The 72,089-nt window shown below is 29.2% G+C and overlaps 5 protein-coding genes across 5 annotated transcripts; 3 read left to right on the forward strand and 2 right to left on the reverse strand.

Moving 5' to 3' along the window:
- Positions 1-36,829: 36,829 nt before the first annotated feature.
- On the reverse strand, positions 36,830-40,241 carry CEM1 (Mitochondrial beta-keto-acyl synthase; the record flags this gene model as incomplete). Its single annotated transcript, XM_058503878.1, has 2 exons — positions 36,830-39,785; positions 39,837-40,241. The coding sequence occupies 2 exons, from the start codon at positions 40,239-40,241 to the stop codon at positions 38,967-38,969; spliced, it is 1,224 nt and encodes a 407-aa protein (XP_058360590.1). The 3' UTR covers positions 36,830-38,966.
- On the forward strand, positions 37,643-38,218 carry ONS95_010291 (uncharacterized protein; the record flags this gene model as incomplete). The annotated part of the gene is made up of 3 exons (XM_058503877.1): positions 37,643-37,748; positions 37,925-38,089; positions 38,136-38,218. 3 exons carry the CDS (start codon positions 37,643-37,645, stop codon positions 38,216-38,218), a joined length of 354 nt encoding a protein of 117 aa, XP_058360591.1.
- An 816-nt stretch (positions 40,242-41,057) lies between the features above and the next one.
- Positions 41,058-41,423, reverse strand: ONS95_010293 (uncharacterized protein; the record flags this gene model as incomplete). The annotated part of the gene is made up of 1 exon (XM_058503879.1): positions 41,058-41,423. The coding sequence occupies one exon, from the start codon at positions 41,421-41,423 to the stop codon at positions 41,058-41,060; it is 366 nt and encodes a 121-aa protein (XP_058360592.1).
- A 421-nt stretch (positions 41,424-41,844) lies between these two features.
- ONS95_010294 (uncharacterized protein) lies at positions 41,845-45,206 on the forward strand (the record flags this gene model as incomplete). The annotated part of the gene is made up of 12 exons (XM_058503880.1): positions 41,845-42,055; positions 42,106-42,390; positions 42,519-42,750; positions 42,881-42,916; positions 43,032-43,078; positions 43,187-43,295; positions 43,384-43,519; positions 43,575-44,009; positions 44,070-44,145; positions 44,226-44,461; positions 44,508-44,670; positions 44,719-45,206. 12 exons carry the CDS (start codon positions 41,845-41,847, stop codon positions 45,204-45,206), a joined length of 2,454 nt encoding a protein of 817 aa, XP_058360593.1.
- A 988-nt stretch (positions 45,207-46,194) lies between these two features.
- Positions 46,195-47,011, forward strand: ONS95_010295 (uncharacterized protein; the record flags this gene model as incomplete). Its single annotated transcript, XM_058503881.1, has 2 exons — positions 46,195-46,561; positions 46,611-47,011. The coding sequence occupies 2 exons, from the start codon at positions 46,195-46,197 to the stop codon at positions 47,009-47,011; spliced, it is 768 nt and encodes a 255-aa protein (XP_058360594.1).
- Between the last annotated feature and the right edge of the window lie 25,078 nt (positions 47,012-72,089).

Raw genomic sequence — 72,089 nt, forward strand, 5'->3', positions numbered from 1 at the left:
TATACTTCTTATAAGTTAAGCTAAGTAAAAATCTTAGCTCTAATAAGTCTATCTTATAGCTCCTTAGCTAATAGTATATCAGGGGCTCCTGCTATTTCAGGCAAGCTGCAGCCCTTAAAGGCTACACGTCTCTTAAGCTCTATAGCTCTCCTTAAGTTTTAGTTAATATAATATTACTTCTTTACTCCTTATGTTTCAGGTACCCTATAATACTCTAAAACTTCCTTTAAGTAGTATAGTAAAGAGAATAACTAAAGAGAGAGATCCACCTAGAGCCCCTCTACTAAGATACCGCGGTACCGCTATAGCTAGACCTTAACCGGGCACCTACTAATACTACCTAACTAATATAACTAATAAAAAAAGCGATACTCTCTAAGTAAAGGATTAATCTAGATATAGCTAAGCGACTATCTTAATTATAAAAGCAAGAGATTAAGATTCCCTCGCTTAGTGAACTATTAATAAACGCCTTAGAGCTTAGTATAACTATAAGTTCCAAAATAGAGAAGGCTCCGGCTACTAAGCATATAATAATCTAGACTCCTTAAACTTATTATCTATAAATTTAGAACGTATCTGTAGTATTAAAAACGAAGATTCGAATCTTATTAGTAAAGACTCTCCCTTTCTAACTGCTAGCTACTAAGTATAAGTAGAGAGCGAGTAAGAGAACTACTAAAACTTACTAATATCGTAATACTCCTAAAGCTGCTAACGCCTCTAAGACTCTCTATAGAGAACTTATAGTAACTTACTAACTTATTATAACTTCTTACTACGCTCTTACTTTTCACGTAGCTCTTAAGCTATAATTGAAGTATAACTCTAAGAGATTAACTGCCTTAAAGAGCTAAACTAAACTATATCTATAAAGATATAAGCTATAGAACACTAATAAATAATAGGTTTTCTAAGTTAAGAAGGATATTTCAGAGCTACTCTAATAATAAGTAGTACTTTACCTTACGCTATAATAGTAGAATAACTAGCTAGAAAAGGCCTTCCCCCTAGTCTAAGAGGTCTCCTAGTTTTCCTAGAATTAACTAGTCTGCTTAGTTATATAAATAATCCTATCTTAGAACAATTGTTAGTACCTCTATACCTAATAGTAGTAGTACTTCCGGAATACTTAAGCCGCTCTAGAGATTAACTATAGAGCAAAACTCCCTCTATATTCACGCTACTAAAGAATAATCTACGATTTTAGATCCTTGAAATAAAGGACTATATAGTAATAGAAGGAATAGTTGACTCTACTATATAGGCTACTATAGTAAGAGACTACGTTCACGCGACTATTAAGAAGCGTATTTAGTTTACCCGACTTAATAGTATACTATAAGAAGTTACTAAGTTTATACACTAGCTTCTACTAAAGAAATAGCTATTCCTAGAATATAAAATACAAATATTAGCTATTAAAGCAGATCTCAGAATAATAAAGATTCGAATATTTAATAATTAGTTAGTCCAGGACTTCACTAATTTCTTTGAAGGCTTACTTTAAGATATATCGTAGTACTATGAACCTTTAGTAGTACTATCTAACTACTATAGTAAACTTATATAACCTATCTTCTGATATATCTATAATACTTACAGAGGAATTCTACTAATAACTTACCTTATTATAAAGAAATAAGTACTCCAAGCTGAAAAGTACCTATATACTACCTCCTACCTTTTTAATAAGCAACCTTCTTATACCTTAGCTAAACGTCCCGCGGCCTAACTACAGAAGAACATTAGTTTTATAATAACGCCTACAGGTGCTAATACTACTCCTACTATATTAAGGGAACTTTTATAGGACACGTTAGAAAATAAGAAAAGAAAGAAAACCTAGTACTTAGATATCCTTATAAAGAAGAGAAAGAGACTATAATAAGAGAAGCGATATTTCACCTGCGAAGTAATAAGCTACTAGACTAAAGATTACCTAAAAGGAAATAGAGGCCCTCCTTATTAATAGGACTAGCGGGATCAGGAGTAAATAAGTCCTCTAGAGAAATCTATAGTAATACTACGGACGATATATTATTACTTACTAACAACTAGTATTAATTATCTATAGACTAACTCTATAATTACTAAGAATAACTATATGTCCTGCTAAGCTAAGTCTTACACATACTAAATTATATTAATATATTATTACTATTCTAGCTTCTCCCGGATATACTTAGCGTACTATTAACTCGTCCTGAATTCTATAAGGTTACGGTTTTATTATTAGCTCTAGACAGTTCAAATATTAAAATATCCGCACTTATAGATACTAGCGTATTATTAAACTTTATTAATACAACTTTGGCTGTAAAGGTTTAATACTAACGAGACAACTCTTATTACCCTATAGTTAAAGACGCTAAAGGGCGAGTACTAGCGCCTATATCTACTACGGCCCTACTATAGCTTCTAATAATAATACCTTAAATATACTTTATAAGTAACGAACTATTTTAAGAGATAGAACTAAAGGTAATAGATATTATCCTCGGCCTCCTATAGTTAAAGAAATATAACTTAAAGGTTAATTTTCACACCGGCGAACTTACTCGTAATAATAATACGCTATTTAAGAAAAGCTTTAAGCATATACTAGTAGTAATAGATTATTTATACCTTACTAAGGACTCTGCAGATAAAACAGATAGCCTACTTTCTCTAACTAATAAGTATAGCTTAGCGCTCCTCCTGAATAACTTAGACTTAAACGATAGCGACCTACTAAGCCTACTAGGATACAACCTTAGCGCGGCCACGGAAAAGCCGCTTATTACACTACTACTGAAATATACTATATTCTTAAGAGTGTTCGACCCTATCAAGGCTTAGTAGCTTCCTTCTTATCGCCTAGGATTAGATTATGAAATCCACTTACGCCCTAGCACTAAACCTCTATTTAGCTCTATTTATAACTTATCCTAAGAAGAACTACTTGTTTTATAATAATACCTGAATAAAATACTTACTTAAGGATTTATCTATACTTCGAAGTCTGAGGCTACTACTCTATTATTATTTATAGGGAAAAAGGATAGTAACCTCAGGCCTTATGTCGACTTTCGCGCGCTTAATACTATTATAGTACTAAATCGATACCTAATCCCTCTAATCTTAGAGATTCTTAACTAGCTCAGGGAAGCAGCTATATTTATAAAGCTAGATTTACTTAGCGCTTATAATCTTATTTATATTACCCTAGGATATAAATAGAAAATAGTATTTTATACTTATTTTAGTTCGTTTAAGTATCTAGTTATACTTTTCGGATTATATAATACGCTTACTACTTTTTAAGCTTATATCAACTAATATCTTCGGGAATTTATTAATATTTATATTATTATTTACTTTAATAATATCTTAATATTCTCGAAAGACCCTGATATACACTTAACTTATATTTATAATATACTAGAATAACTCGTAGTATAAGGACTGTTTTATAAATTAGAGAAATACGAATTTAATACTACTAAAGTCGAATTTTTAGGGTATATTATATCGCCTAGCGGTATTCGAATAGATAAGAGACGCCTTACTATAATTAACTAATAGCCTATCCCCGGCACTACTAGGGAAGTACTCTTATTCCTCGGATTCTATAATTTTTATTAACGTTTGATCTATTACTATAGTAAGATTACCTTAGGCCAAACTATTTTACTCAAAGGTAAATAAACATTTAGATAAAATAAAAGTGCGACAGACTCTTTCAAGGCCTTATAATAGTGTTTCCAGGAAGCCCCGATACTAGTGTATTTCTGTCCGGCCCTTAAACTATAGTTAGAATATAACGCCTCTATATTCGTATTAGCTGGAATTATCTTATAAAGATAAGAAAATAGTTACTTATACCCTATTATATTCTATTCCCGTAAGTTTACTCTCGTAGAAATTAATTACTCTACTTTCGACTAAGAACTTTTAGCGATTATCGAGTCCGTGAAGTATTAGTGCTACTACTTATAAGGCTCTTAATATAAAATTACTATATTATTAGACTATAATAACCTTTAGTATTTTATAATTATACGCACCCTAATAAGATAATAAGTAAGATAAGCTATTACCTTTTCTATAATTGATTTCGAGATCATCTACTAACTAGGTTCTAGGAATCTCGCGGACGCTCTGTTAAGAAGACCTGATTACACTTTAATAACGCTAACTCCTTCTAAACTACTACTTACTTCTGTAGTAGTATAAGATATTAATACCCTCTTAGCCTTAGATAGATATAAAGATATATTACACTTAATTATTATGATAGTAAAGGAAAGTATTAAAGTAGGATTTTATTCCTACTTAGCTAAAGTATAGAAAATCCGTGTCCCTGACTTACTTACGCTTACCCCCGCTAACTCCGATATCTTATTTAATAACCTCGCTTTAAATATTAAATACGTTTAATAACTATATCTTACCCTTGTTAGCGAGGAATATTCCAAAGAGGATAGCATATAGGTATATAAGGGTACTCGCTTTTATATTTTATTAGATAGGAAATTCCAGAGGTCTCTACTTACGGAATTTCACGATAGCTCTACCGCAGGATATTTCAGAAGGGACCGGACTATTATCTTAATAAAACGACTTTTCTACTAGCGAGGAATAGACGCTGATATTAAGGACTACTCTATATCTTATCTTATATATAAGAGAGTAAAGAATCCCTATAGAGCGACCCCGGGTAAATTCACGCTACTACTAGTCCTAATAAGACCTTAAGGTAGTATATTAATAGACCTTATCACTAACCTCCTGCGAGTAAAATATTTAGTAGACTTTCCTTATAAGAAAGATAGCTTTACACTGACTTATAACGCGATCTTTATTATAATTTGCTGATTTACTAAGGAACCTGAATTTCTACTAGTTACTAAAGATATAGATTCTATTCAGCTAGCTCACCTGTTTATTTAATATATTTTCTTTAGGCGTAGTATACCTAATAACTTTATCTCTGATAGAGGCTCTCTGTTTATATCCGTGTTTTAAGCCACGATTACTAAAGCTCTCTAAGTAGACTATAGCGTCTCTATAGCGTTCTACTCGTAGACTAACAGATAGATAAAGCGTATAAACGTAGTACTTGAAATATTTCTTCGTATATTTATATAGTTCAACTAAGAAGACTAGCTAGACTTCCTAGGACTTGTAAAATACGCTTAGTATAATTCCCCCTTACTTATAATAAAAGTCTCCCTGTTTAAGGTAAATAGTGTTTTTATTAAACTTTTTTAAATTAAGTTATTCCTATAGTATAAATCCGAGTCTGCTAAATAACTCTCTAACTGCTTAGTAAAATTATATAAGGAACTTAAAGTAGACTTAATAGACGTATAAAATCTCTAAGCTAAGTATTACGACGCTAAATATAAGCGCTTTTCGTTTAAAGTCGGCGACTTAGTTTTTCTTAGTACTAAAAACTTATCTATTAACTGATCATATAAGAAGCTTAGCCCTAAGAGAGTCGGCCTTTCTTAGTTTTAGAGACTATAGGTATATAAGCTTATAAGCTCCGACTCCCCGAGTCTTAGAAGATCTATAATATTTTCTATATAAATCTTCTATTGCTTTATTATAGCGTGTCCTAGGTTAATTACTCTATAGATACTAACGAGCTAGGCCCGGAATTTATTATTAATAATAAGAGCGAGGAAGTAAAAGAATAGGAAATTAAATCTATCTTAGACTCTAAAGTCGCTAGCTATTAGAGAAAACTATATTACTTAGTCCGCTAGAAAAGCTAGAGTCCTAATCACGACTCTTAGTATAAGATAGAAGATCTAGAGTATACCTAGTAAGCTATTACTGATTTTTACTCTTAATATCCCTTTAAACCCGGTAATAGCTTATAAGCCCCCTGAGGCACCTATGTTTATAGCTGTTATTCGTATACTATTATCCTACTAAGGCGCTCTTACCTATATTTATAGTTATTTTAGCTATATTTATAGCTTACTGTAGTAATTTAAGATTTCTATTTACCCTGATATAGCTTATAGCTACTATAGCCGGGCCGTAGTTCACCTAGTGCTTATTATATATATAACTTGAAAACCTGAAGATATTCTCGCTTAACTTAAAATAAACTAATATATAAATAAGGTATTAATAATCTCGCTTACTTTCGTAATACAACTTCTTCTAGATTCCTATAACTTTAATAACTTATAAACCTCTTTAATAATTTACACACTAAATAATAATAGCTGTAAGCTCGAGACCTATTAAGCTTATTATAAGGGACTACTACCTGCGAATTCGATTCTATATCATCTGTGATAACTGCTCTAATATATTTAACTGCTCTAATATGTAATACTAACTTCGCCTTTATATAGTAGGAATATTTAGCTCTATCAACCCTGAATTCGATATAGTAGATATTAATCTTACGGACGACGAGACTATCTATATTATAGAAGACGTATTTACTTTATATATCAAGAAGAACGAGAATAGAATATATTTTATAGTTAACCCTTTCCTTACCTACTACTGAAAAGCTTTAGCTTAGATTATTATAATAGGCTGCTTTAGTAGAATAACTAAGGACCCTAAGATATAAAGAGGTAAACTATAAGCTATCTGATACTTAGTTCAATACTATATTATATATAGGAAACGTTTCGAGGTCTTAGACTACTAGATCGATTATAGAGAGAGGGCTATAAACTAACTATTAAGCGACAACGATAATAACCCCTGTCCTCGAACTATTAGCTTACTAGCTACTATTCCGTGACCTATTATAAACTAACCTCCCCTACTATAGCGACCTACTATAGCTTACTTACAGCTAGACTCTAGGCTATAGACTCTACTTTCTACTATATTACTATTAACTCTATAGAATAAACTACTTTCTAGCTGGGCTACTAATAGCAGTTCTATAATAAAGATTATCTGAGTTAGTAAGAAGAATAAGACCCCGCCTACTAAATCGCTAAGATCTGTAAGTTTAGTAAAGAGATTATCTAAACTAACTCTTATGTAAAAGTTCTAAAAAGCATAAAAGTAAGCGAAAATTAAAGCTCGAGTCTCTAATCTCCTCTATAAGGTTAAAAGTAAGAAGGTTTTATATAATACTATTAATAAAGAAGCTATTAAACGAGAATCCGAGCTTTCACTAACTCTAATAGCTTACCCTGACTCTACCGCGGATATATTACTACTAAGCTAGAATAACTCTAATAACCTCGTTAATAGTAATAAAGAGAAGGAAATAGAGTTCAAAAGCCTTCGTAATAACAGAATCGACCCTACTAGTACGTCCTGTGCTACGTATCCTACTATTAACACACCTTATAATAATATATATAGCTATTATATTATTCGCCGCCTATAGGACCTTATAATAGAAGATATTTAGTATCTTAATATAAGAGTTAATAATCTGATCTTATTAGCATCTAAATATACTAACTTTTCCTAGCATAAGTTTATTACTTAGATTTTTAACTAGAACTGGAATACCTCCGCTAGAGAAACTATAAAGCTTATCTAAAAGGCCCGAGCTACTGCTAACACTAGTATCCCTTACGGATATTTCTAGCGAGATACTTATAGCGACTCTATTAAGAAGAAAATACTTTAAATAAGAAAGACCGTAGCTAAGCTTAGCTTTCCTAGATTACCTCGAAACTGCTAAGTAAGTGCCTTTATTCGACTTAAGATTTAACTAGTAATATATAATACTTAAGTATCCTTCACCTGTTTAAAGGAAATATTTTATTCAGAGGAGGATATTACTCTAGTAGGACTATAGCTCTTCTATAGCTATTACTTAGCGGCCCTTTAGAACTATAATATAAAGGATATTAAAATCTGCGAAAAGTATAACACTTGGATACTAATCTAGTTAGCTCGTAGTCGTCTTAATAAATAGTATAAGGATTAAGCTCCTAGATAATAAAACGAAGAAGTAATCTACTATAATATCCTAGAAGAAGAACTGTTCGTACTGTTTAAGCCTCTCTGTATAGCTCTTTAAATATTTAGCTTCTCGTAGGGCAGTAGAAGTAAAATCCTTAGAGGTATAAGAATAGAAGTATACTACGATATACCTAGGGGAGTATATAAGAGTAGAAAGGTTAAAGGAACTCGCTTTAATCGCGAGGTGTAATTAAACGCCCGGGAAGCTAATATAATAGTAAAAGCAGTTAACTATAAACGTTATAAGGAGGTTAGCGATAGTAGTATTAATATCGGAGATACTAATAGTAAGGAGGATAATAATAGTGATAATAATAATAATAGCGACTATAAACTTTCACTATCTATAGATATTAATAAAACTAAATAACACTTATACCTACCTTATAGTATCTCTATAGCACCTCTATAAAGAAGGCCTTATACGATAATATTTAATAGAGGAATTTAGGGCACACATAGAGTAATAGATAGGGTAGGAGTTTTTACTATAGCAGTTATTTGTTTTTCTTTCCTACTTGCTATAATTATAATTTTCTACAGAGGTACTATAGATAGGCAATAAGCCCTCGTATATATATAGCTAGCTAAGGCAGCCTAGTATAAGGGGGGGGATAGTATTAGGGGCTCCTGCTATTTCAGGTAAGCTGCAGCCCTTAAAGGCTACACGCCTCTCGAGCTCCATAGCTCTCCTCAAGTCCCAGTTAATATAATATTGCCTCTTTGCTCCCTGTGTTCCAGGTACCCTATGACATAGTAATATATAATAATCTTTTTTTATAGTATTATTTAATTAATAATAGTTGATATATATTTATCGCTTACTATTCTTTTTTTCTATAAATAAGATATTACTTCCTTATAAGGATTTAGACTCTTAGATAAATCCCTTTACTAGGTTTTTATTAATATATTTCTTAATTATTATTAAGTTATTTACTAAATATTCTCTAAGTAGTTAGAATATTAGTTTAGTACTTAGTTCTAACTTAATCTAATAATCGTAGTTCTGATATTTAAGCAGGGCCTTAATACTTTATTCTTCCTTAAATAGTGCTATAAACCTCTTATATACTAATAGTATATCCTTTATTAGTAGACTTTAAGTATAATATCTAAGCTTTTCCTTAGAGGTAGCGCTAACTTCTTAAATACTTACTACTTCTGTTTCTAGTAAATAATAGTAATCTCTATAATAACTAAACTTAAGCTTTCCTATCTACTAATTAATAATAAAGTTATACTTTTCTATTTATAATAATCTTAAGATAATATTATATTTTCTAATCCTAATAATATTAAATTAGATTATTTTAAAGTACTTAGTAATACTTATATAAACTAAAGTAGTCTGGACTTCAATTAGTTTATTAGAGGCGACTTTATTATCTACTAGTACTAGATAATACTCTTTATCTTTTATTTTAGTTAATAGATAATATTTAAGTATAATAGTAAGAGATATAAAGTTCCTTTATACTCTAGAATCTATTATTATTTAAAGCTTAACTCCTTTAATTTTAACTTCTAATATAAGATACTTATCTCTAATAGTAGTAAGTTATTATATATAGAAATATTTCTAATATATACTATAGTTAAGAATATTCTCTTATATTTTTCAATTACTATAGCTTAAGCTAACCTTATATATAAGTCCTATTCTAAGTCTAGTATAAGTTACTAGGTTATATATCTTATAATAGTACTAACTATTATTATTAATATAGACTTATATTCTATAATATTAGTTTTCTACTATAATTTCTTATTTCTTACTTACCTCTAGTAGCGCGCTAGTATTAAGAATAGTAGTATTCTAGAGTAGTAAGTACTATATAAAAGTCGTTAGTCTTTCCTAGTTCCTAGTTATCTTCTATCTAATATACTTATAGTTCTTATAAATTACTTTATACTTTATCCCTTATAGTAAACCTTTTAAGCTAATAAGGCCCGGTTCTTAATAAGTAACCCTAGTAGCTATATTAGTCTAGTAGCGAGTATTATAGCTAACTTAATATAAGCTTTCTTCTCTTTAAGTAATTTCCTAGGTTTTACTTACTTTTAGTTCTGAAAGTTTAAGTTACATTAGTAAAAAGATCTGGCTCCAGGCAGCCGCCGACTAGCCGCCGTAGGCGCTATTTTCGCGATTTCTAGCCTAAGTTACATATCGATTAATTTAATAGCTAGCGACTCCTAAAGCGGTATATAGTAATTTTTACTAGCACTATAGGCGCCTTAAGCGACTAGGGCGCTATAGGTGCTTATAAGCCTAATTAAGACTAGCGTATAAAATAAAAGTAGGTCCGATTTTTTTATATTATATAAGGTATATTAGTAAGCTTACTAAAAGCCTTAAGAATACTAAGGATACTAAGGATACTAAGAAGGATATACCTTATAAGGGGGTATTATTAGGCTTATATCGCTCGATTAGGTAAGGCGGCGACTCACCCCTGTATAGAATTTACCTGAATCGAATTATAAGCTTATTAGCGATTTTTTAGCGTAGATATTCATAGTGTTAAAGGCTTAGCGAGACTAGTTTTAAGGACGTGCGTAAAAAGTGTAAGTCTTTTTAAATTCTCGGTTAAAATCTACGCTAGTCTAACTGTTTTTAGTTAGTTTAAAATCTAAAAATAAACTTAACCTTTAATTTTTAATTCTAATTAAAAATATTATATCTTTCCTAATTAGGTCTAGCTTATATATAAAAGTAGGTCTTATAAAGAGCGCCTAGGGCGTATAAGGCGGCCTTTTATTATTTAAGTCTAACGTACGGCAGCCTCTTATATTTTAAGGCGCCTTAAGCGTAAAACGCGACTATTCGGCGAAAATAGCGAAAATAGTAGGTAATACGTACACCCGGCGCCAGAATTTTTTCCTGATATAAGGTAGCCTTAGTTCTAGAGTCTAATCTAGTTCTTAAGCTTTCTTTTTACTATTACTTAGTATTAGCTCTATATTATTATCTAGCTTAGAGCTATTATTATCTTAATATATATAGTTCTTAAGGGGCGTACTAATAATAGTTTACTCGAGCTAACTTATAATACTCGCGGAATCTTACTTATTATTATTAGAATCACTTAACTAGGTATAGATATAATTCTTCTTAAGCTTATTTATAGTTATATATTAATATATCGCGGCGAGTTATTATATTAGTTTATTATAAGAGCTACGCCTTATTATATTAATATACTTTCTATTTATTTATAACTTCTTTTATTAATAAGAGCTAGCTATATAACTAAGGAAGCTATATTTAAAGTATAGCTTCTTCTTTTATTACTTACTTATAACTTTCTTAGATAACTTACTACTATATAGCTTTCCTTAGTAACTTAGCTTCCGGAATATTATATTAAGTTCTATCTCTTAAGAGTAGAATAGTATCTTATTATTACTTTCTCTTTCTTAGTATATATATATTCTAAAGTAGTATTAGCTTTTCTTTTTAAGTACTCTCTTATAATTTCAGTTATTAATCTTAATAGTTATCTTAATAAGTTCTTATAAGCTAGTAGGTATATCTATCTAATCTTACTATCTTATCTTTTACTTTATCTTTTAACTCTTTATAGTACTATACTTAAAGAGTATTATTATTTTAGCTAGTCTAATTCGTGAATTACTAGAAAGTAGTAGTATATATAGTTACTAACTTAACTTACTTTAAGTTCTAGATATTTCGCTTAGTAGTATAGTTCTAATTAATATTATTAAAAATATAGTTAATCTTATACTTAAAACCCTTAAAAGTTATAAAGATCTTTTAGGATTCCTTAGTTATTACTATAAAGACTCTCTTATTCTTAGTTTAGTTCTAAATATAATCTAAGAGAAAAGTCTTAATCTAATTAAAAGTAGATCTCTAGAGAAAAGATAAAGCTTAAAGGACTTTATTAGTATTTATAGCGAACTAATAACTATTAAAGCTTATATAAAGCTTAACTTATATAAGGTATACTCTGAGCTTAGATTAGTCTTTACTATAGAGATCTAAGGTAATAATCTTAGGTATATTTTTAGTATTAAGAGTCTTAGTAGTAGCTAGGTTATTACTTAATAATAATCTTTTAATAGAGGATATATTATCTTTATAAGTTAGTACTTTTAATAAGAAAATACTTAAAATATAATAGTCCGGTATTTATTTACTATAAATATAGAAAGCTATAGTTAATCTCTAATAATTAAGAAGTAAGTATATTATATAAATAGGAAGATAGTTATTAAGTATTAGAATACTATTTAAAGTTAAGTATAAAGCTCTTATCTAATAGTAGATATATTAGTTTTATCTAAAACTTTTATTCTTATAGATCTTTTAAGTATTAAATCTATAGATCCTTAAATCTCTTTTTTTACTATAAGATCTAAAGATCTAAGGATCTATTATATAATATTAGGTTATTAGAACTAATACTCTTAACTATAGTACTTAGATTATATAATATATATAATTACTATAATATTATAAAATCCTAAGAGAGAAGTTCTCTTAGAAGCTTTTACTTTTTAAAAGACTTCTTCTAAGAGTAAGTATCTTCTTAAGCTTATAGTCTCTTAGTCCCTCTTACTTAGAAGCCCTTAGGTACCTAAGGGAATCCCTTTAGGAGCGCTAGGCTCCTAGGCGGTTCGTAATAATCTATTAGCGCAAAGTGTTTTTTATATTAGTATTTTCCGTGTGGTTTATATCCCTATAACTACTATCCCTCCCTAGGAATAATATTAAAAAGCGAGCTAGAAACCTATAGAATTATTAGTATACCGCTTCTATTTTTAGCTTACTGCTTCTAAATATAGGATAATATAAATATTATTAATTTCTTAGTATTTTATAAGCTCTCCTCGTATATTAATAACTGCTTAATATTACTAGTACTAAGAATTATAAAGCCTCCTTATGAAATCCTTCGGAATAACCTCTTACGCCTCTTATATAATTTATTTAAGCCTCGGAAGAGGTATTTTTACTATATTATAATACGCTTCGTAATATCGAGCTTAGATCTAATTCTTTATCTAATTCTATATTTATTTAATAAGATTAAAGTCTAAAGAATAGCGTGAAAAGTAAATATATTATATATAATATCTATCGAGGTTTATATATATAGCCTTTAATTAATAATAAAAGGCGTTATCTTATATCTAAATAAGGTAAGTACCTTAGATCTCTTTTTACTAGATAAATATCTATATATTATTTAGTATAATTATATTATACTTCGTAGAATCTATCGATTTCTATTCTTTCTTCTAGAAAATAGCTAGCCTCTTTTTTCTTAGTATAATTATTCTATAAAATCTCTACGTAGGTCTTTTATTATATTTATACTATAAATAGTCTACTTAGTATCGATTAGAACTATCGATTTTATAGGTAACGTACGACTATATATATACTCTTTTATAAGCTTATACCTTATTAGAAAAGATCTATCTTAATACATGTTTAAAAGGCTAATATATTACTTTATTTATAAAATCAACTCGTTTTTATTAAACCTCTAGATTATCTAAAAACCCCTTCTTTTTTATAGTTCGTCTCTCGTAACCTATAAGCCTAAAAGTAGTCTAAAGTGTAATATCTCTAAAAAGCGCTAATTCTAGTATTATTAAAGGTATATATTTATACGTAACTTAATGATATAAAAGTAAAGCTATAATCTATTACTTAAGACGTTGTTATTTTAATATATCGATAGTAGGCTTTTATTAACTTTGTTTTACTTATTGAGGAGTATTCCGATAGTCTTTTATATATTAAATCTACTAGAAAGTATAGCTATACTTAGAGTGTATCTCTTAAGGGTTATAACTAAACTCTAGAGTTATTTTTATTCGAATTCGATTAATATAAGTTATTAAAGGCGTATATATATGTCGAGTAAGTGTTTATAAAGGGCGAGGGCTATTTTAGAAGTCTTAGGATTATATAAAAGCTTAAAAGAATAAAATAGGTAAAAGTAAGAGAGGATCGCTATTAGCGGCTTAAGAAACAGGTACTTTATAAATATATTCGACTCGTAAAGTCTTTAAAGTATAAAGAAGGCTCTAAATATCTATAATATTATTTGTAAAAAGTATTATAATAGTAGTTATATTATAAAGATAAAGTTAAGTTAAGGTATTTACTCTCTAAGGTAAGAGCTTTACTTTTTCTGCTAGCAGAGGGCTACGTGAGTAGAACGTAGGTTATTTCTAGAGGGTTCTACGATGATTTAGTTAGCTTAAAGCCCTATTACACCCCTTAATACAGACTCTCTATTTCCCTTGCAAAACCCCTTATAAAATCGTTACATTTAATATTATTCCCAGGGAGGGAATAGTACTATCCCCCCTCTGAAATAATATTAAAGTATAGAAAATATAAGGCAGAGGCTTAAGGACTTACTTCTTAGTAGTTAGATAGCCTTATTAGTCTTAAGGCACGAGCCAGAATTAGGTCTACTATCCCTTCCCCCCGGCTTAAATGTTAAATATATAAGAAACTAGACCTCGTGTAAGTAGCTACTAAAGGTATTTATCTAATAGAAGTTGCTACTTTAAGCTCTTATAGTCCTCTTAAACCTTTTACAAATACCTTAACCTTTATAACAGACTTAATTCTAGTTTATACTTCTAGTTTTATTTAAGGCCTCTAACCGCTTAGCACTTGAAAGTTAGGCCTCCGACTTATAAAAGTTCATATTTAATATTTAAACCGGGGAGGGAATAGTATTATAAAAGCTAGAGTATATATAGAAGGTTCTAGAGGAATACAAGGGCCTAAAGTAGTAATTTCTATTAGATAGATACCTTAGAAACCTACCTACAAGAGATAATACATAGACGCTACCCTCCGGCTATATAAACGCTGCCCCGCCACTTAAATATAGCAGAATCCTTAAAATCTACTATGTAATAGTAAATAATTCTTTATCGATTTCTAGTAGTAATATAGCTAATAATTATAAATAAATAAGTAACTAAACAGAAACGATACTAACATATAAAATAACTAATTAAACTAAGTTCTTAAGGTAAAATCTAACTCCTATTCTACCTCTTGATTATAAGATAACTATAATATAAATACTAGCTAGAATATCTGATTTTAGCTCTAGAAATAAGTTATTCCTCTTATTCTAGGTATTACTAGTGTCCTTTCGTATAGAAAGAGATCATTACTCTTATTATACCTAGTGTAATAATAATTAATATATCTCTTTTTATCGTGCTTTAATAGAATATAAGCTAAATAGTATATTAGTAAAAAAATCTAGCTCCAGGCAGCCGCCGGCTAGCTGCTAAAAGCGCTATTTTCGCTATTCTAGCCTAAGTTATATATTAATTAACTTAATAGCTAGCGACCTCTAAAGCAGTATATACTAATTTAAATTAATAACGTAGGCGCTTAAAGCGACTAAGACGCTATAGGTGCTTATAAGCTTAATTAGGACTAGCGTATAAAATAAAAGTGAGTCCGATTTTTTATTTATTATATAAGATATATTAATAAGCTTAGAAAGCTTAATAATACTAATCCTAAGGATATTAAAGGTACTTATAAAGGTATATCTTATAAGGGGGTATTATTAGGCTTATATCGCCCGATTAGATAAGGCGGCGACTTACTCTTATATAGAATTTACTTAAATTGAATTATAAGCACGCTAGCGATTTTTTAGTATAGATATTTATAATACTAAAGGCTTAGCGAGACTAGTTTTAAGGATATATATAGAAAGTATAAGTCTTTTTAAATTCTTAGTTAAAATCTATACTAGTCTAACTATTTTTAGTTAGTTTAAAATCTAAAAATAAACTTAACTCTTGATTTTTAATTCTAATTAAAAATATTATATCTTTCCTAATTAAGTCTAGCTTATATATAAAAGTGGGTCTTATAAAGGGCGCCTAGAGCGTATAAGGCGGCCTTTTATTATTTAAGGCGCCTTAAGCGTAAAAAGCGACTATTTAGCGAAAACAGTGAAAATAGCGAGTGATATATATACTCGGCGCTAGAATTTTTTACTAATATACTCTCTAATTATAGCTTAATAAAAGATTCTTAATCTCTTATTTCTTTTTTTATTAAGAATACTTTAGTATTATATATTATATATATCTTAGTATTATAATTATTATTAATTATTAGTAGTCCGTTAATCTCTTTTATAAATAAGATCTTAATATAAATAGGTTTTAGTATTAATTCAGATATCTTCTAAGTTAGTTATTTCTAATATTAAGTATCTTTTAATAACTTTTCTGTTTATTATTTAATATTAGAGCTATTTATAGTAAATAATTAAATAAAAGTAAAATAAAATATATATATTTTATTACTTCTTATATTAATTTCGTAATCTTTATTATTTATTCTTAAGGAATTATAAGGTCTCTTTTACTTCTTAGATTTCTTCTTTTAAATAAGAACCTTATTATTAATCTAAAGATTATAAATATAAGTAGTTTTAAAGCTATTTTAAGTAACTAATATATTATTAATATTATATATAATATAGAGCTTATATATAGCTTTTATAGCCTTTTTAATAGTAGCTACTTATTATTTAACTAATAAATTAAAAGGATCTAATTCTATTATTTTAAGGTATATACTAAAAACTAGTAATATAAGAACTAAGTTATTTAGTTTAGTTATATTATTTATAGCTTTAATAGCTATTTATAAGTGTTCTTTAGTATTAAGATCTTTATATTCTTTTATAATAATTTTATAAGTATAATAAAGTAAATAGTAATAACTTTTTACTTTATTAATAAAATAATATATTTCTATTAGAATAAGTTTAAGAATAGTTCTAATTAACTTAAGTAAGCTTTAAAACTCCTTAGATATAAAGTTTATTCTATAACTATAAACTATAGAATTAAATAGCCTTAAATATAAATTAATTTATATAGCTTTAAATATATTAAATATAGATTAAGTAGATATTAAACTAGAGCTTTTTTAAAGCTATCTTACTACCTTAAGCTTTATTATCTTATTAATTATATAAAGAGTATACTAATTTCTAAATATTATAATATTAATATAAACTATATAATTAAAGTTAATATTATTATAACGTCTAAATCAGAACTAATATAAAGTATTTATATATTCCTAATAGTACTTATATATCTCCTTTACTTATTATATAATATTAGAATCTAATATATAACTTGCTTAATCTAAAAGATATTATAAATATTATATTAGTAAGTATCTAAATCGCCTATAGAGTCTATAAATCTCTATTTCTATAAGATAATAAGCTAATATATCTTTATCTAAGTACTTTAATAATTAGTAATACTAATATAAAAGAAGCTATATATACTTACTTTTCTAGATAATTAAGTATTTAATATCTTCTTAGATTAAGGTATTAATAAAGTTATTATAATAGATCTCTAGCTTATTGAGCTATTAAAAGTATATTAAGAATAGTATATTAGTATTTATAATTATAAATTCTATTTATCTAATAAGTATATTAATTATAATAGTTCTTAATATAACTCTTATACTAGCTCTAAATTAGATCTAATAATATCTCGCTTTTCTTTTATTAAATATAACTTTCTAAATTTATTATAAACATTAGTAAAAAATTCTGACGCTAAGTGCACGTGCTACCTGCTATTTTCGCTGTTTTCGCTAAATAGTCGCTTTTTATACTTAAGGCGCCTTAAAATATAAAAGGCTATCGTACGTTAGCCTTAAATAATAAAAGGCCGCCTTATACGCCCTAGGCGCTCTTTATAAGACCTACTTTTATATATAAGCTAGACCTAATTAGGAAATATATAATATTTTTAATTAGAATTAAAAATTAAAAGTTAAGTTTATTTTTAGATTTTAAACTAACTAAAAATAGTTAGACTAGTATAGATTTTAACTAAGAATTTAAAAAGACTTATACTTTCTATATATATCCTTAAAACTAGTCTTACTAAGCCTTTAATACTATAAATATCTACGCTAAAAAATCGCTAATAAGCTTATAATTCGATTTAAGTAAATTCTATATAAGAGTATGTCGCCGCCTTATCTAATCAGGCGATATAAGCCTAATAATACCCTCTTATAAGGTATACCTTTATAAGTACCTTTAATATCTTTAGGATTAGTATTATTAAGCTTTCTAAGCTTATTAATATATCTTATATAATAAATAAAAAATCGGACTCACTTTTATTTTATACGCTAGTCCTAATTAGGCTTATAAGCACCTATAGCGTCGAAGGCGCCTAGGGCGCTAGGGGCGCCGGCTAAAATTACTATATACGGCCTTAGGGGTCGCTAGCTGTTAAATTAATCGATATATAACTTAAGCTAAAAATCGCGAAAATAGCGCCTTTAGCGGCTAGCCGGCGGCTACCTGGAGCCAGATCTTTTTGCTGATGAAGCTTATAACTAGTTAAGACTATTTATATTTCTTTTTAATATTCTAGTATTAATTAAAAGACTTTAAAAAATTATCTTAAACTACTAAGTAATAAAAGCTTTTATTATTATTTTAAGCTTAAGTTACTTAATTATACTTTAAAGGATATAAATAGCTTTATACTTCTTAAAGTATTAGAGAACTTATCTTATATTATACTCTGTTTTTAATATATAAAATATAATAATAAAGTATACTACTTTATTTTTATTCTCTTCTTTTACTTTAGTATTATAAAAGTAGTTATTATTATCTTCTACTAAAGTATTAAAATTGTCCTTTTTATTACTTTTACTAAGTCTTTTAAATTAGTCTTAATTAAGCTTTAAATCTGATTTATCCTTTTTAAAGTATATTATATATACTTTATAAGATTTTTCTATAAGCTTAATACTTATAGCTTTTTATTTTATAAAGTACTTTACTTTTAAAGTTTCTTATTCTTAATTAGAGTAATAACTACTATAATATTCTATCTTTTTATAGATAATATAACTTATATAGCCTAAGAAAGCTTTAATTCTGTCTTTATATTTATTTCTTAAAGAGAACTATCGAATACTAACGCTATATAAGCCTATTCTAGGTTTAGTATATACTTAGTAAGTATATTATATATATATATAGTATACTCTTAGCTCCTGATTCTAAGGAGTAATATTCTTTTAAATATATCTTTTAATATTATAACTTCCACTTAATTAAATAAGCTCTCTACTAAATAAAAGCTTACTTTACTACTATATAATAGTTAAGAGTTATATCTATCTCTTAAGTACTTAGTATATATATAGTTCTATTACTTTAATTAAGCTTTCTACTAGAACCTTTTAATTACTCCTTAATTTGTAAATCTTTATAACTCTTTTATAATTATATTTACTTTCTTAATAAATCTAAAATCTAAATAATTACTTAGTATTAAAATTATATACTTAAAACTAAAAGATTTTTTTACTTAGATAAAATATTTAATACTAAGTATAAATATTTTAAAACTCTAGCTTTATATTAATCTAAAAACTTTAAATACTTTTTCTCTTACTTAAATGCTTAATAAGCTCTCTTAGACTATAGAGTAAATTATAGCTAATATAATAGCTTATAAGATAGAATTATATAAAATCTCTTATACTAGGTATAAAATAGAGCTTATAAGTTAAGTAGTAGTATAAAGTTTAAGAGCTTTATAAAGCTCTTTAAGTAAGAGCTCTAGCTTTCTTTAAGCTATTCTAAAGGCTTTAATATAAGTTATACTAATAAAAGCTTTAGATTATAAAGTAGTAGTAAAAGTTAAGTAGAAACTATAAAAAATAAATACTAAGATTTAGTAATCTTAAATAACTTAATACTAAAAGCTTTATAAATAGATTAAGAAGATAATAATTAAGTAGTACTTTAAGATTATAAGTATAGAAATTATTACTAATAAGAGTTTTAATATCTAAGTACTTCTTTAATTACTTAAATATATTCTAAATTAAATAAATAGTACTATTTAAACCTTAATTAGAAGTAAATATTAATTATTACTTAAATTAATAAAAGAAGCTAAGCTTAACTTTAGAACTTAGATTATATCTTACTAAGAGCTTATATATAAGAGTATCTTATATTATATTCTAAATATAAATAGAATACTTAAGATTATAAACTTCTTAATTACTATAGGTAACTTTAATTATATATAGTCCTATAAGTACTACCTCTAATTTAAAGAAGCTAATAATCTTAAAAAAAAGTAGTTATATACTTTTATAACTTATATAACTATTCTATATAAAGGAAGTTAATATATAGTATTATAAGCTTATAAGTAATAAAAGTAAGAGATATAGTTATTTTACTACTCTTAGAGAAAAGAGTAATAAAAGATAAGATTCTTTTATATTAGAATCTAATAATAAAGTAATTAAGTATTTAAGAAAAAGTACTTATACTTTAATAATAGAATATATAAGTAAGCTTTTAAAGATTATAATAAGCTTTAAATAGTAGTATATAAAAAGCTCTTTATTAATACCAATAAGTATAAACTAAACCTAAGTAAAAAGAAGCTAAAAGAGATTTATAAGTACTTTATAAGTAAATACTAAAAGCTACTTAAAGTAAAGTTTAAGAGAAATATTAACTTATTACTCTTACTAAAAATTAAAAGTATTTTATAAAAGTAAGAATTAAATAAATCTTTAAATAAGTTAAAGAGCTTTTTCCTTAGAAACCTAATAAATAAAATAGAAAGATAGTTTAATAATAATTATATTATTATATTCTTAAACTTAGACTAAGTATTCTAACTTAGAGTTTACTCTACTTAGAGAGCTTATAAGTATTACTCTCTATTAGTAAGTACTCTTCTAAATAATTATAAAGCTATTAATCTTATTAATAATAGCTTCTTATTAGAACTAAGCTTATTTATAAAAGCCGATTTATATAATACTATAAAGTATAAAAGCTCCTACTTACTAATTATTAAATATAATACTTATATACTTAGAAATATACTTACTAGAATAAATAGAAATACCTTTAACCTTATACTTATAGATATAATTATAATTAAAGGATGATGCTATATAAATATTATTTCAAAAGCTTATCTCTAGAATATAAGCTTATAGTACTATAGAATAAATTATATACTTAGATAGCGCGATAATAATTAACTTATAAGAGATTATCTAGTAGTTTAATAACTTATTTATAAATTTAATCTTATATTCTTTAAATATAATAGACGTTTAAACTACTCTTTTAACCTTTATAAGATCTTATTTAGTAAAGCTAGTATTATAATATTTATAAGTATAAACTATCTAAGGAATTAAGTATTCCGCTTATCTTATAATTATAATAAATCTTACTTAAATTTAGAAATAATATAATATCTATAATTAGAATACTTAAGTTTAAATACTTTTTAAAAGCTAATAAGAGCCTTAAAAGAAGTAAGAATAACTAATACTATAAGACACTTAAAGTATAAGTATTATATACTTATATATATTACTTAAGTTATATCTTATTATTTATTAAAGTAAAGATTAGTAAAGTTATTCTAAAAGATTAGTTAGGATTTATTTAACTTCTTAAAATACCTTAGAAACTACTCTTAGTTTTTAGTACTTAAATACAAGTATAATAAATTATTTATTAGCTATATACTTTAATTAAAATCTTATAATAAAGTATTTAAAAGTATTAAAAGCTTTAAGTACTAAATATATATCTAGTTTAAGCTCTTAATTTATAAATTTAAATATAATTAAAAGAAAGTAGTTATTATAATTTAAGGATTTATAAAGTATAAGATATAAGTAGATAAGCTTAGTATTAAGCTTAAGCTCTCTCTTACTACTATATATAAACTGAATAGTATAATAAAATAAGCTAGCTAAAAGGCTATTATATAAGTAGTAAAAATATAACTATCTATAAATCTCTCTAAAGAACTTAGATTAAAATATACTTTAGTAAGAATCTACTTTTATAATAAGTACCTTAGTAAAACGTAAAATTAAAGATTACTACTTAAGGTTAATAACTAGTAGTTTTATAATTACTTTTAGTAGTATAATCTTATGATTATAGCTTACATAATTATAGATTTTAAACTTAACTAGAATTAAATCTATATATATAGATATAAAGTATATTTACTAATAGTAGAATAAGTACTTAGAAAAGAAAAAAGAGTATTTAAAGTTAATATATATATATATATATATATATACATATATATATATAAGCTACTTTATAAGTTTTTATACTTCTAATATTTATAAGATCTAAGTACTATAACTTAATTGTATTATTATTATATAAAATATTTACTTTAATAAAAGAAGCTTTTATATTTTTAAGGAAGAAGAGATAAAAATCCCTATTTAAGAAGTTTAATCGCTTATTAAGCTCTTATAAGAAAATAAGTAAATAAAATATATCTTAAATAATATAAAGAATATTCCTAGTAATATATAGACTAAGTATATAGTTATATTAAATAAAAGGATTCTATTTAATCTTTATAAGCTCTTAAAGTAAGCTTGATTTATAATTATTAGTAATAAGAGTTAGAACTTAAAAGTAAAAGATTATATTAAAAATCTGAGTATTATAATTAGAACTTTAACTCTAAAAGATACTCTTAAACTAAAATATATACTTAGTATTTAAAGAGAGAATAAGTATTTATTAATAAGTATATTTAATTTAAGACTTAGTTTAAGTATAAAGTAAAATCTTAAGAAGTTAAGCTAAAGTAAGTATAAGTAACTTATAAATCTAAAAATAAATATACTATAGGACTAAGTAAAGAGTCCACTTTATTTAATAAGAATCGAAGTATAAATCCTGATTAGACTACCTCTAATAATAATAAGAGGACTTATATTAGTATTAATTATAATAAAGGTACTAAGAGAATAATTATAAGCTAGAATAATAAGAATATTAACAACTAATATATATATATATATATATAAGAGCGTATTAAAAGCTTACTAAATAATAGTTTACTAAGCTTAAATACTAAAAGTAGTATAAGAGCTAAATAAAGACGTAAAAAAGAGAAAAAAGAAGAAGTATTTATAATATTTAATATTATCTTTTAAGAAATATATAAGAGTAACTTAAACCTTAAAAGTAACTTGAACTTTAGAAGTAATCCTTTTAAAGGTATATATATAGATGTATTATATAAGTTAGATTAGCTTCTTATTACTTTTATACTTAATTAGTATAAGATAGTTAAAAAGTAAAAAGAGCTTAAATATATAATACAGATAGTATACTTAATAGTTATAATAGTAATTTAAGTAAGTTATCTAATATTAAATAAGAAGATCTTACTTTTAAAAGTTAAAGTTTAAGACTTACTTCTAGAGTTAAAATAATAGATAAATCTTAAGAATTATCTAATAAAAGAATAATTTATTTAAGATATATACTTAGAGATAAGGAATATAGATAAATATAAGTATTAAAAGCTAGAAGTATATAACTCTAAGCTAATAAGCTTATTTATTCTCTTAATATAAGTATTTAAGTATAAAGTAGAGAATAATAGATATATAAGTAGATATCGATCTTATATTATTATTTATAGAGATCTTTAGAATAAGAATATAATTATATTAATATATATAAGTATACTGTTAGTAAAGTTATTCTATATAGCTATAGTACTTATAGTGAAATTCAACTTAGAAATTAAGTGCTTTAATATAATTAATACTTTTATTAATACTCTTAGAGATATTAATAGTAAAACTATATATTATTAGTTCTCTCTTAGGTTCTAAAAGCTTAGCTTTATACTATAAGTTAATTAAGCTCTCTATAGAATAAGAGACTTACTATACCTTTAGTATAAATATATTAATAGTACTTTAATAGATCTAAGGCTCTTTTTATACTTAGAGGAACCTTATATATTTATAGATAAGAAGTATAAAGTACTTATCTTATTCTATATAAATAATATCTAAGTACTTTACTACTATAATAATTATCTGCTTAGTAAGTAGATTATTAGTAAGCTAAAGAAAGTATATAATATATATAATCTTAAAGATATTTAGTAATTCCTTAGAATTAAAGTAGTATAAGATAGAAAGTATAAAATAATTACTTTTATTTATAACTAATATATTAAGAAGATCGCTTATAAATTTAAGTTAATAGATAGAAAGTACCTAAGTATATTACTTCTACTTATTAATCTTTAAAAGTATATAAGATAAGCTACTAAGAAGTAGATTAAGGCGTTTTAAAAGCATATAAGCTTAGTCTTATATATAATAATTATTATAAGACTAGATATAGCTTTTACTACTATTATATTCTTAAAGTTTATAATAAACTTAGGACCTAAGTACTTTACTACTATTTATTAGCTTATATGTTATCTCTTTAAAATATATTTCTTAAGTATTATATATAATAGAAAGTATAAAGGCTCTCTTATATAAGCGTCTAATATATCTTTTACTAATAATATAAAAACGCGATACTTATTATAAAGATATATAATTATAATATTTAGTAGTCTAGTGATTTAGAAAGTAAGTCTATAAGCTATAATAACTACTTTAATAACAGAGGCTAAATTACTTTTATTAGAGTATATAAGTAAAGAAGTAATAGTTTTATAGTAGTTCTTTAGAGATCTAGTACTTGAAATTAATAAGATATAAGAGATCTTTTATAATAATTAATAGATAATTAAGCTAGTTATAAGTAAGAATAAAAGGATTATAATAAAGCTTCGTTATATAAATATTTAAAATATAGAATTAAAATAAGAATATACTTATAGATTATTTAAAGTAACTTATATTCTAACTATTAATATACTTACTAATAGACTTATAAAGAATCTATCTTACTAAAAGTTCGAGTACTTTAGAGCTTTTCTTAACTTTAAGGATTATATATTAATAGTAAAAGAGCTTTAATTATAGTTATTTTAAGCTATAGTTTAAAGGAGTTATATAAACTTTTTATTTATACTTTAAATAAAATAAGTATCTTTCCTTTAAAATACTAAAAGATCTACTTAATCTTACTATAAGCTTAAGTAAATCTACTTAGAGCTTAGTAGAAATCTAGTAAAATCTATTAATCTAGTATAAAGATCTATTATAAACTATATAAACTAAAGTAAAAATTTAGCGTAAATCTTATAAATTAACGAAAAAATCTAGTAAAACTTAAAGAAATCTATATTCTAGCTTATATAAGCCTAGCTATTTACTAGTTAATAAAGACGCGAGAGTACTAAGGGTATTTATAGTATACTTCCGGTTTAATATAAATATCCTACTAAATCCACTAAGCTTATTATTATTATTATTATTATTATTATTATTATTATTATTATTATTATTATTATTATTATTATTATTATTATTATTATTATTATTATTATTATTATTATTATTATTATTATTATTATTATTATTATTATTATTATTATTATTATTATTATTATTATTATTATTATTATTATTATTATTATTATTATTATTATTATTATTATTATTATTATTATTATTATTATTATTATTATTATTATTATTATTATTATTATTATTATTATTATTATTATTATTATTATTATTATTATTATTATTATTATTATTATTATTATTATTATTATTATTATTATTATTATTATTATTATTATTATTATTATTATTATTATTATTATTATTATTATTATTATTATTATTATTATTCTCCTCGCGCTTATAAAAGGGATATTTAGAACATATTAGGATCCTATTAAACAGATTATTATCTCTCTTATCTTCCTTAAGATACTTAATCTTAAAGGTAACTTATAGAGCCTTATAATACTATTCTTAGTCCTATTATATATTAGCTATAAAATCTTAAATACTAGGAAGAGTTTAACTTATAGTCTTATTATTCTTATTAATAGTAGTAATTAGATATATAATAATAGAAGTAATTATATTAAATATAAGAGTATATATATAGCTAGATATATAATTATAGAAGTAATCGCTACTTGAAGTAGTATTAATATAGTAATAACCTTTATCGCTCTTACTAGAGAGCGCGAATCAGATATATTTAAGGTATAAGTAAGTAAACTTATTTCTTATAAGTATTATTAGTATATACTAATAATATAAATTCTAAGAAATAATTATTTAAGAAGTAAATAAAATAATTACTTATCTCTAGTTCTCTTTATAGAACTAGTCTTCTTATATAACTCGGACTTTATTAGAAGCTTAATAATAATAAAAGTAATCGTGGACTTATAAGAGAACTTTAGAGTAATAGTAGTTCTCTTTAGCTTATTAGACTTAAATATAATAATTAGTAAGAGATTATTAGTAGGGGGAGGATAATATAAATAACTTAATAAGAGAGTAAATAACCGGGTATATATATGAGATATAATCTTAGAAGAAGAGAGAGGCTTATTATTATTCTTATTATTATTATTAGTATTCTTATTAGCTTTACTAAGCTTATTCTAAGAAGAAGATGAAGTAGGAGTAAGAGAGGACTAAGTAAAGAGCTTATTATTATCTTTTTTTATTATATAATAACCTCTTTATTAGAAGTAGAATTTTCGCGCTTTTTATCAGCTTTCTATATATAAGTTAGCTAAAGTAAACTCTATATATATATATAAAATATATATATTTCTACTAGTAATAATTATATAAAGAAGTAAATATTAAAAAATAAAAATAAAATATAAATTACTTATTTAAGTAGCTAAATACTCTCTAAGTCTCTTAGTTAAAGCAGAAATAATAAGGGAATACTTAGTAAAAGGTCTCTTTAGTATAGATTTCTTCTTAAAAGATCTAAGAGTAAGTAAATAAAGTATAATAATATAATAAAAGGATCGATTACTTAAAAAAGTATTAAAAATAAGTAATAAAGAAAAAAAGAAAAGAAAAGTAAAAGCAGAATATAAGTATAAGTATATAATATATAATAAGCTTAAAGTTATAAGGTTATAAAGGGAAGACTATATTTATATATATATACGCGAGTATATAATATAATCACGATTATTTAACTTATAAGTAAATTACTAATTAAATTATTTAAACTAGCTAATCAGGAGGCTCCTTTAAGTATAATAGTAATTACTTACTATTATACTTTTTAAATTTATATATAATTACTTAATCTAGTTAATTAGTATACTCGTAGCGTAGTAAATACTATATAATAGCTATAGAGCTTTACTTTATTTTAATAATACTTTATATATAAAATATATATTACTACTTAAATTTAGATATTATAATAATTTCTTTAAGAATCTTATACTTAGATCTCTATATATTTATTTAGTTTAATTAGATTATATATAGCTTTAAAGCGTATCTTAATATTTAGATTTTATTTATTTATAAACTTACCTAATTAAGTGATACTTTACTTTTAAGTATATTTATTATCATATATAACTATAATATATTTCCTTTATTACTAAGTATATAAGTAGCTAAATATAGAATAGTTACTATTATACTTATTTAGAGAGTATAATTACTATATAAAATACTTACTATATTAGACTTAACTTTATATTTAGTATATTTAATAGTAAGCTCTTATAGATTTAAATATTTATAGGAGTATATTAAATACTAGTGCTATATAAGCTTATTCTAGGTTTAGTATATACTTAGTAAGTATACTATATATATATAATATACTCTTAGCTTCTGATTCTAGGGAGTAATATTCTTTTAAATATATCTTTTAATATTATAACTTCTACTTAATTAAGTAAGCTCTCTATTAAATAAAAGCCTGCTCTACTATTATATGATATTTAAGTATATAGTATTAATACTAAGTGATTATTTAAATTCTAAATCTATTAGGAAAGTAGATATATATCGTGCATCTAACGCACCTGAGGCACTCCCTAAGGCGCTCTAGCTAACTAGAGACTGCTTATATAACTAGAACTCCTAGAGCTTCCTCTTATAAGGGAGCTCTAGAATACCTTAATAAATCAAGACTTTCATACTATATAAAGCTCCTCCCTATAGTATATAATAGTTAAGAGCTATATTCACTCGTTTAAGCTACTATACGAGTATATTATATAGTACAGGTAGAGTTACAAGTAGTATTAAGAGATACTTATACCGCTACTTAAAGAACTCTTTTAAATACCTCCCTGAACTTCCTGAAATACTCTTAACACTATTAGTTCTATAGAAAGCCTCTTTAATATATTAATATACCTTTGAAATAAGTTAATTAAATATAAGGGTAATACTCTTAATTAGAGAAAGTAGTAGCCCTAGTAATAAATAACCTTCTAGTACTATATTAAACTTAATAGAATCTGAAGATTTATTAACCCTAATATTAATAATATTAGAAATATTATTAAGTAATAACTAAATCTCTTAAGTATTAACAATTTTATATAAGAGAAGATAAATAGTCGCTTTAGTAAATAGATAGTATTATTAATATAAGCCGACTTAGATTTACTAGTAAAATAGAACACTACTACTACTAAAGAAAGAGAGAGTATAATAGAACCGCTAGTATCTATAAGTAAGCCCTTAGAAGCTAAGTTTAAAAATATTAAAGTACTCTAAGAAACTTAAACAAGGGAGTACTCGAATAAGCTAGCTAAATAGATAGCGCTTAATAACTGTATTTAGAACCTCTTTAACTAGGTAAATAGTACTATTAGCTAATCTATTCTAACTAATATAATTAATAATAATATAGCTAAGGGCGCCGCAGGACTATAAGTACTAGTTAAGTCTATTAAGTATAATATAGTACCTTTAGACGCGGTAGTACTAACCTCTATTATTTCGAATTACACTAACATACTTAGCTTACTAATATATTAAGATAAGAAGTCACGAATTAAACCTTATATATGATATAAGCTATAGTAAAAGAACTTCTATCTTACGAGAGTATATAATATTCCTGATATATAAAGAGTATATAGTATACGAGCTTTCCTAAATATAGTATTAGTTTAGTTAAAGACTTAGGCCGCTTAAGCACTCGCTGATATTATAAGAGATAACACTCTAAGATATTAGTATAATATAATACTAGAGGAGTATAGTCTAATATTTATAGCGAATATAGAGGAGCACTACCGGAACAAAGGCAAGAGAGCTAATAGTTTCTACGCTACACTAATACTAAGTAGTTGTTCTAATATAAGAGACTTGTAAGACTATTCCGGAAGCTCTCGGAATTACTCCTATTTAAATTAAGGAGATAGAAAGACTAACTACCCTTATAGAATCAGATACTAGTACCCTTTAATTAAGTACTAGAAGCTCTGTTTCGCCTATAATAGCTTTTAAGCTAATAGTATAAGATTCTATCTAAATAATAAGTAAATTAAGAGGATTCGTAAGATTATCTAAGTACCTAAGTATATAGAACTACGCTAAGAGATCTCTAAGGAAAGCTAGATTACTATCTCTATAGCTTAGATTACTAGGAAGAAGCTTAGTAAAGACTAAGAACTATTATCTTAGTAAGCTAAAGGGAAGTACCCCGGAAATATTAATATAGCTACTATTAATTTAAAGCTCTTAGACCTTAAAGAGACACTTGGAATCTACGCCGCGGACTTTATTAATATTCCTTATATACTTTTAAAGAGTACCTTAGTTAATAACTATAGCGCTTAGTACTTAGTTAATTATAAGAATAAGTTAGTTCTAAGTTCCTTTAAGAGATTAACTAATAATAACTATATAAAAGCTAGAATATAATAAATTCTAGTAGTTAGTAAAGGGAAATAAGTATTTAAGAACTCCTTAGCTAGGCTAAATAGTCTAAATACTTAAGACTTATTACTTAATAATATTACTATAGTTTATAATTTCTATATTAATATTATCTTAGAGGTATTACTAAAAGACGCCGGGCTATAGTACTTAGGGAAAGATACTACTTTATAGTATAAGGAAGTTTAGATAAGTATAGTTATTAGATAGTTAGTTTAAAAGTTTAACTTAACTTTCTTTAAATATAAGCCTTTCAGATACTCTCGTTACTCTTATAACTTAGTGACCTTAATACGTACGCTTATTATAATATACATAACTCTAAGTTATAGCTTAAATAGGTAAGGTTTCTAATTATTAAGTTAACTACTTAAGAAGTGTTCTATAACTCCGTAACTATAGTACTTATATACTAGCTATTTAGAAAAGAGTACTCTATAGGTATTACTTAAAGTAGGGAGAGGCGTATAATTTAATAGAGTATTAAGAATTTAGTATAAAGACTATACTATTATATACACTAGAAATATTATATTAAGATAGGAGTTAGAGAATAAGGCAGCTAGACTATTCTACCGAATTCTCTAGGACTTATTCGACTTTAATATAAGTTATAATAGTACTTACTAGCTACTTATTATTAAAGATAAGTATAGTAGGAAGCTCTTTAGTTATATATTACTAAGTAAGTTAGCTAGCTATATTATACTAGTCTTAGAGAACTTTAAGCGTTAGACTAAGCGTTAATATAGACTATTAGTCTATATTATTTAGTATAATAATAATACCTTAGTTATAGCTATTCAAGGTATATTAAGGTATAAGGAATAGACTATAAGAGAAGAGATAGAGGTAAAGAATCCCTTATTATATACTAAAGAACCTATAGGTAGTATAGAGTATATAAGATAAGAGATTATTACTAAATCTATTAAGATACGTATTCAGGTGAATTTACTAGAGAAGCTTTACTTAGAGGTATATTATATAGTAATCTACCTTTATAATATAAGTCCTCTTATATACTAAGAGATAAAGAGTCTAAATTAAGTACTTTAGGAATAGTTTCAAAACTATTTTTAGTAGTATAATCCACTAATAGTAAAGAAGCTCTTAACTAACTTAAGACTTAACTAAAGTAGAGTATATATATATAAGGCGTATATATATCTAGTTATAACTAATAGAGAGGCTAAAAGGAATTATAGAAGTTTTAAAGTTAGCTCTAAGGCGTATATTAGATACTTAGTTAATTATATTACTTCTAACTTATATAGGATCTAAGTGCCCTAGCTATACTATATAGTAATTACGCGTAATATCCGATTTAATAAAATAATATTCTATTCCCCTAAGAAAGAGAGGAAGGTTAGCTAACCTACTTCTACTCTAAGGGAGCTTATTAAGGACCTAGAAGAGAATATCGTTACTCTAGATATAAAGTATAGTATTAATAATATTACTAACATAGTTATAGCGGAATATATAGCTAAATTAAATGAAGCTATATTTAAGGCTAATATTAGTATTAAGACTACTATACCAGTTACTAAGGAGGTACTAGAACTAATAGATATTACTTTAATAGAGCTTCTATGAAGCTCAGGGGTAGTACTAGAGGTATAAGAGCTAATAGAAGTTAACTCGCTAAAGCTCTCTTAGACCTTTAAATTACCTCCTTATAAGAGTCAGACCTTAGGGGTAGAGAGTAATAATATAGTCCTTTATAATAATAACTTCGCTAATAGTAGTAGAGATCTAACTTCTTATAAGAGGTTAAGTTAAGGCGCCCTGAGAGATACTAAAGCTATAGAGACTAATTATCTCTTACCTTAGCACCGGAAGAATACTATAAGTAGTAATAATACCAGTTTAGGTATTAAGGAGGTATACTAACGAATATACCCTTAAGTCATATTACCTAGCTAATAGCTATAAGACCTTAAGTAATAAGTTACTAAGCTTCTAGAAGCTCCTCCTAAAGCGATAAGAACTAAGTTTCTATAAGTAGCTAGAAATAGCCGCTAATAGTAGTAAGTAATAAAGCGTAATCGAATTCAGGTAACTTAGGAAGCTTAGAGAGAATATAAAAAACTTATTATACGCAGCTATTACTTTATAGTAGTAGCTTTAAGATAAGATAGCTACTCGCGCTTTTAAGAGTTTACTATAACCTTCTATAGTAAGACTCCGATATAAGCTAATAGCTATAATATTATCACACTTTATATAGTAGTTTTAAGCGCTATATTAGATATATAAGTAGAGGTAGAAGCCTTTAACTTATAAAACTAATATCAAGGGAAGCTCTCGAAGCTACCTAAGAACTAGAAGGAGCTAGAGAGTTACCTATATAGTAAGTAGTTTAAAGCTAATATAGAAAGGGAGATATTAAACTTAGAAGCTTAAGACTATTAAAGACTAATTCCTAGGGAAGATATAGCTACCTTACTAATTCCCTTAAAGTAGGTATTTACTTATAAAGTAGATTCTATAAGATAGCTTAAGTATTATAAGTCTCGGATTATAGTATAAGGTAATATATAAGATAACTCTATAATATTCTTAACTTACATAGCTACACTTATAGCGAGGTCGTTCTAAGTTATAATAGCACTAGTAGCTTAATTTAACTTAGAAGTAAAGTAGTTTAATATAATTAACGCCTTTATTAATATAAAAAGAGATAAGAGAAGCGCCTTAATCTTATATTTCCCTCTAGAAAGCTAGAAAAGACTAGGAATAGTAATAGAAATTAATTAAGCACTTTATAGCTTAAGGGACTTATTTATACTCTAGTATAGCGACTTTATTAAGATACTTAGTAAGCTAGACTTATCTCTACTCGTAGAGGAGCTATATATCTTTATAAACTAGTATAGGACTATCTTTATAGTATTTTATATTAATAATATTCAGGTCTTATATTATATTAGATATGCTAAAGAGAGCTAGATAATTATAGACGGATTACATAAGGTATATAAGCTAATAGTCCTAGGAGATATAGAATAATTCTTAGGAGTATAAGTAGTATAAAATAAGGAAAAGAAGATAGTATCTCTTTTATATAATATTTATATTAAGAAGATAGCTTAGAAGTTTAATATAGTAAATAGGAAGTGCCTTAGTACGCCTCTTCTATATTATAAGCTAGTTAAGAACCTTAGTATAGTAACTTTTAAGTAAATTAAGGAATATTAAGAGAAGGTTAAGTTAATACTATATATAGCTATTATACTCCGGCTAGATATCGCTTTTATAGCCTCTTAACTATTATACTTTCTTATTAACCTAAGCGCGCTATACTTAGAGGCAGTTAATTAGATTATATAATATCTATTTAGCTTAAGATTCCTAGCTATTATCTATAGTTAGAAGAATAGAGAGATATACTTTCTTATTACTTTAGATATATCTTTTATAAATAATACTGAATCGCGTTATTCCTCCTAAGGATTTCTAATTATACTATTTAGAGGAGCTATTATTTAGAAAGCCTCCTAATAAGATACTATTACTACTTTAATAACTAAGGCAGAGCTTCTTAGTATAGAATAAACTACTAAGGAGGTAATAGCGCTTTAAAGGTTCTTTAAAGAGCTAAGGCTTAATATAGGAGCTCCGTGGAATATATTCTATGATAATAAATAGATAATTCAGCTAATAGTTAAAAAGAACTAGCGAATCTTAATAAAGCTTTAGCACGTTAATATATAAAATATATAACTATAATAGGAGTATAAAAAGGGGAGTTTTTAAGTAACGTATCTTCTAATAAATAATATACTAGCTAATAGCTTAACTAAAAACCTACTAAAGTAGAAGTTTAAAGTATTCGTCGCTCTTTTAAACTTTTAAGACTCTTAAGCTAATATTAAGAAGCTCACTTAAGCTATATAATCTATATAAATATTTTCTTTTATTATATTTCCTTTATTTTATATTTATAGTTCTTAAATACTATTAGAGAGAAGAGAAGAGGTAGAATTATAAGACCTAATCCTAAGCTACTACTTCAGAGTTATAAAGCCGCGCTAAAATAATATAAAGAGTAAAAGACCTGATCCTAAGCTATAACTTCTAGGTTATAAAGCTATACTAATACACTAGCTTAAACTATAATAATAAAGAGGTAATATTCCTAAGCTACTACTTAAAGGTTATAAAACCTATATTACTTACTAAGAAGGGAGGAGAAGGTTAATTAACTACTAGGTAGCGCTAGCTATAATATTAACCTCTACTAAGGTAGAGGCATATAAGGCTAAACGCGCTATAAGGGCGACAATAGTAGCTCCCGTAGAGCCGGAGCTTATTCCTATAGTACTAAAAATAAGGTAAGGAGAGGAATAGTAGTCTCTTTATAGAGAGTAGAGGTAAAGGTAGGAGTAGCGGCTAATATTAATAGTTAGATAATATCTGAAATCTATAAGACTACTATTACGACTTATAGATAGTAGTACAGATCTTATTCTTATCCTTATCCTTATTCTCCTTAGTCTCTAAGGCTTTTCAAATAGCGGCCTAGCAGACTATAAGAGCTTATATATATTATAAAGTTAGTCTTACTTAGTACTTTAATATTAATACCTTAATACTTTATTATTCTAATACTATAATATAAGGAAATACTTACACGTATACCCTCTAGAAGAGCCTAAGCTACTAAGTAGCTAGCGAAAAGTTCAGTAGCGCGAGTAAAGGTAGTAATATAACCTGATTTATTATTTTTATAATAATAAAAATAATATAAAGCTATCTCTTTATCGCGATAGGGGTCGCTTAGCGTACCTTATAAACTACTACGAATATAATAGCTATAAAGCATAGTATAAATAGCCCCTACTATAGCGAAGCAGCGGGTAGAAGTTAGTACTAGTACTAGTAGTAGTAATAATAATAGTAGTAATAGTAGAATAGCAGCGGCAGGGGAGCTATAGTAGCCACGGGCCTATTTTATAAGTATTAGCGTAGTTCTAACGATTTCTTATAACGCTAACTATATTAGAATCTTCAAATTAATAACTTATAGTCTTCTTCTTTATTACACGAGTAGTAGCGAGGTTAAAGGCGCGTGAGGCGCGAGTAGCACGAGAGCTTTTAGTTATATTTACTAATATTATATCGAAGTTATTATTTAAAGAAAGAGCGTTCCGGGGAACCTACCTAGTTTATATATTTAGAGCTACTAGGCGCTTAAGACCTAATACTATTAGTTAGTATTAACTCTTATTATAGTTTAAGTAGTATTATCTATACTATTTATATCGCTTCGTTTACTATTATAAAGCTAAGTGAGAAGGTATATTATACACCTAACATACCTGAGGCACTCCCTAAGGCACTCTAACTAACTAGAGGCTACTTATATAACTAGAACTCCTAGAGCTTCCTCTTATAGGGGAGCTCTAGAATACCTTAATAAATCAAGACTTTCACACTATATAAAGCTCCTCCCTATAGTACACGATAATATAATTATAGAGAAGTTATAAGGATTCAGAAATTAAGGAGTAATTAAGAGGTTCTAGTAAAAAGCTTAATTAAAATAATAGAACTATATATATACTAAGTGCTTAGGAGATAAATATAGCTCTTAATTATTATATAATAGTAGAGTAAGCTTATATTTAGTAGAAGGCTTACTCAATTAAGTAGAAGTTATAGTATTAAAAGATATATTTAAAAGAATATTACCCCCTAGAATTAGGGGCTAAGAGTATATTATATATATATATAGTATACTTACTAAGTATATACTAAACCTAGGATAGGCTTATATAGCGTTAGTATTTGATATTTTAATATTATAACTTCTACTTAATCGAGTAAGCCTTCTACTAAATAAAAGCCTGCTCTACTACTATACGATAGTATCTTAGCTAAAATAGCGTAATAGACGTCTTCTCTTATATTATCGTTTCTTATAATAATATAATAGGCTATCTTATTATAGTTCTTATATTAATCTTTCAAATAAAGCTATACCTTATATAATTAGTTATTAATTTACTATAGTTTCGGTTAATTAATAATTAAAAGCTCTATAGCTTTTCAAGCTCTTAATATAATAGTTTAAGGCTCTTTTAAAAACAGATATAGTATTAAAAGTATATCTAATAGATCGCTAGCTAAAGAACTATCTAATTCAAATAGATTACTATTAATAGGTATTAAAGCTAGCTTAAAGGCGAAATTAACTCGTTAGATAGTCTCTAGTTATACCTTAGCTTTCCTTTTTCTTTTAAAGCCTATAGATAGCGTATTATTATTAGAATTATAGTTTCTCTAGCTTTTATTAATTTAGAACTATATCTCCTCTATTATAATTAATAGAGCCTTAGAAGATAATATGTTTTAAGATCTCTAGCTAGCTTTAGCTTTCTTTTAGTCTTTTTAGCTTTTAATTATAATAACTAGAGAGTCTTTAACCTTATAAGATCTTATCTACTTCTAGAATTATAATATAAAAAGTTTATAGTCTTTAAGCTTTTTAGCTTTAGCTTATGTCTTAATAGCCTTTAGGTAAATCGAATCACTTAGTTTTACTTAAGTAAAATACTCGGAATTATTAATATTATACTAAGCTCAGCTAGCTAAGAGCTATTTTTTATATTAATTATAAGAGTTAATAAAAAGGCTATCTAGTACGATAGCTTATTTAAATAAGTAGTAGGATTTAACTTAAAGTTTTAACGTTTAATAAAAGAGGATCTTATAATAATTACTATATTACTACTAACTAAAAGGCTTTTTTAAGCCTATTAGTATTAAGGACTTATTAGAAGCTAGGGCTGGTTTATTTACTTTAGCTTATATTATTTCCTTTTATTTTTTTATATAACTTATACTAAAGACTTAAAAATAAATATATTTTTAGTAGTAGTATTCGCCTTATATTATTTATTTTATCTTTTACATGTAATAAGTAGTTATATTATATTAAAGTGCTTTAAAGTCCGGGTACTCGGGCGTATAGCTTATTTCGCTTTTTCCTTTACTTTTATTTTCTAGTTTTATAAAACACGCTTAGAAACGTTTTAAAGTATATTAAACTTAATATTCCGAAAATATTAAGTTATTTGAAATAGTTACTATAGAGATATTTAAGCGTAGGTGATTATAGTAGGGGGCCTAGGAGGGGGGGGGGGGGCGCGATTTTAATAAGGCTCGCGTAAAGCCGTGGTTTCTAACTAGTTATGGGAACGGCTGTACCTGGGAAGTGTCCCAGCTTGGCATTCTACCCGAGTTTGGAATGGAGAAAGGCTCAATGCGTACCTGGTACAACTCTTCGAACGGGAATTACTACAATCTCGTCGTCATGGAATGCTTCACTGGATCATGTCTTCCCAGGTTATTTCACAGAACGCACCAGAGACGAGCCTCATCGATTGTCCTCGCCATATCGCAGTCCACGACAAGTGATATATGTAAGGCAGGATTGGAGCTTATGGTTCGCATCCAGAGGTTGCAATTTGTGGTTAGACCATCCACTTGATCCTCAGACAGAGCTACAGTGTTGGTCATTTTGATAGCGCAGGATATTAGAGATGATGTAGCAGTCTCGAGAAGCATCACTTCGATGAACAGAGCTACAAATCATACGTGTTGGTGAACAGTATAATTGCTTGAGGCGAAGTTGTGGAGAAACGCTTGGCCCAAAATAATCTTCAACTGTGTTCACCTTGGAATGGAAGAAGAGGACCCGGAAAGATCAATATTGAATCCCAGTAAATTAACGCCGTACTCGCACATGAACAACACGTACTATACGAGATGTGCTACCAATTCTCCGTGGGAATGTGTCCAGCAGTAATGCTGAGCAAGACCTATGAATAGTGAATATCGCGCTCTGAATTTTGCTTCGTCATCAGATCTTGAGACTCTAGTTGGAGCCCATATCAAAGCCAAACTATTCCAACAAATAACATGGCAGCACCAGCCGCAACCTACAAGAAATCCGAATTTCGGACGGCAACTGCACAGATGATAGCAAAAGTTCACGCTGCAAGACATCCAGATCACCGTGGCCAAGGTTAGCTATAATCAACCTATCGATAACGAGTTTGATCTTCGGCCTCCAAGCTATCTATACAACTGTCGCTTCGATCAACACTGTGTCCTACGCAGACGTTCAAGGATGGCTACCTGACCGAGTGGGGTAAATACTTCCAGCTGAAGCAGATTTGGCCAGCGCTGACAAGCCCACAGGTCCAGCAAAGGCTGTAATACAACTGCAGGAAGTAAAATACGCCAGCGCTTTCCGGTACAACGAAACAACAAAGAGCTACTGTCGAGAACACAACTCCTATTCACCTCAATATGTTGAAACTCCAAATAAAGAGGTAGATAATGCGCGGGCTGAGCTCTTTTCATGTATGGCGTTGTCCCAGTCTCGCGATGGCAACTAACAAACGCTCAGGGCAGTATCTGGTCCTGTCAGAAGAGGAAGTACAGGAGCTTGAAGACCCAGTCGCAATCAGAGGATTCTATCTGGCAGAGTGAGACAACAAAGAATTTATTAAACTGTCCAAGACTTTGAAGGCTGACACCAACGAAAAGTGGAAGTCATGCATTCTCTGCATTGCCTGTAAGTTGTTTGGGCAGTGCTATTCCACCCGAGCGATCAAGAGCTTCGGGTGTTCTTACCCCTAAGCGGGTACATACACTAGTAGATACTGGCGCCACAACTATCAGAGGAATGCTGTTCGGAAAGCACTAGACCCGGAATACTACTCCGAACACGATGACATTGGTGAGTTGTGATCATGGATCATCAATCAGAGTTTGCGCTCACTACAGAACCAGAACATTGCATCGAGCAACTGCGTCAAAATACACAGCGCGCCGGTGACCTGACGCCACTGCCATTAAAGCCGTTTGGCGATGAAACTCAGATGACTCTCATAGGAACTCTCCAGGTGCATACATGTAGGAACTGGGAGAATTTCCGCAGTTGGTACACGAATAGAGGACTCGAGCATGGCAAGGTCAACAGGGCTAGAACGTGAAAATAAAGCGTTCAGCTGAAATGGAATGTTTGTTCCTTCCGACAGAAGCCTGAGATTTCTTTGCACTGCACTTTTAATAGCAAGATTCGGCCAATTCTGCTTTCTGCTTTAAGCTTTCCAATCTTCAGTACTTGGAGAATGCCAAAGATGCATTGACACCACCGAACCCAAAGCTGTTCGAAAGAGAAACTTTAACCAGCTTCTCTTGAGCTGAACTGGGAATGTAATTACATCTGAATCCATCATCTAGGTTTTGAAGATTGAAGGTTGGTGGCATGATGTTCTGCGCAAAGGTAAGCGGCTGTTGTCATTTCTTCGAGGAGAATCTTCCCACTCACCTCCTTTACTGCCAGGATCGAGAAGATTGCTTCGATTGCACCGGAAGCTCCCAACAAGTGGCCAATGGCACCCTTCGTACTACTCACGGCAACCTCCTCCAAATGTATTGCACCTTCTTCGCTAAGCATGAGTCGTTCAATTGCCCTATTCTCGGCAGCGTCACCTAGCGGTGTACTTGTGGCATGAGCGTTGATATAGTCCACCTCTCTTGGAGGTATACCTGCATTTTTTAAAGCTCTTTTCATTGCCAGCAGCGCGCCTGCGCCATCTTCCCTCGGAGCTGTGACATGAAACGCGTCCCCGCTACAGCCATAACCTTTGATTTCGGCATATATATCGGCTCCGCGAGCTTTGGCATGCTCAAGCTCTTCTAGTACGGCAACCCCTGCTCCCTCGGCAATCACGAACCCGCATCTGTCACGATCAAATGGCCGCGATGACGAGGCTGGATCGGAATTGAAACCTGTAGCCAGAGACCGAGATCGGGCGAAGCCTGACAAAGCGAGCGGGTGAATGCAGGATTCCGAGCCTCCAGCGACCATGACATTCGCATCTCCAAACGCGATGAATCGGAATGCATCGCCAATTGCATGAGCGCCAGTGGTACAAGCAGTTGTAACAGCATGATTCGGGCCCTGTAAACCATATTTCATTGATATATGCCCTGCGCCAAGATTGATGAGTAGCTGCGGAACGAAGAGCGGCGACACTTTCTTATAGCCCTATCTGGAATGTCAGAACACCATAGGAAAATCAAGGGATGGGATGAGTACGTTCTTGTCATAGGCTATGCTGGTATCATAGAGACACTCAAGATTCCCGATACCACTGCCCAAACATACGCCAGTAGCTTCTCGATCTGCTTGGCTGCGTGGCCGCCATCCAGCATCATCAAAAGCCATCTCCGTAGCAGCGATCGCGAATTGCGAGAACTTCGCCATACGCCGCTCCTCGCCCCGTTCCAGCCAGTCCGAAGCCTGCCAACTCCCGTCGCTTCTACTGCCTTCTGGGACGATGCCCGCGACTGTGCTAGGCAGTTCCTGCCATCTGGCAGATGGTTCACGATCTGCAACACTCACAATACCACAATCGCCAGCCAGGAGCCGAGTCCAAGTACGGCGAACACCCACGCCCAAGGGCGTAATGGCGCCGAGGCCTGTTACTACCACCCGCCGCATACTCTAGCCATGTCTATTCGTGATGTATCTGGATGTGAGGTATAGTATGACCGGCCAGGGCAAGCCGACGGGGTGCACGAGGAACCTCTTCGTAAGGGGCGCAAACAGCAATTGATTGCCAATCAGATTGGAAGACGGGTGGCCGTAGGAGTTGGATGGCCTTGGGCTCGGGCTTGGAAGGACCTGGACCTGGACCTGGACCTGGACCTTGAGCCAGGATGGGAGGCAAATTGGCAGCAGCTAGGCTTGCTGCGATAGGCGTTGAAAAGCGCAGGTAATTATTTACCTCGGTAGGTAGGTTAGGGAAGGGCTCGAATGGGCAAGGTAAGGTGGAAGTCAGATGTAGAAGGTTTCCAGTCCACAGGTACAGGTGCAGGTGCAGGTGTAACTCCTGATGAGGGTCGCATAGGTACAGTATTCGTCGTGGTTGACGTCCAGGGTTGACAAGGCCAGGCCAAGCCATCCACCCTGCCACCCCCTGACTGACTAGCTAGTAGCTACAGTAACCTCGGCTGCTTAGCTGCCTGTGAGCTTAATATCACCACACTCCGTGAAGTGCCAGTGGCGCTCAACCACGTCCAGACTCCTCTTTCCAAAGAGTATTGTACACCCGGCAGGGCCAATCGCTGACCAACCTACCTTGGTCAATACAGTAATCACCACTCTTGACTGTGGCGGCTATGCTATGGCACGATGAGACGATCCGACGACGGCTTCTGCTCCAGGTTGGTGCGGAGTATCCTGAACTGACCGTTCACGATGATTGCAACTTGACCTGCAGACTTTTTATGCTAGCACTAGCGGAGTGAGCAGAACCTAATCAGAACGGATAGCTTGAGTGAGCCAACCATGACTGAAATTCGGCGACTTCGTTCTCCCAGCCGGGTCCGTCTTGGAGCCTTGAAGCCGATCTTGCAATCCATCTCCATCCACCATCTCTACTGCCATAACATGGTATGTGTTTGCCTTTTGGGCGGTGTGGCTGTGGATGTCAATGGCCACGGTTGGTGCTGAATCATGTTTCCATGGGAAAGCTTCCTTGGCTGTTTCGTTCATATCCCGATGTTGCGAGCCAGTCAGTGTGGTGCATTGCATGATAACTTTGTTTCTCTGCCATGCCGCAGATATGTTTCGTCTGATTTGTGCATGGATGTCGTCTAGCCACTGTCCTTGGTTTCGCATGTTGGTAAACTTGCAATCGCTTGCTACAATACTATCATCCTCCTAGCAGTTAAGTTCTACAGTATATCCATGGAGCAGGGATATCTCCAAGCACATAGCATCAAGACCACAACTCATTCTAGCGTTTGTTCTTATGTGATGCCTTCCCGGCTAGGTCCAAATTTGAGACACATGGCTCCAGCTCTAAAACATCCCCTGCTGGCGAATCTCAATAAAGAAGCTTATCTGAATTACCCCTCCCCCACAGTTTGCTGCTTCACGTAAGTCAGAGACCTGCCGTTCCATGTACGCCACATTGCCTGGCCCGTGTCAGTGATAGAGGATCACCCACAACCATTGTATTTCTTATAACAGCCATGGTTCGCTTTATGAATCCCCAGACCGTTGATCGTTCTCGTTGTCGCCAGGTTGTTTTACTGCTATGGCCTTACAATACGATGGAAAGCCGTCCGGCACGGCTGCTCCAGCGGCACGAACGAATACCGACTTTGATGATGAGAAGGACTGGAACTTGAAGATGGATGACTTCGAGGTTAACACACGCGAACTAGATGCAAGATACCCAGCTTCTGTGAAAGATGCTAAGCATCTTGATCCCGTTTCTGATCTTAGGCAACGTTTGTCCATGTGGGGTATGCTCGAATGCATCATTGCAAAGACACACCTATACTAATGGAGACAGATCCAAATTATCCGGAGGAAAAGAGAGAGTTAGCGATCTTAGATAGCGCTTCTGTCGACGATGAGTCTTTCGCTGCCAAAGAAGAGGAGGACTCTCCCTACCCTGAGGTTCGAGCTGCCGTGCACAACTACGACGAAGACGTTCCTTGTAATACGATTCGTGCTTGGACTCTCGGATTGACCTTGGTTTTTGTCGGAGCAAGCATGAATACCTTGTTTTCCCTACGTGCCCCGTCCATCGGGCTAGGTGCTTTGGTCGCACAAATCATTGCCTGGCCATTAGGACGTAAGTTGAGAGGAGACAACTTCTACCTTGTCGTTGTCCTTGTCCTTGCCTCCATCTTCTACGAAGAGTTTGATGTCGTGTTTGGATGTACACTATCTTTACGACAATACTGATTTCTCGTTGTATAGATGGGTGGGCCAAGGTCATGCCAAGTCGTCAATTTACTACTTTTGGTTTGAAGTGGTCCCTGAACCCTGGCCCTTTCAATATCAAGGAGCATTCCATTATTGTCGTTATGGCAAGCGTCTCGTTCAGTGCCGCCTACGCCACTGATATAATTCTTGCACAGGTTGCATTCTACAAGCAAGACTTTGGTATAATCTTTCAGCTGATGTTAACAATTTCGACGCAGTCAATTGGGTAAGCAGGCTCGTCCACACAGCGATCTCCTTATAGAAGTTGTCGCAGCGGAAATGTAAACATCATCGCGTCTTGTGATGATGTATCCAAGTGCTCCCTTCGAGTGGCAAGCACTGACAAGCCCCTCTAGATACGGAATTGCGGGAGTTCTGCGAAGGTACTTGGTGTAAGTGTTTCCTTCATTTTGCCTCCATCTGAAATCCAGACCACAAGAACAACCTGAGATCTACGCCAACGATGGCATAAACCCGTGGATTGAATCAATTATTAACCTCGACTAGTTACCCTGCAGCAATGATCTGGCCGGGAAATCTTGTTAGTGTCACATGTATGTAAATCAATGCATACTTCTCTTTGGTCTAAGAACTCGGTTCCTGAGCCATTTATTCAATCGGAATCCTGTTATTAGGGTTCTACGGCGCTGACTGTATCCAAGTGATGAACGCCATGTACGAAAAAGCTGCTCCGAAAGACCATTCCATCATTGGCGGTAATATGCCAAGATACCGTTGGTTCGGGCTAATTTGTTTGGGAGCCTTCGTTTAGTAAGTTGATCTCAGCTTCACAGAATTTGTTCTTGCCCAGAGTTATCTTTATTGAATGTAGACAGTTGCTGAATCTTCGAACATCCAGCTATTTCATTCCAGGCTTTCTAATGCAGTTTTTGAGTGTATTTGCCTTCGCAACCTGGATTGCACCAAACAACGTTATTATCAACCAACTATTTGGTGGCACAACGGGACTCTCGATTTTACCTATTACATTTGACGTGAGTAGCTGTTCCGCCGACGAATTTGCAGGCAGTGCTGAAATATTCGAAACAGTGGACTCAGATATCCGGGTTTGTCGGATCGCCGCTCATCCCTCCTTGGTTCGCAATTGCCAATACTCTCATCGGTGTTGTGACATTTTATATATTTGGCTCCTCGATACTGCATTACTCGGGAACGTGGTCTGCAAGGTACTTGCCAATGACTGACAGTACGACGTATGATAATACAGGAGCGTCGTATAACGTGTCGAGGATATTGACTCCAAAATTCACACTCGATTTAGAAGCATACACAGCATACTCGCCACTATTCCTCTCAACCACGTTTGCTATGTCCTATGGACTGTCCTTTGCCGCCATCGCTTCCTTGATTGTATACACCTACGTAAATCACGGGAAGCAGATCTGGGGACAGTTTCGCAACAGTACCAAGGAAGAAGCAGACATCCATATGAAGCTTATGAGCAAATATAAGGAGGCACCAACCGTATGTGCTCTCCGATCTAGGTTATTGATTTTATCTGTAATAGCGCTAACTTTATTGAAGTGGTGGTACCTCACTCTCTTTGTTCTAATGGTCGCCCTCAGTCTGGCCACAGTCCTCGCATTCCCAATAAATTTGAGTGGGTCAATAATTTTCCATATTTCCATATTTCCAGATAATTCTTGACCACCTTATCTGGCTGAAACTGATTATTGCTAGCGTGGTGGTCATTTTTCTTGGCCCTGTCCATCTCATTCGTCTTTTCACTTCCAATCGGAATCATTCAAGCAATCACCAATACCCAGATCGGTCTCAATGTACTCACAGAGTTTGTGTATGGATATATTCAACCTGGACGGCCATTGGCACTCATGATATTCAAGACCTATGGCTACATCACCATGTCTCAGGCCCTGAGTTTCGTCTCTGATCTCAAATTTGGTCATTACATGAAGGTGATTCTGACAAAATTGATACTATCAACTGAGCTAATATGTTTAGATCCCACCACGCACAATGTTTATGGCGCAGGTTGTTGCTACCACCTTGTCTTGTTTCATCCAGATCGCTGTTCTCAACTTCGCCCTTACAAATATCAAAGACGTCTGTACTCCGCACCAACCTCAACACTTCACGTGTCCAGGCGGAAGGGTGTTCTTTTCAGGTAAGCACTTACACTCACCTCGTGTAGATAATCAATTAATGGGTCTAGCTTCTGTAATCTGGGGCTTGATCGGACCTGCTCGAATCTTTTCTCCCGGTCAAATATATTCGGGACTCTTCTGGTTTTTCGGCATCGGCGCTGTCCTGCCAGTTATATTCTGGGCTGGTGCCAAGAAGTGGCCCAGGTCGCCTATGAAATACTTAATGGCACCCCTTGTCCTCGGAGGCGCAGGTTCCATACCACCAGCCACGCCCCTTAATTACCTCTCCTGGGGCATCGTTGGGTTCATTTTCCAGAAGCTCATTCGACAGAGATTCTTTGGATGGTGGTCAAGGCTCAACTACCTGACAAGTGCTGGGCTAGATTTGGGACTCGCTCTAAGCACACTATTCATCTTCTTTGCATTCACAATGAATAATGTGGAAGCACCTGTATGGTGGGGAAACACGATAACCACCACAACAATGGATGCCATGAATACAGCGGTACAAGCTGCCGTTACTCCTGGAGAACATTTTGGACCAAACAAGTGGTGACCTCCATATGCTGCGAATGGTGAGAAAGGGAAACCAAGGTGTGCTGGATGTACGAGTTGCAAGAGCTTTCTTTTTACTTATTTTCTTCTAATTGCAATCGTAGATATTCTACCTAGGAGTTACTACACCACCTGGTCCGCGCGGCAGATGCGTTAAGCCGACATATTTATCTATACCTAACATGTATGAATGAAATATTTGCAGTTCCGCATCAAGTGCCTCTTCTGAAGATCTCTGTTTTCATCCGCTGGTGGACCCAAAGCTTGCAGCTGGTTTGCAGGATTCTCTCCACAGTCGTATACTATGGGAGCGGACAAGACACCAATTCCGTATACGCCCAGGGTTCGGGCTCGTGTGTAAAAGCATGGGAATGTTGTCAACATCATCCCGGTGCGGCTTGTTTGGGAGGTCACGTGCAATACTCTCCAGTTCTTGTGTCTCAGGGCTTGACAAGCAATTCATGGCGGACACTTCCTGAGTATTGCTTCTGCTAGCTTTAATAACAATCGCAAAATTTACGGAGCATTACTATTCAATAGCACTGCCGTGGTGTCTCATCGGAGACTTCCTCTAGCATTAAGTCTCCGAGATGTACGCGAGCCTTGGCAGTAAACAGAGACAAAGGGTTGAGGAGTAAGATGAATCCCAACAGCATGAGCTCCTATAAGTATATCAAGCTCCTCAGGCGTATCTATATCAGTACTTATTCTAGACTCAGACTATCTTCACATCCTTTTCAAGTAAATGAAATCTTCAAGCGTCCTTCAATTTAGCAAGCTTTTCCAAGCCATGGCGTCCACCAAACCATCAACATATAGCTCTATGTATGAGCGAATGTAATGGGCCCTTCTTGAAGCATTGTATTCCACAAGCCCAATATTCTGAATCCGAAAGCTTTCTCTCAGATTCATGCCGTCCCGTATTGGTTTATAGAAGCTAACAGCGTCGATGTAGGTCAGAAAACCGTACTCGGTTACTCGCAACAGACATGGTGTTATCAATTTCACCTCCAATCACGGATGCGTCGTACATTCTCGATAATGCGTGTGGCCCAGGAATCGTAAGCGAGAAGATCAAGGTCCGACACCCGAATGCTAGGATCATGGCAGCAGACTTGTCCCCAGCTATGATTGAAGAGGTTACGCATCGTATAACAACCGAAGGCTGGAAGGATATGGAAACGGATATGTTGGATGCACGAAATCTCTCGAGTCTGACAGACAACACCTTTACTCACGTCTTCACTAATTTCGGACTTCCTGTTCCAGGTGACACTGGCTCGAGCAACAAAGTGATAAGCGAAATATTCCGTGTGCTGAAACCAGGAGGTGTTGGATCAGTTTCAACATGGGCAGGTATGGCTGACCAAAAACAATGAGGCACCACGTGCTAATCTGTGACCAGATCGTGTTTGGCTGACAGCATTCTACAACACCGCATTGTGGGTTCGACCCAACGAAAAGCCCCAGACCCTTATGGCTCTTGAGCCAGACGTACTTCGAGGCTCATGGCTTGCTACAAAGCTAGAAGATGGCGGCTTTGGAAACAATATCGAGGTCAAGCTCTGTGCAACATACACTATGGCATCAAGCCTAGACGAGCTTGCTGACAATATGATGCTTGCGAAACAGATGTTCTTCTCAGACTACAGCGAGAAAGAGCTATCTTTAGCGAGTACTGTTTTCCGAGAAGAGCTGCAAAAACTTAGAACGTTTGAGGTCTTTGATAGTGGGGTGAGGATTCGGATGAAGGCTTGGGTCGGTAAAGGTTGGAAAAGAGGAGATGAAGCCGAGATTACTATCTGATTGATATTATAAAAAAAGTTTCTAGGCCTGTAAGGAGTTTTATTAACTAAAAAAAAAGAACCTTATTATAAGTTCATTGATATCGCTAATAAAAAGAGTAAAATATAATAATAAATGCAGAAAATACCTTACCTAAGTAGTTTACTTTATATAAGAAGCTTATAATAGACTAATCACGTGGGTAAGACTAATATTATAAGGCTATAAGGCTATAAGGCTTAGTATTAAAGATACTTAAATAAGAAGTTATATAATAAACCTAGGACTATCGTAGTTTATTAGTAACTATATCTTTTTTACTTATACTTAAAACCTTTTAAGAATCTCTTTATTTTATTATCCTTTTTACTTTATATTATATTATTATATTAAAAAAGACTAATATTTACTTTTCTTAAATTTCTTAAGTACTTTTCAAGTATAATTAAGTTATATTTTTAGTTCTCTCTTTTTTCTTATACTTTATTATTTCTTTAAGTATTATTTAAGTATAATTAAGTATACTTTTAATTAAAGTACTTTTTTTTACTTTTATTTTATTAATTTTTTATAAGTAAACTTAACTCTTCTTTAAAAAAAATATAACTTTATTTTTATAATTACTCTTATTACTTCTTTAATACTAAAGGAAAGAAACTTTTTTTATAACTTTTATTAGCTTTTTTCCTCTTAGATATTATACTTTAGTAATATATTATAAAAGAGAAAAATAATTTAATTCTTTTAAATTCTTTATTAAAAAGAAACTTTAAGACTAATAAGACTAGTTATAAGAAGAATATCTTATTATTATATTAATAATTAAAGTCTTTAAGAGTAAAAAGGAAATTAAAAAGCTTTTTAAATATTAAGTTAAATAAAATAAGAATCTTTAAATAATAATAAAAATACTTATTAACTTTACTATTAAAATATGAAAAAGTAAAGCTATTTAACTTTTATAATAAGCTTTTAATTTAAAGGATAACAATAACTCTACTAATAATAAATTATTTAAAAATAACTAAGATAATACTCTTAAAGCTTTAATATAGCTTACTTTTATTTATTTTAAGTATTATAATAGACTTTTACTTAAGTAATGTATTTATAGGTTTTTTAGTATATGTAAAGACTTAAAATAATATATTTAGTTTACTTTTGTAATTAGTAGACTAAAAATTAATATTAATTATTATTTAAATAAGAAAACTTAATATGTTATAATATATAATTATATTAGAAGTAATATTTAAAGTCACTTATTTTTTTATTTACCTTTTTAAAATATTAAAGAGATATTTAACTACTTTAATAGTTGTTATATAGTAGTAGAGCAGGTATTTATTTAGTAGAGAGCTTACTCGATTAAGTAGAAGTTATAGTATTAAAAGATATCTTTAAAAGAACATTACTCTCTAGAATTATAATAGACTGATTATAATAGGCTAGTTATATAAGTAAGACTAATATCATAAGACTATAAGACTAGAGTTATATAATGAACTTAGGACTAGCTTAGTTTACTAATAGTTATATCTCTTTTATTTATTCTTAAGACTTCTTAAGAACCTCTTTCTCTTACTATCTTTTCTACTTTATATTATAACTACTAATAAATATTCGTTATATTATTATACTTAAAGAAACTAACCTTACTTGTAAGAGTCCTAATATTTACTTCTACTAAATTCCTTAAGTACTCTTAAGTATAGTTAAGTTATATTTATAATTAAAGTACTTCTTCTTACTTTTATTACTTCCTTATAAGTGATCTTAGTCTTTTTAAGAGAGAAGATAAATTATAATATAGTTTAATTCTTATAATTACTTTTATTACGTTTCTAATATTAAAGAAAAAAAAACTTACTTTTATAATCTCTTTTAAACTTCTCTTATATTTATATTATATCTTATAAACGTAATATAAAAGAGAGAAATAACATAATCTTCTTAACTTCTTATAGTAATATTATATCTCTTACTAATAAGAACTCTTAGAATTAATAGGATTATTCCTAAGAAGAATATCTTACTCTTATACTAGTAATTAAGGCTTTTAAAAGCGAAAAGGAAATTAAAATACTTACTTAGTAATAGAATAAATAAGATAAAAACCTTTAGAAGATAATAAAAATACTTCTTCACTTAACTACTAAGTCGAAAAAGCTTAAACTATTTAGCTCTTAATAATAAGCTCTTAATCTAAGTAATAATAATAATTCTAATAATAGTAGATTATCTAAAGATAACTAAGATAATACTTCTTAAATACTAATAAAGCTTACTCTTATTTATTAAAGATACTATAAAAGACTCTTACTAAAGTAGTATATTAATAAGTTCTTTAGTACCTCTAATAGCCTAGAATAATACACCTAGTTCGCCTTTATAAGTAATAAGCTAAATATTAATTCCGATTATTACTTAAATAAGAAAGCTTAATAAGCCGTAGTATATAATTATACTAAAAGTAATATCTAAGGTTACTTACTCTCTTATTTCGAAGTTAGTAATATAAAGCTTTTTATAAATATAAAAGAAATACTTAGTTACTTTAGTAATATATATAATAATATTTTTAAATAATAAGATACTAAGATAGTTTTAAATAAGCTTTAAATAATAGTAAGTAAGTTATTTATTAAGAATTACTTAAAGTTCTTAAAGCTTATTTAAGATACTTATATCTTATTTATTAAAAGCCTTATTACTTACTTTTATAACTCTTTATATTTAGCTCTTAAAAATCGAATAATTTATAAGTTTACTCTTAATAGAAGTTTCTAAGACTTTATATTTATAGTAGATTTCTTAGATAAGAAGATATATTATACTTAAAAATAATATTAGTAGATTATAATAACTATTTAAGCTCTTACACTTATAGTTCACTTTTTAACTTTTACTTTTTTTTTAAAAAAAAGCTTAATTACTTTTCTACTTTTTAATAATATTCTTATTCTTATGACTTTAACTCTTATAATAGCTTTTAAAGTAATTCTTTCGCTTTTTAAAGCTATTATATATTATAACTATAAAAAATAAGATATATTATTCAAAACTACTTAAAGTCTTATATTATAATAGTTATAAAAGTTAAATTCTTAGAATATTACTTTAGTACTAATCTCTTTTCTAAGGAAAAAGAGATTAATAATTTAAAGAAAATACTCTTAAAGTTAAAAACTTAAAACCTTAAGAAAAGACTCTTTCTTAAAGTAAATACTTAATCTTAAGGAGATTAATATATATTAATAAATAAATAATAAAAGTTTTACTATTTTTTATATATTATTTTATAATAGTATTAGAATTATATTACTTATACTTTTTAACTTTAAAGTAAGTAGTTTTATTTTTATTAATACTTACTTTATTAAAGACTTTATAAGGAAATTTAGTATAAAACCTATTTTCTTATTTGACTTTATATAAGTGAAGAGTTATAATAGATAAACTAAAGATATCACTTTTTATATAATCTTTCTAAACGTCTCAATTAATTAATATATAAAAATAAATCTTATTTATACTTTTAAATCTAAGGAACTATAAGATTATTTTAAGATAAAGTTAAATAGTTTATTTCGATATTTAATTAAATATTAAAGATTATTACCTTATTTAATCATATAATAAGGATATCCTTAGGGTCCTCTTTTAACTAATTTAGCTCTCTTAAGATATCTTATAACTATTAGACCTATTATAGATAGAAATAGTCGATTAATAAGATATTTTCCGCTAATAAGTAGTTATAAATATAAAAGATATTAACTTACGCCCTTACTATTAAGTAATAATTTAAGCTATAAAAGATATAAAAGAATCTATTTCTTTGAATATATCTCTTACTAAGCCTTAATACCTTTTCTTATTCTTATAAAAATATTATATAATAAAATAAGAAGCCTAAAAGAAATACTATCAATTAAAAAAAGAATAAGAGTAATAATATTAAGAAAACTAAAGGCTTATTTAAGAGCCTCTTATTTTAACTTATAATAGTTAAGTATAAAACGCGATTAGATAAATAGAAAAGAAGCTATATAATCTTACTTTATATAAGCCTTCTTTTATAGTCTTAAAAGATACTATATTATCTTACTAATACCTTATTTAAAAAGAGAAAACCTTACTAAAGATAGATATTACTAATATTAATACTATAAGATTCCATTATATTATATAACTCTTAAGATCGGAATTCTTTATAATAATATTAAATGAAATTAATAAGGCTATTAACTAGGTAGCTTAAAAAGCTAAACTATAAGAGTTAACTAAACTTAAAGAATTATATAAAGATATCTTAAAAAAGAAACTCTTTTACTAATATAAAAAATTCACTAGCGCTTTTTTAAAGATAACTATTAACTCTCTCTTAGACTCTATTTTAAGTTTAAATTATAAGATTAAATTAAAAAAAGATATTAATTATAAGTATAAACCTTTATACTAATAAAATAAAACAGAGCTTTAAATAATAAAGAAATACTTAGAAGAGACCTTAAATAAGGTTTTATAGTCTTAAGCTATGTTTTATTTACTTATTTAACTCTTTTTATTAAGAAACTAAATAAAGGCTTATACCTTTATATCAACTATTAAAAGCTAAATAAAATCACTTAAAAGAATAACTATCTTTTACCTCTTATTAATAATGTATATATATAGTTAAACTAAGCTAAAATCTTAACTAAGATTAATATCTAAAGTATTCTATTAAACTCGTATAAATCTCGCCTCTAAAGAGTATATTAATTTTTATACTTACTATAAGAGTTATAAGTATAAGATAATACTATTCAGCTTAATAAACAGACTAGTTATATTTTAGTAATATATAAATAATATACTTTTTAACTACTTAACTAAGTCCTATTAAGATTTTACTATACTTTTAACTACCTCGTTAAGTCTTATAAACTACTATAAAGCTATTCTATTTCGATTCGCTACTATAATTAAGCTTTTTAAGTTAAGGGCTTTATCTAATACTCTAATTACTTAATAATAATAAAGTTCACTAGTAATAATAACTTCCAGAAACGTTTTATTAGGAAAGGATTAAGTAGTAACTTATAGCTTTATTAATAACTAGAGAGCTAAAGTACTAGTTATAGTTATAAAAGCTTTTAATATAACAAGGAAAGTAAAGAAAAAAGCGTTTAAAAAGAAGTTCTTTTACTACTTAAAGGAGGTATTAAAGGCTATAAGTATTTTAATAAATATTATAAAAGATAACACTAACTAGCTAAGTAAGGAAGTAATAAAAGTCGTGTTAAAAGAAAGTTTATTATTTATAAAGAAAGCTAAGGAATTTTCAGTAGTAAGTATAAAAGATATAATAGAAGTAAATAGTAAGAAGAAGAGTTACTATATATTTCTTTTATTTATATAATATATTAAAAGATATAGTTAGAGGGCGACTACTTAATTAGGGAGGGATATATATAATAAGGTAGTATAGTTTTAAGTCAGAAGATAGTTAGCTTATTCCGAAGGTTATATAAGTAGATATAATAGCATATAATAAATATATTATCTTCTCTCTCTTACTTTTACTACTTATTTAATTAGTAGTCTTTTATACCCCTACTTACTATATACTTTAATAGTACTACCCTACTCTTTTATAATATATTACCTTAGAAACTAGAACGTAATAATAAATATACTATTATAAAAGGAATAAAATATTAATAGATAAATTAAGATAAAAGATAAATTATATATTTAGACTTTAATCTACTTAAGCTAACTAGACTTATGTATCTTAAATAAACTAGAAAAGCTTTTAGATATATAGTATTTAGCTTTAGTTAAGTTTAAACTAGATAATAAGACTAATCTAGTTATAGAGCTTATTTATATTAACTAAACTTATAAGGCTTTAATAGTTTAATAAGAAGAATCAAAAGAACCTAACTTATAGTACACTTTTTAAAAAGATAACCTACTCTTATTTAAAAGTCGATTATAAGTTCTAAATGTAAATAGCTTATATATACAACTTATTTAATATATTTATAACTAAGTCTTTATAATCTATCTTAAAAAGTCTAAGACATTTAGCTTATTTTATATTAAGTATTACTAATTAAATATACTTAAAGATATAACTAAGTTTATATTAAACTACTTAGCTTATAATTATATAAACTATTATTAAAATAAGATATTAAAGTATTTTTACTCTTTATTAATCTTGAACTATTTATAGTAATATATAACTATAGACTTTAAAAGTATACTAAAGGATAAGTTTAAGTATAATTTTACACTTATTATAATAAACTCTTTTTTTAAAAAAGAATAATATTAATCTCTTACTTTTTTATATATATAGCTTATAACTTAGTATAATTATTTATCTTTAACTATTAAAGGTTTAACAGACTTTTAAAAATAATACTATTAAATAAAAGCTTACAGTTTATTTCTTTTTTTAAAAAATAAGTTTTATTAGATCTTTAGTATTAAAGTTAAACTTTTTACTACTTATTACACTTAATTAAATAGTTAAATAGAAATTATAAACTAATACTTAGACTAACGCTTCTAGCCTTTTATTAGCTATTACTAAGATAATTAGTCTAAGCTTTTATTAATAATAGATTATATTTAGCTAACTTTACTATATAAGTCTTTAGGAATATTTTTATATTAGTTAAAATATTAGTATAAACTAAAGATAAGTTAGGATTAAAATAAGCTTTAGTTAAAAGCTAAATAAATAGTTACTAAAAAGTTAAATATCACTAATATATAAGTATTTACTTATTATTATAAGTAAGTCTAAAGGAAAACCTAAGAGTTCTTTTATAACTAATAAGAAAAAAAGTAATAAGATATAAATAAGTTATATTAAAAACTCGATTAAAAAGTAGATGATTTTATATAAGTAATAATAAGAAATTAGAAAATATACCGCTTAAAAAAGAAACTAGACGATTAATAAGTAGGCAATACAAGGTTTTTAAAAAAGAAGGTTACTTATTCTACTTAGACTTTTTTACTTTAATTAAAGTTTATTTTATATTTTTTTATAAATAAACTTTAGTAATATAATATTAACTGGCTTTTTAAATAAGTACTTTAAAAATAAGAACTTATTAAGTAGATATAAAGTAAAAGTAAAAAGTCTAAGATATCTTAAAAGTACATCTTCAGTAAGATAAGACCTTATAATATTAAGCTAAATAAAAAGGACTTAATTTTAACTTTAAGTTCTACTTTACTAAAGACTTTATAACGTATTTATATAAGCTTTAAGACTTTTATTAGGCTTACTTTATAAAACTAGGACTATTAAAGCTACTTTTTAAATAGCTAATTATATAAAAAGTAAAAAATAACAACGTATATAATAGACTAGTAAATAATATAGCGATATTTAAGATGAATCGTAAAAAACTGTTTTATAGCTTAAAGATAAGCTTTCCTTAAAAAGAGAGGTAACATAATAAACTAGTTATAATAAGTAAGTTATATAAGTAAGTTATATAAGTAAGTTATATAAGTAAGTTATATAAGTAAGTTATATAAGTAAGTTATATAAGTAAGACTAATGTTATAAGGCTAGAATTATATAGCAAACTTAAGACTAGCTTAGTTTACTAGTAGCTATATCTCCTTTACTTATTTTTAAGGCTTTTTAAAAACCTCTTCTTCTTATTATCTTTTTTACTTTATATTATAATTACTAATAAATATTCGTTATACTATTATATAATAAACATTTGTTATACTATTATACTTTCTTTTTATAATAGTAGATCGTCCGGAGATAACTAAAATAATACCTCTTAAGTACTAATAGAGCCTGCCCTTACTTACTAAAGATACTATAAGAGACTCTTATTTAAACTATATATTAAAAAGTTCTCTAGTACTCCTAATAGCTTAGAATAGTATACTTAGTCCGCCTTTATAATAAGTAAGCTAGATATTAATACTGACTACTACCTAAGTAAGAAGGCCCGATAAGCTATAGTATATAACTATACTAAGAGTAACGCCTAGAGTTACCTACTCTCTCGCTTTAAAGTTAGTACTATAGACCTTTTCACGAATACTAAGGAAATACTTAGCTACCTTAGTAGTATCTATAGTAACGCTTTTAAGTAATAAGACACTAAGATAGCCTTAAATAAGCTCTAAATAGCAGCTAGTGAGTTATTTACTAAGTACTACCTGAAGTTCTTAAAGCTTATTCAGGATACTTATATCCTATTTACTAAGAGCCTTATTACTTACTTTTATAACTTCTTATACTTAGCTCTTAAGGATTAGGTAGTCTATAAGTTCACTCTTAACAGAAGTTTCTAAGATTTTATCTCTATAGTAGATTTCTTAAATAAGGAGATACGCTAAACTTAAGAATAACATTAGTAAATTATAATAACTACTTAAGCCCTTGCGCTAGTAGTTCACCCCTTAACCTCTACTTTCCTAAAAAGAGGCCTAGTTACTTTTCCGCTCTTTAATAGTGTTCTTATCCTTATTACTCTAACTCTAGTAGTAGCTACTCTAAAGGCGATCCTCCCTTCTCTTAAAGTAGTTATATACTATAACTATAAGAAAATAAGCTATATTACTAAGAATTACCTAGAGCCTTATATAATAATAGTTATAGAAGTTAAGGTACTAGAGAAGTACTTTAGCACTAGTCTCTTCTCTAATAAAGAGGTTAATAACTTAGAGGAAATTCCCTTAGACTTAGAAAACTCAGAACCTTAAGAGAAGACTCTTTCTTAAGGTAAATACTTAATCTTAAGGAGATTAATATATATTAGTTAATAAGTAGTAAAAGTTTCACTATCTCTTATATATTATTTTATAATAGTATTAGAATTATATTACTTATACTTTCTAACTCTAAAGTAGGTAGTTTCGCCTTTATTAATACTTACTTTACTAAAGATCTTATAAGGAAATTCAGTATAAAACTCACCTCTCTACTTAACCTTATATAAGTAAAAGGCTACAACAGATAAGCTAATAATATCGCCTCTTATATAATCCTTCTAAACGTTCTAATTAACTAACGCGTTTAGAAGGAGATCCTATTTATTCTCTTAGATCTTAGGAATTATAAGATTATTTTAGGATAGATTTAGATAACTTACTTTAATATTTAGTTAAATATAAAGGACTATTATCTTATCTAGCTATATAATAAGGATATCCCTATAGTCCTTCTTTATTTGATTCCCCTCTCCCGGGATACCTTACGACTATTAGACTTATTATAGATATAGGTAACTAACTAATAAGATATATTCCGATATTAAGTAGCTATAGATATAAAGGATACTCTAAGACCCTCCCTCTATTAAATAATAGTTCAGATAGTAGGGGACGTAGGAGAATCCGCCCTTATAGATATATTATCTACTAAATCTTAATACTTATCCCTTTCTTCTTAAAGATATTATATAATAAAGTGAGTGAACTAGAAGAAATACTATTAGTTAGAAAAGGAACGAGACTAATAATACTAGGAAAATTAGAGGACTATCTGAGAGCCCCCTGCCCTAACCTATAATAGCTAAGTATAGGACTTAATTAGATAGATAGAAAAGGAACTATACGACTTTACTCTATATAAACCTTCTACTATAGTTCCGAAGGATATAGTATCCCTTTATTAGTACCTTACTAAGAAAAAGAAGACCCCTCTAAAGATAGATATTACTAAGATTAATACTATAGTATTCTATTATATCCTATAGCTCTCTAGATCGGAATTCTTTATAATAATACTAAACGAAATTAATAAGGTAATTAACTAGGTAACTTAGAAAGCTAAGTTATAGAGTTTCTTTAAACCTAAGGAATTATATAAGAATATCCTAGATAAGAAGCTCCCCTGCTAATATAAAGAGTTTACTAGCGCTTTCTTAAAAATAACTACTAACTCTCTACTAGACTTTATCCTAAGCTTAGACTATAAGATCGAACTAGAAAAGGATATTAACTATAAGTATAGTCCCTTATACTAGTAGAGTAAAATAAAGCTCTAAGTAATAAAGAAATACTTAGAGAAGAATCTAGATAAGAGCTTTATTATCCTAAGCTATACTCTATTTACTTATCTAACTCTCTTTATAAAGAAGCCTAATAGGGGCTTACGATTTTATATCAACTACCGAAGATTAAATAAGATTACTTAGAAGAATAGGTATCTCTTACCCCTTATTAATAAGGTATTTACTCAGTTAGAATAAGCTAAGATCTTTACTAAAATTAATATCTAGAGCGTATTCCACCGGATCTAAATAAACCTTATATCTAAGGAATATACTACCTTCTATACTTAATATAGGAGCTATAAGTATAAGGTAATACTATTTAGTCTAATAAATAGCTTAGCTATATTCTAGCGGCATATAAATAATATACTTTTCGACTACTTAGATGATTTCTATACTACGTACCTAGATAATATTATTATCTACTTAAATAACCCCCTGGAATATAAGATATATATTAAGAAAGTCTTATAATACTTGTAATAGTATAAGCTCTCTACTAATATTCAGAAGAGTGAATTCTATATTAAGAAGATTAAGTTCCTCAGCTTCTATATTATTATTAAAGGAATTAAGATCGACTCTAAAGCGATAGTATATATAAATAATTAGGAACCTCTTATAATAGTCCGGGGTACTTAGTTATTCTTAAGGTTCTATAACTTCTACTGGAAATTTATCCTTAACTATAGTAAGGTCGCTAAACTACTAGTAGAACTTACTAAGGCCTTAGTCCTATTCGAGATAACACCTGCTTAGCTAACTATATTCTAAGCTTTAAAAGAAGCTATTCTATTCCTTACTTATCTTAAGTATTATAATATATCACGTGAAATACAGATTAAGACTAATACCTTAGATAAGGTAATCTTAGGAGTACTATCGCAGAAATATAGTAATAGTTAGTACTTAGTTATATTCTTATTAAAGATAATAAACCTTACTAAACTTAATTATAATATCTATAATAAGGAAATACTCGCTATTATACGTTCTTTTACCTACTAGAGAGTAGAGCTAATATTATAAATAAGATACTAATATTTCCAGGTGTTCTTAGATTATAAAGTATTAGAATACTTTATAACTACTAAGAAGCTTATAGGATAATAAGCCTATTAGTTAGAGATCTTAGTAGACTTCTACTTTACTATTATATACTACCCGGGAAACTAGAACGCTATAGTAGATATACTATCGCGAAGGGAATAAGATATTAATAGGTAAATTAAGATAAAGGACAAATTATATACTCGGACCCTAATCTACTTAAGCTAGCTAGACCTACGTATTCTAAAGGAACTAGAGAAGCTCTTAGATATATACTACTTAGCCCTAGTTAAGTTTAAGCTAGATAACAAAACTAATCTAGTTATAGAGCTTATTTATATTAATTAAATATACGAAGCTCTAATAGTTTAATAGGAAGAATTAAAGGAGCCCGATTTATAATATACTCTCCGGGAAGATAGCTTACTCTTATTTAAAGGTTGACTATAGGTCCCGGATATAAATAATTTATATATATAACTTATCTAGTATATTCACGACTAAATCTTTATAACCTATCCTAAGAAGTCTAAGACGTTTAGCTTACTCCGCACTAGGTACTACTAGCCCGGTATACTTAAGGATATAGCTAGGTTCGTATCGAACTACTTAGCTTATAATCATATAAACTATTATCAAGATAAGACACTAAGGTACCTCTACCCCTTACTAATCCCTAACTACTTATAATAATACTTAACTATAGACTTTAAGAGTACACTAAAAGATAAGTTTAAGTATAATTCTATACTTATTATAATAGATTATTTCTTTAAAGAAGTAACGTTAATCCCTTATTTCTCTACCTGTATAGCTTACGACTTAGTATAATTGTTTATCTCTAATTACTAGAAGTTTAATAGGCTCCCGGAAACAATAGTATTAGATAGAGTGTCGTACACCTAGCGCACCTGAGGCACTCTCTAAGGCGCTCCAGCTAACTAGAGGATACTTATATAACTAGAACTCCTAGAGCTTCCCCTTATAGGGGAGCTCTAGAATACCTTAATAAATTAAGACTTTTATACTATATAAAGCTCCTCCCTATAGTACACGATAGTTAAGAGCTATATTCACTTGTTTAAGCTACTATATAAGTATACTACGTAGTATAAGTAGAGTTATAAGTAGTATTAAGAGATACTTATATTACTACTTAAAGAACTCTTTTAAATACCTCCCTGAACTTCCTGAAATACTCTTAATACTATTAGTTCTATAGAAAGCTTCTTAGATATATTAATATACTTTTAAGATAAGTTAATTAAACATAAGGGCGATACTCTTAATTAGAGAAAGTAGTAGCTCTAGTAGTAGATAACCTTCTGGTACTATACTAAACTTAAAGGAATCTAGAGATTTATTAACTTTAATACTAATAATATTAGAAATATTATTAAGTAATAACTAAATCTCCTAAGTATTAACAATTTTATATAAGAGGAGACGAATAGTTACTTTAGTAAGTAAATAGTATTATTAATATAAGCTAACCTAGATTTACTAGCGAAATAAAATACTACTACTACTAAGGAAAGAGAGAGTATAATAGAACCGCCGGCGTTTATAAGTAAGCCCTTAGAAGCTAAGTTTAAAGATATTAAAGTACTCTAGGAAGCTCGAATAAGAGAGTACTCGAATAAGCTAGCTAAATAGATAGTACTTAATAACTATATTCAGAACCTCTTTAACTAGGTAAATAGTACTATTAGCTAGTTTATTCTAACTAACGTAATTAATAATAATACTACTAAGGGCGCCGCAGGACTATAAGCGCTAGTTAGGTTTATTAAGTATAATATAGTACTTTTAGATATAGTAGTACTAACCTCTATTATTTCGGATTATACTAATATACTTAGCCTACTAATATATTAAGATAAGAAGTCGCGAATTAAACCTTATATATAATATAAGCTATAGTAAAAGAACTTCTATCTTATAAGAACATATAATATTCCTAATATATAAGAAGTACGTAGTATATAAGCTTTCCTAAACGTAGTATCAGTTTAGTTAGAGACTTAAGCTACTTAAGTACTTACTAATATTATAAGAAATAATACTCTAGGATATTAGTATAGTATAATACTAAAGGAGTATAATCTAGTATTTATAGTAAATATAAAGGAGCACTACCGGAATAAAGGTAAGGGAGCTAATAGTTTCTACGCCACGCTAATACTAAGTAGTTATTCTAATTTAGAAAGCTTATAAGACTATTCCGGAAGCTCTCGAAATCGCTCCTATTTAAATTAAGGAGATAAGAAAACTAATTACTCCTATAGAATCAGATACTAGTATCCTCTAATTAAGTACTAGAAGCTCTATTTTACTTATAATAGCTTTCAAGCTAATAGTATAAGATTCTATCTAAATAATAAATAAATTAAGAGGATTTATAAGGCGGCTTAGACGCCTAAGTATATAGAACTATACTAAGAGATCTCGAAGGAAAGTTAAGCTACTATCCTAGTTATATAGATCACTAGAAAGAAGTCTAATAAAAACTGAGACTTATTATCTTAATATACTAAAGGGAAGTACCCCGGAAATATTAATATAGCTACTATTAATTTAAAGCTCTTAGACCTTAAAGAGACACTTGGAATCTACGCCGCGGACTTTATTAATATCCTTTACGTATTATTAGAGAGTACCTTAGTAGATAACTATAGCGCTTAGTACCTAGTAAACTATAAGAGTAAGCTAGTTCTAAGCTCCTTTAAGTGATCTACTAATAATAACTATATAGAAGCTAGTATATAATAAATTCTAGTTATTAATAAGGGAAAGTAAGTATTTAAGAACTTACTAGCTAAGCTAAATAGTCTAAATACTTAAGACTTATTACTTAATAATATCGCTATAATTTATAATTTCTATATTAATATTATCTTAGAAGTATTACTAAAAGACGCTAGGCTATAGTACTTAGGAAAAGATACTACCTTATAATATAAGGAGGTTCAGATAAGTATAATTATTAAATAGCTAGTTTAAAAGTTTAACTTAACTTTCTTTAAATATAAGTCTTTTAAATACTCTTATTACTTCTATAACCTAGTAACCTTAATATACACACCTATTATAATATACTTAACTTTAAGTTATAGCTTAAATAAGTAAGGTTTCTAATTATTATATTAACTACTTAAGAAGCGTTCCGTAACTTAGTAACTATAGTACCTATATACCAGCTATTTAGGAGAGAGTACTCTATAAGCGCTACTTGAAGCAGGGAGAGGCGTATAATTCGATAGAGTATTAAGAATCCAGTATAAAGATTATACTATTATATATACTAGAAATATTATATTAAGATAGGAGTTAAAGAATAAAGTAACTAAGCTATTTTACCGAATCCTCTAAGACTTATTCGACTTTAATATAAGTTATAATAGTACTTACTAGCTACTTATTATTAAGGATAAGTATAGTAGGAAGCTCTTTAGCTATATATTACTAAGTAAGTTAACTAGCTATATTATACTAGTTTTAGAGAACTTTAAGTATTAGACTAAGTATTAATATAAACTATTAGTTTATATTATTCAGTATAATAATAATACCTTAGTTATAGCTATTTAAGGCACGTTAAGGTATAAGGAATAGACTATAAGAGAAGGGATAAAAGTAGAGAATCCCTTACTATATACTAAATGACCTATAAGTAGTGTAAAGCGCGTAAGATAAGAGATTATTACTAAATCTATTAAGATATATATTTAAGTAAACCTACCGGAGAAGCTTTACTTAGAGGTATATTATATAATAATCTACCTTTATAATATAAGTTCTCTTATATACTAAGGAATAAGGAGTCTAAATTAAGTACTTTAGGAATAGTTTCAGAACTATTTTTAGTAGTATAATCTACTAATAGTAAAGAAGCTCTTAACTAACTTAAAACTTAACTAAAGTAAAGTATATATATATAAGGCGTGTATATATCTAGTTATAACTAATAGAAAAGCCGGAAGAAGTTATAAAAGCTTTAAAGTTAGCCCTAAGGTATATATTAAATACTTAGTTAGTTATATTACTTCTAACTTATATAAGATCTAAGTGCTTTAGCTATACTATATAATAATCATATATAATATCCGGTTTAATAAGATAATATTCTATTCCCCTAAGGAAAAAAGAAAAGCTAGCTAACCTACCTCTACTCTAAGGGAGCTTATTAAGGAACTAGAAAAGAATATTATTACTCTAGATATAAAGTATAGTATTAGTAATATTACTAATATAGTTACAGCGGAATATATAACCGAATTAAACGAAGCTATAATTAAGGCTAATATTAGTATTAAGACTACTATACTAGTTACTAAGGAGGTACTAGAACTAATAGATATTACTCTAGTAGAGCTTTCACGAAGCTCAGGGGTAGTACTAGAAGTATAAGAACTAATAGAAGTTAACTTACTAGAGCTCCCTTAGACCTCTGAATTACTCCTCTATAAAAGTTAGACCTCAGGGGTAAAAAGTAATAATATAATCCTTTATAATAATAATATCACTAATAGTAGTAGAGATCTAACTCCTTATAAGAAGTTAAGTTAAAGCGCCCTAAAAAATACTAAAGCTATAAAGATTAATTATCTCTTACTCTAGCACTAGAGGGATACTATAAGTAGTAATAATACTAGTCTAGGTATTAAGGAGGCGCGCTAACAAATATACCCTTAAGTTATATTACCTAGCTAATAGCTATAAGACCTTAAATAACAGATCACTAAGCTTCTAGAAGCTTCTCCTAAAGTAATAAGGACTAAGTTTCTATAGGTAGCTAGAAATAGCTACTAATAGTAATAAGTAATAAAGCGTAATTAAATCTAAGTAATATAGGAAGCTTAGAAAGAATATAAAAAGCTTACTACACGCGGCTATTACTCTATAGTAATAGCTCTAAGATAAGATAGCTACTCACGCCTCTAAGAGTTTACTATAACTTTCTATAGTAAAACTCTAATATAAACTAATAGCTATAATACTATTATACTTTATATAATAGTTTTAAGCGCTATATCAGATATCCGAGTAAAGGTAAGAGCTTCTAACTTATAAAACTAATATTAAAGGAAGCTTCTAAAGCTACTTAAGAACTAAAGGAAGCTAGAGAGTCACTTATATAGTAAGTAGTTTAAAGCTAATATAGAAAGGGAGATATTAAACTTAGAAGCTTAAGACTATTAAAGACTAATTCCTAAGGAAGATATAGCTACCTCACTAATTCCCTTAAAGTAGGTATTTACTTATAAGGTAGATTCTATAAGATAGCTTAAGTATTATAAGTCTCGGATTATAATATAAGGTAATATATAAGATAACTCTATAATATTCTTAACTTATATAGCTATACTCGTAGTAAGGTTATTCTGAGTTATAATAATACTAGTAGCTTAATTCGACTTAAAAGTGAAGTAATTTAATATAATTAATACCTTTATTAATATAAAGAGAGATAAGAGAAGCGCCTTAGTCTTATATTTCCCTTTAGAAAGCTAGAAAAAACTAAGAATAGTAGTAGAAATTAACTAAGCGCTTTATAGCTTAAGAGACTTACTTATACTTTAGTATAGCGACTTTATAAAGATACTTAGTAAGCTAAACCTATCTCTACTTACGAAGGAGCTATATATCTTTATAAACTAGTATAAGATTATCTTTATAGTGTTCTATATTAATAATATTTAGGTCTTATATTATATTAGACACGCTAAAGAGAGCTAGATAATTATAGATAAACTACACGAGGCGTATAAGCTAATAGTCTTAGGAGATATAGAATAGTTCTTAGAAGTATAAGTAGTATAAAATAGGGAAAAGAAGATAGTATCTCTCTTATATAATATCTATATTAAGAAGATAGCTTAGAAGTTTAATATACTAGATAGGAAGTACCTTAGCACGCCTCTCCTATATTATAAGCTAGTTAAGAACCTTAGTATAATAACTTTTAAGTAAATCAAGGAATATTAAGAGAAAGTTAAGTTAGTACTATATATAGCTATTATACTCCGGCTAGATATCGCTTTTATAGCCTCTTAACTATTATACTTCCTTACTAACTTAAGCACGCTATACTTAAAAGCGATTAATTAGACTATATAATATCTATTTAGCTTAAGATTCTTAGCTATTATCTATAGTTAGAAGGATAGAGAGATATACTTTCTTATTACCTCAGATATATCTTTTATAAATAATACTAAATTATATTATTTCTCTTAAGGATTCCTAATTATATTATTTAAAGGAGCTATTATTTAGAAAGCCTCCTAATAAGATACTATTACTACTTTAATAACTAAGGCAGAGCTTCTTAGTATAGAACGGACTACTAAAGAGGTAATAGCGCTTTAAAGGTTCTTTAAAGAGCTAAGGCTTAATATAAGAGCTTTATAGAATATATTCTATAATAATAAATAGACGATTTAGCTAATAGTTAAAGAGAACTAGCGAATCTTAACAAAGCTTTAGTATATTAATATACAGAATATATAGCTATAACAGGAGTATAAAAAGAGGAGTTTTCAGGTGATATATCTCCTGATAAACGATATACTAGCTAATAACTTAACTAAAAACCTACTAAAGTAGAAGTTTAAAGTATTTATTACTCTTTTAAACCTTTAAGACTCTTAAGTTAATATTAAGAAGCTCGCTTAAGCTATATAGTTTATATAGATACTTTCTTTTATTATATTTTCTTTACTTTATATTTATAGTTCTTAAATACTATTAAAGAGAAAAGAAGAGGTAGAATTATAAGACCTAATCCTAAGCTACTACTTCAGGGTTATAAAGCTATACTAAAATAATACAAAGTATAAAGGACCTAATCCTAAGCTATAACTTCTAAATTATAAAGCTATACTAATACGCTAGCTTAAACTATAATAATAAAAAAGTAATATTCCTAAGCTACTACTTAAAAGTTATAAAGCCTATACTACTTACTAAGGAAGAAGGAGAAGGTTAATTAACTGCCGGGTAGCGCTAGCTATAATATTAACTTCTACTAAAGCAAAGGTATATAAAGCTAAATATATCACGAGAGTAATAATAGTAGCTCCTATAGAGCTAGAGCTTATTCCTATAGCGCTAAAAATAGGGTAAGGGAAAGGAATAGTAGTCTCTTTATAAAGAGTAGAGGTAAGAGTAGGAGTAGTAGCTAATATTAATAATTAGATAATATCTGAAATCTATAAGACTATTATTATAACTTATAAATAGTAGCATAGATCTTATCCTTATCCTTATCCTTATTCTCCTTAGCCTCTAAGGCCTTTTAAATAGTAGCCTAGCGAACTATAAGAGCTTATATATATTATAGAGTTAGCTTTACTTAGTACTTTAATATTAATACCTTAATACTTTATTATTCTAATACTATAATATAAGGAAACACTTATACGTATACCCTTTAGGAGGGCCCGGGCTACTAAGTAGCTAGTAAAAAGTTCAGTAGCGTAAATAAGAGCAGCGATATAACCTAATTTATTATTTTTTTAATAATAAAAATAGCGTAAAGCTATCTCTTTGTTATAATAAGGGTCGCCTAGCGTACCTTATAAACTACTACGAATATAGTAGCTATAAGATATAGCACAGATAGCCCCTGCTACAGCAGAGTAGCAGGCGAGAGTTAGTAATAGTAGTAATAGTAGTAGTAATAGGAAGGCAGCGGCAGGGGAGGTATAGCGGCCACAGGCCTATTTTATAAGGTATTAGCGTAGTTCTAACGATTCCTTATAATACTAACTATATCGGAATCTTTAAATAAATAACTTATAATCTTCTTCTTTACTATATAAGTAGTAGTAAGGTTAGAAGCGCGCGAGGCGCAGGAGGCATAGGAGCTTTTAGCTATATTTACTAATATTATATCGAAGTTATTATTTAAGGAAAGAGCGTTCAAGGGAACCTACCTACTTTATATACTTAGAGTCACTAAGCAATTAAGACCTAACGCTATTAGTTAATATTAACTCCTATTATAATTTAGGTAATATTATCTACACTATTTATATCGCTTCGCTTACTATTATAAAGCTAAGCGAGAGGGTATATTATACACCTAGCGCACCTAAGGCACTCTCTAAGGCGCTCTAGCTAACTAGAGGATACTTATATAACTAGAACTCCTAGAGCTTCCCCTTATAAGAGAGCTCTAGAATACCTTAATAAATTAAGACTTTCATACTACATAAAGCTCCTCCCTACAGTACACGATATAGAGGCCTATAGTTTATCTTCTCCTTCTAGAATAAGTTCTACTATATCCTCGGTATTAAGGTTAAGCTCTCTATTACCTACTACACTTAGACAGATAGTTAGACAGAGATTATGAATTAATACCTAGACTAGTATCTCCAGCCTTTTATTAATTACTACTAGGATAACTAGTCTAAACTCCTACTAATAATAGACTACGCCTAGCTAACTCTTCTATACGAGTCTCTAGGAATATCCCTATACTAGTTAAAGTATAGGTATAAGCTAAGGACTAGTTAGGATTAGGATAAGCCCTAGCTAGAGGTCGAATAAATAATTACTAAGAAGCTAAACGTCACTAATATATAGGCGTTTACCTATTATTATAAATAGGTCTAAAGGAAAGCCTAAGAGTTCCTCCGTGACTAATAGGAAAAAAAGTAATATAATATAAATAAGTTACGCTAGGAAGTCGACTAGGAGGTAGGCGATTCTATATAGGTAATAATAAGAAACTAGAAGATGTACTGCCTAAAGAAGAAGCTAGACGATTAATAAGTAGGCCTATTTATATTACGAACGCACTCAGAAGGAGTATCACGTGTGTTTTAGCCCTGAGGCTCAGTAGTATTACTATATAAAGAAGCTAAGAACTAGGAATAAAATCACAGGACTATATATCACGTGATAGTATAAAGCTTTTAGAACTATAGGATCTAAGGTTCCTAGAGCCTAGGATCATAGGACTTATAAGGATCTAAAGCGAATAAAAGTTCTATATAAGACTAGTATATCTACTATTAGATAGGAGCTTCATGCTTAACTTCAAATAGTATTCTAATACTTAGTAACTATCTTCCTATCTACATAATACACCTACCTCTTAATTATTAGAGATTAACTACAGCCTTCTATATTTATAGCAAGTAAATACCGGACTATTACACTTTAAGCACCTTCTCGTTAGAGGTACTAACTTATAAAGACAATATGTCTTCTGTTAAAGGATTATTGAATAACCACTTAGCTCCTACTAAGGTTTTTAACTTAAAAAATATACCTAAGATCACCGCCCCGGATCTCTACTACAGAGACTGATCTAAGCTTAAAGTATACCTTACGTAAGTTAAGCTCTATATAAGCTTTAATAGTTACTAGTTCACTATAGAGACTAATAAAGTCCTTTAAGCTTTATCTTTTCTCCGGAGATCTACTTTTAACTAGATTAAGACTTTCCTCTTAGACTATATTCAGAACCGGACTAAGGATAAGAGAGTCTCTATAGTAATAACTAAGGAATCCTAGAAGATCTTTATAACCTTCAAGGGTTTTAAGCATAAGATTAACCGCGTCTTCAGCGATATTAATCAGAACTATACCGCCGAATAAAATATCTAGAACCTAAAGCAAGTTAGGTCAGTAACTACGTATACTACCGCCTTCTAGTAATTCGCGAATTAAACTAGCTAGAATAACAACGCCCTTTAGGCATAATACTATAAAGGATTAAAAGATAAAATAAAAAATAAGATAGTAAGATCAGACGCGCCTACTAACTTATAAGAACTTATCGAAATAACTATTAAGATTAATAACCGAAACTACAAGAGAGCACTTAAGAAGAAAAGCTAATACTACTCCGGAACATATATATACTAAGGAAAAGGGAGTAATAACAAGAAACTATTCTACCCTCGGGAAATAGAACTTAATACGATATTCCGGAAGCTAAATTATCAAGGAAAGCCACGCAGCAGCAGGCTATCTAAGAAAGTTATAAACGAGCGATAAGAAAAGAAGCTATACTTTAAGTATAGCTTTCCTAGTTATATAGCCAGCTCTTATCAACAAAAGAAGTCGTAGACAAATAAGAAATATACTAACGCAATAAGGCGTAGCTCTTATAATAAACTAACACGATAACTCGCTGCGACGTATTAACATATAACTACAAACAAGCTCAAGGAGAATTATATCCACACTTAGTTAAGCGATTCTAACAATAGTAAGCGAGATTTCGCGAGTATTATAGATTAGCTCGAGCAAACTATCATTAGCACGCCCCCTAAGGACTATATATATCAAGATAACAACAGCTCTAAGCTAGATAATAACACAGAGCTAATACTAAGTAACAGCGAGGAGAAAGCCTAGGAACCCGAGTAGACTCTAGAACTAGGGCTACCTTAACCTAAACTCTTAGGACTAAGAGTAGGTGAAACTTAGGAAGTTACCTAAAGAGAAAAGAGCCTATATCAAGTTAGCTATAACACTTGCCACTAGACTAATATAGCTACCAGGGTTACTTATTAAGAACTAGGCCTTATCAGCTTAGGGGGTCCACTATAAGGGGTAAAGTACGAAATAGTCTACCGGGACTATAAGCGTATCAGATAGAGAATAGCCGGTAGCTAGGAAGGACCGACAACCTTTATATAGTACTTACTACTCTAGAATACTATTATTCTTAATACTAGCGCGCTACTAGAAGTAGGCGAGGAATAGGAAATTATAGCTAAGAACCGATATAATAGAACATAGGTCCACATTAATAATAACAGCCGGTACTATTACAAGATATACAACCTAGTAATATACACTAAACTCGGAATAAGGCTCGTATACAAGGTTAGCCTAAGCTATAGTAATCGAAAGATATAGGAAAATATCCTCGACTATAGCGTATATTAGGAATATTTCTATATATAGCAACTTACCGCTATTAGAGATAAATATCTCACGTTAAAGGTTAAAATCAAGGGAGTTAAGCTTTAAGCGATAGTAGACTCTAGGGTATAAGAGAACTTTATATCTCCTACTATTATACTTAAGCACTACTTATTAACTAAAATAAAGGATAAGGGATACTACTTAGTACTAGCAGATAATAAGGTTACCTCCGATAGACTAATTAAGGTCCAGACTACTCTAATCTATATAAGTATCGCCGGATACTCCGAAATAATTTAATTCAACGTTATTAGGATTAGAAGGCACGATATTATCTTAGGATTACTATAGATAGAAAAGTATAATCCTATTATCAATTAGTAGATAAGAAAACTTAAGTTTAGTTATTACTAAGACTACTATTATCTACTAGGAACAGAAGTAATAAGTATTTAAGAGGTTAGTACTACCTCTAAGGAAGAGCTCGGACACTAAGATAAGGGTCCACTAATAAAGGATATACTATTAGTATATAAGAAGTTTATAGCACTATTTAAGGAGGAACAAGGTATCAAGGCCTTACCGAAACACTAGGACTACAATCATCGGATCGAGTTAGAACTAAGTACTAAACTAATATTCTAACTACTTAGGGAATATTTAGTAACAGACTTAATAACGATTAAGTAATATATCAATAAAAACCTAGCGAAGGGATTCATCCGAGAGTCTAAATCTCTATAAGGGAGTAATATCTTATTCGCAGAAAAGAAAGATAGTAGACAACAAATATATATCAACTACTATTAATTAAACAATACCACAAAGAAAGATCATTATACACTACTATTAGCTAAGGAGCTATAGGATAGACTCGTTAGAGCTAAGATTTTCACTTAGCTTAACCTACAAGAAGCGTATAACTTTATTAGGATAGCTAAAAGAGAAGAAGAAAAGATAGCATTTCACACTTATTTCAGTTACTATAAGTATATAGTTATACCCTTCAGCTTAACTAACATACTAGTTATATTTCAGTATCTAATTAATAACGTTTTACAGCCTTACTTAGACATAACATGCATATACTATTTAGATAATATACTAGTCTACTCTAAATCAGAGGAGTAATATATAAAGGACGTTATAGCTATTCTCTAGAGGCTAGAAGACGCCTACCTATTACTTAAACTAGAGAAGTGCAACTTCCATATAGATAAGGTTATCTTCCTAAGCTATATAGTCACTACCGTAGGATTAGCTATAGATCCTAAAAAGATTAAAGCAATTATCAAGTAGATAAGGCCTATGAATATTAAGAAAGTATAATCATTCCTCGGATTTACTAACTTCTATAGGCGATTTATTAAAAACTACTCGAAAATCACTAGGCTACTTACGAAGTTAACCTATAAGGATAAGAAATTCTACTAGTCCGATAGCGCACGAAAAGCGTTTAAAGCACTTAAAGCAGCTTTTATCACAGAACTAGTACTTACTTCCTTTACCCCTAATAAAGAAATACATATAAAGATAGATTCTTCAGATTACACTATTAAAGCCGTACTTAGCTAGCTAGGCGAGGACAGAAGATAGCAACTAGTCACTTACTATTCACGGAAACTATTACTAGTAGAACTTAACTATAATATATATAATAAAGAGTTACTAGCAATTATAGATATAGTACACAAATAGAAAGTCTACCTTAAGGGCGCCGCCTACGAAATATAGATCTTAACAGACTATAAGAATCTTATTTACTTTACAACTACTAAGGAACTAAACCGATAGTAGGTTCATTAGTACAAAACACTCTCTACTATAAAACTTCGAATTTCTTATATTAAAGGAATAGAAAACACTAGGGCTAACACTCTAAGTAAGAAACCGGAATATCTCGCAAATAAAACTTACGAATCCTATACTATATTACGGAAAGATAGCAATTCGCTAATAGTTAATTACTAATAGCTAGCCTTAATAGGCCAAGTCACTAAGAAAATCTGGAAAAGCTATACTAATAACCCGGTTATAGCTAAACAGAAGAAGCAGCTAAGCGAAGGATTCTCCTTTACTACAGGTAGCACGCTCCTATACTAAGGATAAATCTATATACCCACTAGGGACAGGATTAAATTCATCATATACTAGCATAAGCTACCCGCTTATAGACACCAGGGGGTAGCTAAGACACTATCTAAGCTATCTAAGGAATACTACTTCCTAGGAATAAGGAAAGTAGTTAAAGACATAGTAGTGTTATACGATATATATATCCGGAACAAGGTATTATACTATACTTCATATAGGCTTATAAAGTCACTAATAACACTACCTCGCCTATAGAAATCAATCGCTTTAGATTTCGTAATTAAGCTACTACCCTTGAAAAACCTAGTCATAGGAATCATATACGACTTAATTTATATAATAACAGATAAGTTTATAAAGTACATATATATAGTACTAGTACTTAGAATATAGGACGCGCCTATAATAGCGCAGGTATTCCTTAGAATAATCTTCATAAGCTATAGAATACTAGATAAGATTATCTTAGATAGAGATAAGCTCTTCACCTTAAAGTTCTAGAAAACTCTTATTACGCTCTTAAGAATAAAGCAGAAAATATTAACTATATTCTATCCTCAGACTAATACACAGATAGAACGAATCAACTAGATAATAAAGACTTATCTTCAGTGTTATATAAACTATAAGTAAGACAACTAGGTATAACTACTCCCACTTACCTAGTTTATATATAACAGCGCGGATTAAGAGACTATTAGAGTATTACTATTCTACGCGAATTATAAGTATAATCCCATAGTATATAACCTACTAATAGCCGGTCAGGGTACCGCGTAAGAAGCTATACTACAGGCAAGTAAGCTTAAACAGCTCTATAAAGAATTATTAGCTAATATTCTCTTTATTATATAGAGATCTGCGATCTACTACAACAGAAAGCGTAACATAGGACTAACGCTTAAGGAGGGGGATAAAGTCTACTTACTTAGAAAGAATATCATAACTAAAAGACTAAGTCATAAATTAGATTATAAAAAGCTAAGACTATTCAGGATTACTAAAGTCAAGGGACT

This window comes from Cadophora gregata (assembly GCF_030347475.1).
Source record: "Cadophora gregata isolate MNR1 chromosome Unknown scaffold_4, whole genome shotgun sequence".
NCBI lineage: Eukaryota > Fungi > Ascomycota > Leotiomycetes > Helotiales > Ploettnerulaceae > Cadophora > Cadophora gregata.